At 57.4% G+C, this 68,879-nt stretch overlaps 2 protein-coding genes across 5 annotated transcripts; one reads left to right on the plus strand and one right to left on the minus strand.

Moving 5' to 3' along the window:
- Positions 1 to 4,658: 4,658 nt before the first annotated feature.
- Positions 4,659 to 8,241, minus strand: LOC117072615 (synapsin-1-like). The gene is made up of 2 exons (XM_033192940.1): positions 6,284 to 8,241; positions 4,659 to 4,914 (listed from the first exon to the last, which is right to left on the minus strand). Exon 1 carries the CDS (start codon positions 8,217 to 8,219, stop codon positions 7,290 to 7,292), a length of 930 nt encoding a protein of 309 aa, XP_033048831.1. The 5' UTR covers positions 8,220 to 8,241; the 3' UTR covers positions 4,659 to 4,914; positions 6,284 to 7,289.
- On the plus strand, positions 8,090 to 31,978 carry PDGFA (platelet derived growth factor subunit A). 4 transcript variants are annotated; one of them, XM_033192936.1, is made up of 8 exons: positions 8,090 to 8,624; positions 9,944 to 10,073; positions 11,531 to 11,627; positions 16,606 to 16,710; positions 17,827 to 18,014; positions 27,283 to 27,409; positions 28,021 to 28,089; positions 29,953 to 31,978. In XM_033192936.1, the coding sequence occupies exons 1-7, from the start codon at positions 8,554 to 8,556 to the stop codon at positions 28,074 to 28,076; spliced, it is 774 nt and encodes a 257-aa protein (XP_033048827.1). In that variant the 5' UTR covers positions 8,090 to 8,553; the 3' UTR covers positions 28,077 to 28,089; positions 29,953 to 31,978. The 4 variants fall into 4 exon arrangements, with proteins under 4 accessions (XP_033048827.1, XP_033048828.1, XP_033048830.1 ...); XM_033192939.1 differs by lacking the exon at positions 8,090 to 8,624 and adding an exon at positions 8,740 to 9,061; XM_033192937.1 differs by lacking the exon at positions 28,021 to 28,089.
- Positions 31,979 to 68,879: the final 36,901 nt, after the last annotated feature.

The following is a 68,879-nucleotide window of genomic DNA, read 5'->3' on the forward strand; positions in this document are numbered from 1 at the left end:
CATCCATTCATCCATCATCCATCCATCATCTATCCATTCATCATCTATCCATCCATTCATCCATCATCCATCCATCCATCCATTCATCATCTATCATCCATTCATTCATCATCTATCTATACATCCATCACCTATTTTTCCATCCATCTATCCATCCCTCCATCAATCATCTATCTATTCATCATTTATCTATCTATCCATCATCTATATTCACTCCCAACCATTTGAAAACAAACTGCAAACATCATGACACTTTACCCCAAATGCCATGGCATCACAAGGAGGTCCTACTGCACCACCATCACACCATCAGCACACCCAAAGGACTCAACAATGATACAATAAAGTAATCTAATATTTCCCCAGTGGTCCCAATCAGCCTTTGACTTGCCTGCTGGTTTGAATGTGGGAGTCCATCAAGAATGGAACATGGCATTGAGTTGTCAGGTCTTTTAAGTCCCTGTTAGTCTAGAACAGTCACCCTCTGGTGTTTTTCTCATGGCAATGATGCTTTTGCAGGTCAGGCCAGGTGTTAAGTGGAATGTCTCTCAGTCTGGGCTGTCTCCTTGTTTCCTTGAGGTCAGATCAGGGCTAAACATCTTTGGCAGGAATGCAGCAGGGGATGTGTGCCTATCCTTGCTTCACGTGGTACAAGTTTATCCCTGAACCTTTTTTTTTAATAACAACTTAATTTTTTTTTTTTTTTTTTTTTTTTTGAGTGGAGTCTCGCTCTGTTGCCCGGACTGGAGTGCAGTGGCCGGATCTCAGCTCACTGCAAGCTCTGCCTCCCGGGTTTACACCATTCTCCTGCCTCAGCCTCCCGAGTAGCTGGGACTACAGGCGCCCGCCACCTTGCCCGGCTAGTTTTTGTATTTTTAGTAGAGACGGGGTTTCACCGTGTTAGCCAGGATGGTCTCGATCTCCTGACCTCGTGATCCACCCATCTTGGCCTCCCAAAGTGCTGGGATTACAGGCTTGAGCCACCGCGCCCGGCTAACTTAATTTTTTAATATATCTGAAGTTATTTAGTGTGGGGTAAAGTGAGGATTTCACAAGATTGGTTTTTTAGAACAGTTTCAGCTGCATTTAACACACAATCCTTTCAATGTCTTTTAAAATTCTTCATCTACAACAGAGCCTTTTCTGGGGTCTCTGATCACATGGGTGCCACTCTGTTTTGATTATTGTGGCTCTAAAATATGGTTGGCCTTGTGGTGGTTCATGCTTCTAATCCCAGCACTTTAGGAGGCTGAGGCAGGCAAATCACTTGAGGCCAGGAGTTCAAGACCAGCCTGGCCAACATGGCAAAACCCTGTTTCTACTAAATATACAAAAATTAGCCAGGTGTGGTGACACACTCCTGTAGTCCCAGCTACTTGGGAGCTTGAGGTGGGAGAATCACTTGAACCTGAGAGGTAAGGATTGCAGTGAGCTGAGATCATGCCCCTGCACTCCAGCCTGGGTGACAGAGAGATACCCTGTCTCAAATGAATAAATAAAAATACAATATGCTTAACCTTCCTCCTCCCCCTCCCACCCCTATACTTTCCTTGTTCTAGATGTTTCTGTGCTTTCCATGCGCACATGCATGTGGCTTTCTGGCTGCCCTTCTGTCCAGCCTTGACAGGCCACTTCCTTTCTCTGCCCCATGAGTCGGGTCCCCTCTGCCTCGGCCCTGCTGGTGAAAGTCAGATTTGTGCTTCTGCTCAAGGGAGGTGCTGGTCACCCTGATTTGGGGTCTTTTCTATGGGGCAGAGCAGAGGCTGAGGAAGGTCAGGGGCACCGGAGCTTGGCCTGGCTCCTTCGCCTCTCCCGACGTCTAACCTGCACCTTTTGACGAGGGTGAGGTCCTCAAAACTGGATGGAATGAGGGACCACAGGCTGCTCCCAACCTGTCCACGGTCACAAGAGGAATAGAGGCTGTGGGCAGCACCCAGGGGAAGAGCTCTGGGCTTTAACTGGGTGACCCCAGTGACCCCAGTGACCTGCCGGATGATTCAGGCCCGCACCTGCCCCACCTTGGAACCTGGAATTCATATCCAACATGCAGGAACTTGGGCCTTGAGTCTGAAGCCCTTGGGTGTGGGAGGGGTTTGCGGCTTTGGCCTGGGAGGGGCCGTGGTCACTAAACTTCAGGCTCCCTAACGCCCTCACTCCCTAGCCCTGCTCTGCCTGGCTGCTTCTCAAAGCTCAGTCTGCCCAGCCAAAACATCTACTAGGAAAATGTCTCTTCCCAGCCAGATCACCCCCTGCAGGGGTTGGAGAGAGGAAGGGAGAGGAGGGGGCGAGGTGGGGAGGGACGGGGAGAGCAGAGACCCTTGAGGACCTGTTCTCGGCCACTCCCTTCCAGCTGCCCTGGGGAGTGACTCTGTTTCTATGGGAGCCAACTGGGTCTGTATTTCTGTGTCTCTCTGCTGAATCCCACAGCTCCCAGGCAAATGGCAGGCCCCAGAGAACAGAGATCTGGGTTCAAATCTCACCACCACCACTACTTGTAATGCCAGCCTCCTCACCTGTACAACGCAGGTGTCAGATGTAATGACCTTCATTTCTTTTTTTTTTTTTTTTTTTTGAGACGGAGTCTCGCTCTGTCGCCCAGGCTGGAGTGCAGTGGCCGGATCTCAGCTCACTGCAAGCTCCGCCTCCCAGGTTTACGCCATTCTCTCGCCTCAGCCTCCCGAGTAGCTGGGACTACAGGCGCCCGCCACCTCGCCCGGCTAGTTTTTTGTATTTTTTTTTTTAGTAGAGACGGGGTTTCACTGTGTTAGCCAGGATGGTCTCGATCTCCTGACCTCGTGATCCGCCCGTCTCGGCCTCCCAAAGTGCTGGGATTACAGGCTTGAGCCACCGCGCCCGGCCATGACCTTCATTTCTAGGTGAGATCAAGATGCTTCCCTGGTTTTCTCTCACTGCACAGGATGGGAGATGCCCCCTGTGAACCCCAGGTGGCTGCCAACGGGAACTCTGGAACAGGGAAGGATCTGTGGGGACGGACGGCAGGGAGACGGGGCTGACTCAGCTTCCGAGTTGCTTTCTTGCTGTTTTAAGGGCCAGACCCAGTGGAGGCAAGGAGCATAGCCTGAAATAGTGACAGTGGGAGTGTTTACACCCCAGCAATTGGCAAGTGCTAAGAATTGAGTGTCTGCAGCTGCCAGGAACCTGCTGAGCCTTTCAGAAGCCTTACCACATGCATTCTTCTTAACGGTCTCCACTGCAGCCATCTGGAAGCCCAGATACCCTCATATCTCACCCAGATGACTGCACACCTCCCTGTCCTCCTGCAGCCCCTTCTCCATGAGGGAGCCCCGTGAAACCACTAAGCAGTGTTAAAACCTGCCTGTGCACACCTTGGCGCTCCCTCTGTCTGGGATGGAGTTTCTGTGTCCCCTCCTCCAGAGTCCAGGAGGGCTGGGGACAGCTTAGGCTGAGAGTGTACAGAGGCGTGGTGCTGTGCACAGGTACTGCTAGACTGGAAAGGGTGTATTGCCTCCACTGAGGGCGTGGGAGCATGCACACAAAGCCCTCTGCCATCCCAGAGGCAGCTTGACCCTGGAGGCCTCCATGCTGTGAGGAAGCCCACGCTGGCCCCCAACAGGCCACGAGACAGAGTTGAGCCCACCTGAAAGTGGGGGATGCTGGCCAGTCCCCCGTTCCCCAAAACCCACCAGCTCTGACCGTAGCTGCAGGACAGATCTGGAGCCTGAACCTGCTGTCTGAGTCCATCTTGAATTCAGAATGTGAGAAATCGAGAGAGAATAACATGATTATTGTTCCTTTATTTATTTAGTTTTGAGACAGAGTCACTCTGTCACCCAGGCTGAGTGGAGTGGTATGACAATAATTCACTGCAGCCTCAAACTCTTGGGCTTAAGCGATCCTCCTGCCTTTGTCTCCCAAGGACCTGAGAACTTAGGCACATGCCACCATGCCTGGCTAATTTTTAGAGTTTTAGGAGAGACAGGGTCTTGCTATGTTGCCCAGGCTGATCTCGAACTCCTGGGCTGAAGTGATCCTCCTGCCTTGGCCTCCCTCCCAAAGTGCTGGGATGACAGACGTGGGCCACTGTGCCTGGCCCTGTCTTCCTTTATGCCACGACATCTTGTGTTCCTGCCTGAAGCCCTCCAATGGCTTCCACTGCCCCTAGAATAAAATCCAGAGCCTTCCTTTGGTCCCAAGGCCAAGCAATCTGCCTCGTTGTTCCATGAACAAGCCACGCTGGTTCTTGTCCTGGGGCCTTTGCACCTGCTTTGTCGTGTCTGCCTGGAATGGCTGACCTAGATGTTCTAGATGTTCTCAATCGGCTTCTTCTCAGAATCCTCAGACGAGGCCTTCCTGACCTGGGCCTGAAATCCTTTACCTGAAATGCTGCACCTGCGCATGTCTCTGGCTTACTGTTTCTCCTCAGAGACTGAGAGCTCTGTGAGGGCCTGGTCTTAGCGCTGTGTCCTCAGCACTTAGCACAGAGCCTGGCACATAAACCCGTGTTGAAAGAATGTGTGGGTATTTCCTAGAGCAACCCTCTGAGCTGGCTGTGGCCCAGAAGAGCAAGACAAGCCTCCGGGAGGCTAACAGCGAAATTCATTGTGATCATGTTTATTTAACTCCATGTATCCAAAATGTTTTTTCAACCTGAAATTCATACAAAAATTCCCAATTGAGAAATTTCGCTTTCTTTACTAAGCATTTGAAACCTGGTATGCGTTCTGCACTTACTGTACTGTGCAGTTTGGACCGGCCACATCTCTCGTGCCCAGCGGCCACGCATGGCCGTCGCTCCTGGGCTGGATGGTCCTGGTCTAGCTAGACTCTCGGCTTTCGTTTCTTGAAGCTGCCAAACGTCCTTTCATACATGTCTTCATTCACAAAATGTTCACACGACAATTGTGGGCTCGTGTGCTATTTTCAATTTCATTTCTATTTGTGTGTTTAAAAGAAAAAAATGATTTAATAGGGAGTTAAAGCAACGTGGAGGGAGAGCCTTCCCACCTGCTGGCGGGGGGTGGGGGTTATCTCCCTTTCTGGAGAGTGTGAACTGGAAAGGCCTGATCCCTAGTCGCTGGGGCCCTGAGATAATGACTTGATTAACGCCTGCGCTGGGCAGTTTTGATCTTCATGGAGTCCAGCCCACTCGGCTGGGGTTGCTTTTGGATTAATTGCCTAGAACGAAGAAAGCCTTGCCCAGAGATAAAGGGAAACGTCATTACAAGAGGTTTCGTCATTACAAATTGTTCTGAAATCTGCCCTGGCACTGGGGGCAGCAGCCAGGATTTGGGTGCCCAGCTGCCCCCCTACCCCCAACCCAGGCGCAGGCAGGCGGCCAGCAGGGCCCTTGCCCAGGGCACCCCAGTGCAACTTTTCCTGGGCAGGTGGGTGGGAGGGAGGCTTCCTGACAGTGGAGGCAGCTGGCGCAGTGACGGCTGTCCACCTCCCGCTTTTCAGATGAGGCAAGGGACACCCAGGGCAGTCTAGGGACAGATCTCACCAAGGCCAAGGTCAAGGGGCAGAGAGCAGAGGAGGGAACTTGCCTGTGCCCCCTCCTCGAACCTTGGAACTGGGGATCGGGAGTGTTGACTGCAACCACTGTTCCTGGGTGGCCACCGCTTCTTTCCTGTTCCTGCCTGTGCACCCCACGTACAAATGCCCCCGCGAATTGAGGATGGTCTATATTTACCGAGGTTGCAGAGGTGTCCCTGGGGTGGTCAGCCCTCCTGCAAGTCCTCGCTTTGCGTTGATGTGTGAGTGTAGGTGAAATTATACAAGGAAAGAGCTTAGCACCTGGCGCCATCCACGTCGGCATAAATGTCAGCCCTTACTACTACTACTAAATAACGACGACAGCGATCGCTGCGCGCCTGCTGGTGCCAAGCCCCGGAGGGGCCCCGTACATGCAGCCTGGGTGGGGATGGGTATGAGGGGGCAGCGCTGGGCTCGGCGAAAGTTTCTTCCCCTCTCCAGCCCCCTACCCTGAGGAATGGCCAAGGCCCTTCCCGCTTTCCCTGGGTGCCAGGGTCTTGGGGAGGGGCGGGAGGGAACAGCCAGGGGCAGACGTCCGGCCACCCGCCCCTGCTGCGCGATGGTCCTCCTCGCTCGGCCTATTTGGGGCACCTGGCTCACGGTAATTATGGGCCCGTGGGCACGTCTGGGCGCGCCGGGAGAGGCCGGATGCACCGGCTCCGGGGGCGACCGGACATCCCGGGCCGCCAGGTGCACCTTGCTTCCCACCAGCACCTCCCCGCACCCGCCGGGAACTCCCCGCTGCTTCCGCCAGGGGCCCCGGGCTCACCTCGGGGCGCCCACGGCCTCCCAGACGCGCGCCGCAGCCTGGGGTGGGAATGTTTCGGGGGCGGCGCGCGGGGCGCGTCTCCCTCCCGCACAAAGCCAGCCTCCGTCCCCGGGTCCGCGCCTCTGTCTCCTGGGCCTGGGAGGGGACGCCCCGCGGAGCCCCGAGCGCAGTGCCCACGCGATCGGGCCGCCCACGCCTCCTCCGACGCGGGAGTATATTTAGCCTCATTATCAAATGTTTGCAGTGAACTGTGTGAACCGACTAATAGCGGCTGGAAGTGAAACTCGATTCCCGGCCAGAAAGAAGCATGTGACCGCCCCCATCTGCAAGGATCGCGGCAGGGCGGGCGGGGCAGGTGCTGCAGCTTCCGCGGGCAAAACCCGCCGGCGGGGCCCGGGTCGCACCGTCCCATCCTGCGTCGAGCACCTGAAACCCACCTTCTCCCTCCGCCCACTCTCCAGGGGCTGCAGTTAGGACGCTGGGAGTTTGAATGGAAACGAAGGCCGGGGAGGGGGCTCCCCGCGGGCGTGGGTTTTCATCCAAGTCGGCGACCTCTTGGTTAAGTCAGCCCCACGGTTTCAACGCCCAATTCCCCCCCAAAAAGCCTGTGGGGGTCCACGTCTTCTTTGTTTCTTCGGGGATCCGGCGGAGAATGGGGCGGGGCCGGGCAAGGGGGTCCCTGTCCCACGCCGGGCGCGCCGTGCCCCGAGTCTCCCCAGAACGTGGCTGTCGCGCGGCTGCACAAGTTTTCGCCTCCCTCGCTCGGCCGCTGTTGTTGTGGTCGCCATGACGACGGGTCGCGGTTTTATTTTTAATAGAGGCCGGCGATTAGAGAGATGTCTGCACCGCTTTCGCTTAAGCTCTGCGTCCCGCGGGTGAAGCACCCACGCCCCGCCCCAGCCCCCGCCTCGCTCCAGCGCCCCTTCCACGTCCCCAGGTGGCCCTAAACTCTAGCTCGGCGCACCCGTAGCTCCAGGCCCGGAGGGGAGCCCAGGGAAGCAGCCATCTAGGCCCTCAGAGGCGGCGAGGACCCCCAGGACCCCGGAAGCCGGGAGGGACGGGTACCCCACCCCCAATACAACGCAACCTTCCTTCTTGCTTTCCACACCGACACACCGAGTCCTCTAACCCCACAGAGGTCACCTCGGGCCCCCTCTGCCCGGAGGAGTCCGAGGCCCAGGACAGGATGCACGCGACTCCAGGATAACTGGCCGAGGAATGAGGCCGGGGTCCGGCCTGCGTCCTGACTCTGCGAGTCCGGCTCCTTCCAGAAGCCATCCAGTGGGTGTCCCCTCCCGAGCGGCCCAAGTTCCCCCTGGAGGGACAAGACTTGGCTTTCAGGGGCTTCTCCACGTTTCCAAGGCTCTCCTGGTTCTGTCCCGGTCCGGCTTGGTCCTGACCACCCAGAGGGCTTGCTTGACCGCGGGGGTCGCGGTGTGGGACTGCAGACAACGGAAGGGAGAAAGCTGGGGAGGGGGCCTGCAGGTGTGTGGAAGGGCGCGTGTAGAAGCGACCCACTGGGAGCGGAGGGAGAGGCCCCTCCCCCCCATATTTGGGGGAAGGTGAGCGCCCCCGAAGCGCTCTCTGGACTCGGCCTTTGAAATGCTAGAGCTGGACTAGCTGGGGATGAAAGACCGCCCGCAGGGCTGCGCTTTAATGGCCTTTGTCTGGAGGGAGGGCGACCGCGGCGGGGGCAGGGGTTTAATCCACAGGGTTGGGGGTGACGGCTGGGACGGGCTGAATTCTGCTTCACTGCCCACCCACGGGAGCGTCTCCTGGTTTCCAGGGGCCTAGGCCGTCTAGCCTCGGGGTCTGCACAGCGCGCCACCCTGCTGGACCCAGTACGAGGGCGCGTAGATCCCCTGGCACGCACTGACGAGCACCTGGAACCGTAGTCAGGGTCCAATTCCTCCTGGTCTAGGGAGGCGAAATCCATCCCGCCCGGGCACACCCGCCCTTTCTCGGCGTGGGAGCCGTCTAGCCACGCTCAGACCTCGGCCTCCGCGCGCGTTCCTCCCCCGCATCGCGCTCTGAGCTGCGCCTCGGCCGGAGGTGGCGCTCTGTGCGCCCCGCGGATCCCGACGCGGGAGACTCAGAACCCGGGGGACCCTCACCCGTGGCTCCTTTCCCTTCCATCCCCTCGACCTCCCGGCTCAGGGCGCGGCCCTGCCTTCCGCGCGGGAGTGGGGGACTGGGGGGCGCGGGTCCCAGGGTGGGGACGAGGCTGGCTGCAGGCCCGTCCCCCGACCAGAGCTCACTCCCAAGTGGAAATGTGGGTGGAGGGTCCTCATTCAGATGCCCCAGCTTCGGATCCTGGGCGGGGGCGCGTGGCAGCCGCCAGGTGAGTGCCCCAAACCCGCCCCCCTCCTTTCCCAAAGACTGACTCCCCCTCCTTTTATGGAGAGGGTAAGGCTGGGGCCCTGGATCCGAACCGTGGAGAGCGGCCGGAGCGCCGGGGCGGGGGCGGGGACCGGCTCTCTCGCCCTTTTTGGCGCAGCAGCTCTGGGCGCTGCCCGCTGCCGCCACTGGGGCCCGAGAGAGGCGAGCCGGCGACGGCGGCGCTTCTGCGGCGGCCTCCTCCCTCCCCACCCGGTGCCGCAGGATTGCAGCTGGCACTGGAGGGTGGGCAAGCTCGAGGGAGGGGCGCGGAGCCCCGGCGCGGAGCCGGGCGCGGGGCTTTGATGGATTTAGCTGCTTGCGCGAGCGCGTGTGTGCTCCCTGCCGCGGCGGCGGCGCCCGGGCCCTGCCGGGTCCGCACGAACCCCGCGCGCTTCCGAGGTGCGGGTCCCGGCCCCGGAATCCGGGGGAGGCGGGGGGGAGTTGGGGGAGGGGCGCGGCGGCGGCGCTATAACCCTCTCCCCACCGCCGGCCGGCTCCACACGCGCGCCCTGCGGAGCCCGCCCAACTCCAGCGAGCCGGGCCTGCGCCTCCTGCTCCTCCTCCTCCTCCTCTCCCGGCGGCGGCTGCGGCGGAGGCGCCGGCTCGGCCCTGCGCCCGCCCTCAGGCCCGCGCGGGCGGCGCAGCGAGGCCCCGGGCGGGTGGCGGCTGCCAGGCGGCTCGGCCGCGGGCGCTGCCTGGCCCGGGCGGGCGGAGGGCGGAGCGCGGCGCCGGAGCCGAGGGCGCGCCGCGTTGGGGGTGCTGGGCCGCGCTGTGCCCGGCCGGGCGGCGGCTGCGAGAGGAGGCCGGAGGCGAGCGCGGGGCCGGCGGTGGGCGCGCAGGGCCGCTTGCAGCTCGCAGCCGGGGCCGGGCCAGGCGTCCGGACAGGTGATCCGTGGTGGTGGCAGCGGCGGCGGCGGCCCCAGCTTCCCTCCGGAGTTCTTCTCGGGGCTGATGCCCGCAAATATGCAGAATTACCGGCCGGGTCGCTCCTGAAGCCAGCACCGGGGAGCGAGCGCGGCGGCGGCCAGCACCGGGAACGCACCGAGGAAGAAGCCCAGCCCCCGCCCTCCGCCCCTTCCGTCCCCACCCCCTACCCGGCGGCCCAGGAGGCTCCCCGCGCGGCGGGCGCGCACTCCCTGTTTCTCCTCCTCCTGGCTGGCGCTGCCTGCCTCTCTGCACTCACTGCTCGCGCCGGGCGCGCTCCGCAAGCTCCGTGCTCCCCGCGCCACCCTCCTCCGGGCCGCGCTCCCTAAGGGATGGTACTGAATTTCGCCGCCACAGGAGCCCGGCTGGAGCGTCCGCCCCGCGGCCTCGCCTCTCCGCCGAGCCGCCAGCGCCTCGGGACGCGATGAGGACCTGGGCTTGCCTGCTGCTCCTCGGCTGCGGATACCTCGCCCATGCTTTGGCCGAGGTTGGTGCCGCCCCCGCGCCCCGTGCCTGCGCCGGCTCCTCCGGCGCACACCCCCCGGTGACTGGGGCGCCGCGGGCTCTGCAGAGAGCGTTTTGGTTTCTGCTAGGGTGGTCGATGTTTAAATTTTCCCAACTGGTTTCTATTTTCTGCCTTGCCTAAGTGTGTGGGGGGAGTTTCCAGCGTGTTGCGTCGCTTGCTCTGCCTTGGGGGGACTGGGAACAGCGAGGAGGACGAGTGGGGAGAAACTTCGGGGGACGCAGGCTCCTCTCCGGGGAAGGGGAGCTGGGGCGCAGCGGGCGCTGCAGCAGCGGGGTGCGGGGAGTGGGGAAGGGGGTGTGTGTATGTGTGTGTGTGTGAGCCGGCGAAGCCTGGGGAGGAGAGAAGGGCGGCCGATAAACAGGTAGGGGCGGCTGTTGCGGAAGCCCCTGGCCGGGCAGGGTAGGCAGCGCCAAGCCGCAGCCCCCGGTTCCCAGTCCCCAAGCCCGGCGGGGCGCAGGGCCGGCACAGTCCCGCCCGCCCGGGCCTGCTTACAGGTGGCTAAGCCAGGCGAGCTGGGGCCGGGCCAGGCGTCCGCACCCTCCCACCGCGGCGTCCCCGCCCCCCCATCCTCATCCCGGTCCCCGGGAGTTTTGCTGTGATGAATGACTTTCCGCAGCCCCCGTCGTGGGAACTTAGTGCTTCAGGCTCTCCAGCGACCCCCGACTCTCCTTAAAAATCAGGGAGGGGAGTGGGGGAGGCCAGAGGTGAGGGTGGTCTCCGCAGGGCCCGGAGAGCTGCGCGAGGTGGAAGTTTAACCCTCCCTCGCTTTCCCTGGAGGTTTCTTCTCCCGGCCGCCGGCTGGATTTGGGCGTCTTAGTCGGCGCTAGGGCCGCGGCTGGGCCGGAGCCCGGGGTGGGGCGAGTGTGTGAGTGAGATGTGTGTGCGCGGGTGTGTGTGTGCGCGCGCGTGCGTGTGTTTGTGAGACGGAGAGACCTCTCCACGGGTTCGGCCCGGGATTCCGGGGCGTGAAATTTAAGCCCTGCCTGGATTAAAGTGTTAGGGCTGCCGTGACTCTCGCCGACCCGTGACGCATTTTAACTTGATCTTTCTAGATGTTGATCTCACTATTAAATCAGAAACTCTCGGCCCCCTCGCTGCCCCCAGACCTTCTGTAACTGACACCCCGGGCGGAGGGGCCGGAGTGCGGGGGCTTTTGTCTGAAAATATAAAGGGAGGGAGGCTTTGATTTTGCAAAGGGCGGAACATGGATGGGGTGGAGAATTTGGGGTCTCTTCCAGCCCCACCCCCGGCTTCTGGTTCCAGGGCCGGGGCGAGGGCTCCGCAGGGGCTGGGGCGGGGACTGCGGCCGGAGCTCGCGGGGTGTCCTCGGGCCCCGGGCGGCGGCACTCCTGGCGGCCGGGGGCGCGTGCCGGCGGGGTCGGGGCCGCGGGCACTGACCGTGTGGCCTCTGCTTGCAGGAAGCCGAGATCCCCCGCGAGGTGATCGAGAGGCTGGCGCACAGTCAGATCCACAGCATCCGGGACCTCCAGCGACTCCTGGAGATAGACTCCGTAGGTAAATCGCGCCCCTTCCCTCGGCGCGCGGGGAGGGCGCGGGCGGGCGGCCTGTACGCCCCGAGCTGGGGCCGGGCGGGGCGCCTCGCAGGAGCGCACCGAAAGGTCAGAATCCAATCCCCGGCCATAAGCGCCCGGGCGGATGAGTCAGGAGTTTCTCTTCCAGTCTCCACTTTCTCTCCCAGCGGCGGCCGAAGGCTGCTCGCTCGCCCCAGGATTGTTTTCGCCTTTAAGGAAAACGCCGCGTGTGTCATACAAAGTTCAGCCGCGGCCCCCGCCAGGTGTGCGGGCCCCGCGCCTGCCCTCTGGCCGGAGGAGCGGCGGGATCCGGCCCAGACCCTGGGCGCAGAGCCCTGGCCCGTGCGCCGGGCGGGCAGCCCGCTGAGTGAGGCCCCAAGGACAGGCGCAGCTCCCGGTCCGACGGACGGGCGGGCGGGGCCGGCCCCCGGGTCAGGGCCCGGCCCCTTTGTAATCCCTGCGAGCTGGTACCGCGTTCTTGCCGCAGGGCTGGGCCTCCGTGGTTGCAGAAGCCGGTGTCTTACTGTTTTCACGACCCAATAAAAAGCCTTAGACGCATCTGCTGCCTGGGGCTATTTTTGCGGCTCACCCTCGGGCCCTGGGGCCGGGCCAGTAGAGAACACAGTTTATTTGCAAGCACAGAGTTTTGGGGCGAATGTCAGCTGCGGAGTTGGGCCCGGGTTGGCAAGGGTTAAAGGGGCTTCTCACCCCGGGGGGACCACGGGTGGGTGGGAGGGGCGAGGGTGTAGGGTGGCCGCCCGCCCCCTCAGGGCTAGAGAGCCCCTTCCTAGAAGGCGAGGTCTCTCTTCCAGGCCTTTGTGGCGCCCTTTTCAAAATGCGCACTCGGCCTGGGAACTCCAATCTGAGCCTTAACCTGGTTAAAAAGGGGGTCTGCGATACACTTGTTAAAAAGTGTAATTAAAGGCCGCAGAATTGGAAGAATTTATATGACATGAAGATTTTCTCTCCCTGCAAAGGACTCTGAAAAAGGGGGGGGCATGGAGGGATTAAGTGAAATCACATGGTCTAGTCATTTGGAAATTTGTACCTAATTATGGTGGTGGAGAGGCATGAACTATTTTCGTTTCATGCCAAAACCATTTTCTAACAAGGCCGATGGTTTCTGTAGTTTCTTGACCCAGGAAATCCCTGGGCTGATCCTTATCGGGGGCGGGGGCGGTAGAGTTTCACTCCTAGAGCACAGCTGGGCGGGGGGATTTTGACCAGGTCCCTCCGTGGGTAACTCTGGGGAAAGGGATTTGGCACTGGTTTGTGGCGGGGAACCCTTGCCTGAATCTCGCTGGTCCCGGATGGGTTTGGAAAAGTGGCGGGGGGGGGGGGGGGGGGCGGCTTCCCGGAGAAGGTTTCAGGGCTTTTTGGGGGGGAGTGTGCTAGCAGAGGGGGGCCTGTGGGGAGCTGGGCCTCCTCGTAGGACTGGCTTTGGAAGCCGCAGGGAAATGGGCCATTCACTTTCTGCTGGGACTATTCTTATTCTGGTCTTGGCGCCCCGCCTCCTCCACCCCCACCCATTATCGCCTTTAGCATTGCAGCTCCGTGGCGTATGCTGATGGCATTCCTGACCCGGGGGCTTCTAGGTTGTAGGGTCCAAACAGAAAAAACAAGGATGCCCTAAGCTAGTCCTCCTAGTCGGTTTCAAATTCCCCCTGCAGCCATGTGCCGGGAGCACTTTCCTCCTGCTCCAGGGAATGCAGAGAGCGCGGATCTCAGCCCTCCTGTCTTGTGAGAGGTTTTGGGGTCTGAATAGGATTCTCCTAGTGTCTGGGAGGCTTTGGGTGTGAGAATATGGGGGTGGCATCTACCTCCTCTCTTGCCCCCAGCCTTGCCCCTGGTGGGGGGACCTTTTGTAACACAGCGGGGCCTCCTTCGTCCTGTTCAGTCCCCTCCCCAGGTGTGGCTGGAAATGGAACCAGAGGGACCCACAGTCTCTCGCCTGAGGACAGGAGAGGCAACGGCTGCTTCTCCAGCTTGTAGGGGGTGCCTTTTCCTTAACTCAGGTTCTGTCTCCTAGGGAGGGTTGTAAACTGATTAAGGTCAGTTCTCGTGGGGTGAGCGTCCCTCCGGGTCCTGTACTCCCTTTTTGATCTAGAGGTGCTTCTGGTGTCTTAGGAGCAGGGGACAGTGTAGGGCTCACGAGGAAGGGGCTGGAGAAACGCAATGTAACGAACTTTCCCTCGGGGTTCCTTTATAACCCTTCCAGGCTGATGTTTTGTAGGAAGTAGAAAGAGGCCTGGAGGAATCCCAGGTGTGCGCCCCAGCTATGCTGACTCCTCCTCCAGGTGGGTGGGGCTTTTTGACTGGCATTTGGCTCCTCCCAGCATGCAGCCTGCGTCCCATTGTACAGTTAAGGAGACTGAGCCAGGCACTGTCTGGGGGCTTGGCCGCTCCTTGGCTGTGGCTGGAGGAGCAGGGGTAGTGGGATTCCTCGCCATCCTCCCGGAACCCGAGCATTTCATTCGGAGGGTGTGCTGGAGGGAAGAGTGAAGGTTTTTCACCTGTGGCTTTTAGAGCCGGAGGCCAGCATGTGGTCTTTTAATGACCGGCAGCCGGCGTTTAGGGCCTGTTTGTCCCGTGTGCAGTGGCAGCTGAGGCATTTTGTTCCCCAGAGCAGTCTGGCCCGGTGCCCATGGTTCATCGAGCGGCTGATAACATAAATATCCCCATCCCCATCTCGGGCCAGTCAGACCAGGATGGGTGGCTGGGAGATTCTCCCTGTCCTGGAGTTGTCATTGGGACATCTGTGCCTAAAAGACAAAAGGGAAAACCTCCTGATTAACTGTCCTGGGAGCAGTTTTAGGGGTGATTCTGGCCGGCCAGGCCGCCTGGGCCTGGTCCTGGGCTGCTCGGAGCTGTGTTTGCTGGGCTGTGGGCGGCTGCTGCCCTGAGCCATGTCTCAGCCAGTAGATCGGAAGGGCGGCTTTGGTGAGCATGGTCCACTCTTGGCATCTTGAGCTGGGGGCAAAGGGTGGGCTTGTTAGACTGGGAGCCGTTCCCCTTCTGTCCCTTGTCTCAAGAAATTCTCCAGCTCAGGTTTTCTCGGGGTCAGTGAACTAGCAGGGCTGCCGTCTTCTCTGTTTATTAAGCCAGGGCTAGAGGGCCCATGCGCTGTGGACGCAGACCACAGAGGCTCCTGTGAGCCACTCCTCCTTGTCTTGTTTTATTTCTCTGGGCCTCAGTTTCCTTGGATGTAAAGAAGTGATAGCACCCACCGCACACACAGAAACTGTCGTTGGTAAAGTGGCCGATGCAAACGTGGCTATCGCAAGGCATCGGAAAATGGGAGCGGGTATTACGATTGAATTTTCTCCTACGAGTGGCGAGTGGACCAGTTGCTCCTTGGTTTTGGCCATGGCAAGATGGGCACCACCAGGATGTGACTCAGAAGTGTCACTTTTTCATGAAAAGAAGTGCTGCTTGTAACAGTTGGTTGATGGGAAATTCCTACTGCGTGAGTCGTTCTGTTCTGATCTTATTTTGAGCCTCAAAAAAAAATTAGTGTCATTGGAACATTGAGTCATTTTCGGTAAAAAGTTGGGCTCTGGGCGGGCTTCATCTTTGCCTGCCACCTTCTGTGAGGTTTGCGGGACTTAATTTTAAATCTGCAGGTCTCAGGCTCCTTGGGGTGCGGAGGAAGCTGAGGTGTCTCCGGTTGGTTTTTGGATGCTCACGGATGCCTCAGTGGGCTGGGAAGAGACACTTCAGGCTGCTAGTCCTGAACCCAGGAGGTGCAGAGCCTATTAGCTGTCTGGGCTGGTGACCGGGACGTCCCAAGCTTCCCAGGAGGGGGTGGGGAGATCTCTGCCTCTGGGGCACCCTGGCTGTGAGGCTCACTGTCTCGGCGCCTGTTCTCCCTTGGTTATATGCTAGAGAGGCAGGATGGAGGGAGATGGGAAGAGACCCTCCAAGCTGGGACCAGGGGGCCAAGTCAAGGAGGCCTAGAGCCACCCACGGTGTCCAGGTGCGGGCAGTATCCATGGGCAGGACTGTGGGTCCTCTCCCTGCTGCAGGAATCGGAGAGACCTGAGACTCCCCCAGCCTGTCTGCCGTAGCCATCAGCGCCTGTGAATGGGGTGGTGTGTGCACTGGGTGGGGCGACGGGGATAGGGTTCTCAGTTCTGCTCCCCGGTCAGTGCTGGTCTTGGCTCTGGGCCACTGCCCCACCTGCACCTGGCCGCCTCGCTGTAAACACGGCTGGCAGATGCCAGCTTCTCTCAACCCCTTTCCGCAGGCCGCCTCCCTCTGTCAGGCTGCAGGAACTCCTCAGTGTGGGCTCCACGAGAGGCCACGTGCCCTCCTGCCTCTCCTTATGGCCGCTGGCCCTGGAGTAGACTCATTTCAGGAATGAGTGGGGTCTGGCCCACAGCCCAGTCTGGCTGTTTTCAGTGCCCCTCAGAGGTTAGGCCACTTGTTCGGGGACTGCTTCAGTGAGGGGGAGGGAGGGAGACGTACAGGCACCTGCAGAAATCTCAGCGGCCTCTGCTTCTCCTTTGCTCCAGCCCCCAGACAGAGGTGGGGCCTGGCTTAGCCCTGTGCCCCTCGGAGAGGTGCACCGAGCTGGGCAGCCTCAAGCCCCTCCTGACCCGGGGCAGCCCTCACCTGGGCTACCTCGGAGGAGGCACCAGAGGAGAGACTGCCTGCAGCTTCTTCCCCGAAGGGCCCTCAGCTTCGTCGCTGGCCCCTGCGTTTGGGGCTCTCTGTGCTAATTGGGCGTTTTCCGCAGTTTCAGGCATTTCATCTCCTGCATATCTGAAAAGCCCTGGTGGGAATCACGGTTCTCCTGGGGGGCCCCCTGCCCCTCATGGCAGGGAGCTGTGGGGGGCTGTGCTGCCAGGTGCCTGTTCCCCAGTGGCTCCCAAAGCTGGTCTGTGGGAAGTGTGGCTGGACAGGCCCAGGGCACAGCGCACAGGCCTGGAGCAGTCACGGTGCTCTCCTTCTGCCTTCAGGGAGTGAGGATTCTTTGGACACCAGCCTGAGAGTTCACGGGGTCCACGCCACCAAGCATGCAGCTGAGAAGCGGCCCCTGCCCATTCGAAGGAAGAGAAGCATTGGTGAGTGGAGGAGGCCGCCATCGGCAGGGCAGGGTTGGGTGGGGAGGAGCTGCTGACTCTCCCAACACAGTGGCCTCAGGCGAGCGACTGGTTCCCTCCTCCCTAAAATAGGCCTGGCCCTGGTGCCTCTGGCTCTGGCCTCTCCCGAGGCCTCCCTCCATCGGGGGTGTCTCCTGCCCCAGCCCGCCTGCTCCTTCTGGAGTCCTGGTCTGGGCCAAGAGAACTTCCAGGGGAGAAAAGCCATCATAAATTCCTTAAGTGCTCTGTCTTGTTGGGGCCTGTCCCCAGGAGCCTTGCTGGAAACGTGGTCGTGCTTAATTTCGCAGTGTGGGTACTGTGCTCCCGCACCGGCTGTTGAACTGGTGGGGATGCGTGTGCCCCAGACGTCCTCGCCACACCCTGCATGCCCTGCCCCACTCACGCCTGGCTCCACGGCTCCACCCCCGCGTCCATTTGGGGGATATTTTGTCCCTTCTCACAGGGCAGCCCCATGGCCCTCCAGCCCCCTGAGGAGGAACTAGCAGGTTTGGGAGGTTCTCCTGGGCCAGTCGCTGCTTTCTACCCCAGTCCCACGTCCTCTGCGGTCCCACCTGATGGGTTTGAGCCCTGGTGCTGCTCGTTGCTCTGTGGCCCTGAGCAGGTGGATCCCCTCTCTGAGCTGTGGTTTCCTCCATGAGGATGGATTTTGTATCTTCCACCTTAAAGTGTGATGTGTGGGTGGCTGGTCCCAGCTGATGCAAGCAGGCCCTCCCCAGGTGACATTTGCTGTGGGGGTCTGCATTTTGCACCCTTCAGACCAGTCTTGAAGGCCAGAGCACCCCAGTGAGTGCTGTACAATTCTCTGCTAAGTCTCGCTCTGCCCCCCCAGTCACTGGCCCCACCTGTTCAGGTTCCTCCAGCCTGCAGGCACCGGGCTGGGCTCCTTTGGATGTGTGGTGCTCCTGCCCACCCAGCCCCTGAGCCTCTGCTCCCAGCTCAGCCTCTGCTGCCTAGGAGGAATCCTGGCCTGTGGCACACCCTGGTTGCCCTCCAGGCCCAGCTGGAGCCGCCCCAGCCCTGGGGTGGGGCGGTGGTCACAGAGGCCAGTCCCTGCTCACTGTGTCCCTGCCGTTGCAGAGGAAGCTGTCCCTGCTGTCTGCAAGACAAGGACGGTCATTTACGAGATTCCTCGGAGTCAGGTTGACCCCACGTCCGCCAACTTCCTGATCTGGCCCCCGTGTGTAGAGGTGAAGCGCTGCACAGGCTGCTGCAACACAAGCAGTGTCAAGTGCCAGCCCTCACGCATCCACCACCGCAGCGTCAAGGTGAGCCCGGCCCCTCCCTCCCCACCCCAGCCCGAGGGCCGCCCCTACCAGGCAGCCAGGGTCCCTCCCAGGTGGCCACAAGGTGCACTTGGCATGGCTGGTGGGGGGGTGCACGGCTGTGCTCCCATCTCCCTGGCAGGTACACTGGGGCCCAGGGAGGAGAAGGAGCACCTGGGGGTATGGGAAAGGCAGGGCCGGCCGGGCCCTCCACTCTGATGCTCTGGGGATGAGTCTGACCTCCTTTCCACGCTCTAGGCCACAGTGCAGGGGCTGTTGCAGGAAGCTGTCTGGCGTCCCTGGGACCTGGAGAGTCCTCTGCAGGCTCTTCAGTGGGGGCTGTGGTGCATGGCAGGGGGAGTGGGGGGTGGGTATTCAGAGCCTGCATTGCTTCTGGAAGTGCCTGACCTTTGGAGGGTCCCCCGGCTTCCCCCATAGAGCAGCCCAGGAGAAGGAGAGGGAGTGCTTGGGGTGGGCTCGAGGCCAGATAGCGGACTTCCCTCTGCAGAATCCCAGGGTGAGCCCCGCTTTCATTAAGTTGGGGGTGGTGCCTGTCTTTTTCAGGTTACTTTAGCAGAATTCCATCCACTAGGAGCTGATTAGCAACAAAAGTACTTCTCAAAGTTCTGGAGGCTGGAAGTCCAAGATCAGGGCGTCGGCAGACTCTCTCTGCTGGGGCCGTGTTTTCTGGGTTCGTAGATGACGCCTTCTCGCTCGGCCCTCAGTGTGAGGGGCGGGGTGAACAGCCTCCCTAGGCTGCTTTCTAAGGCACTGATTGCATTCATGAAGCCTCCATCTCTAGAACCTAATCAGGCCAGGCGAGGTGGCTCACACCTGTAGTCCTAGCCACTGTGGAAGGCTGAGGCTGGAGGATCGCTGAGCCCAGGAGTTCAAGACCAGCCTGGGTAACATGGCAGGACCCCATCTCTACAAAAAATACAAAAATTATCTGGGCGTAGTGGCACGTGCCTGTGGTCCCTGCTACTCTGGAGGCTGAGGTGGGAGGGTCAGGGTCACCAAATCCTCAGCCGACTTGAACCCAGGGGGTCTAGACCAGGCTGGGCAACACAGCGAGATCCCCAACTCTACAAAGAATTTTAAAACTAGCCAGGCGTGGTGGCGTGCACCTGTCGTACTCGGGCGGCCTAGGTGGGAGGATAGCTTCAGTCTGGGAGTCTGAGGCTGCAGCAAACCGGTGCAGCCTCGGTGCACCAGTGCAGTCTCAGTGTCTTAGAACGCAGTCGGGAGGTTGAGGCTGCAGTGAGCTGTGATGGAGTCCCTGCATTCCAGCCTGGACAACAGAGCAAGACTCTATCTCTAAGAAAGAAAAAAAGGACTTAATGCCTTCCCTAAGACACCCGCCTCCTAATGCCATCCCCTTGAGCTGAGATTTCAGCGTAAGAAGCCTGGGGGCATTGGCGTTCCTGCCACAGCAGGGCCTTCCTCCCTGGGGTTGCGCTGGGGGAGGAGCAGCACCCGGGTGAACTTGCTGACGGTCTTCTTTGGTTGCTCAGGTCCTGGGGCCAGGGCCGCATGGCTGGGCATCTTCTCCCTGCGTTCAGGGAAGTGTGCCCGGAGACCTGCGGGATACAGCGCCCTGGGTGGGCTGGCTTTGGCCTGCGTGTTTTCCTCCCATGTGCAATGGGTCTGAGGCAGGGCCTGGCCCTTCTGAGAGAACTGGGGCTGCTGCCATCCTGTTTGCAAGGGAGGTTTCCTGCCTGTTGGGGCATCAGTCTCCAGTTTTGGGGACGGGGTTGCAGGGTGAGTGTCTAAGGTATCGTCTGGCTTCTGTGAGGCCTGGCACCTCCCCAGGGCTCCCATCTGGGAGGGGTGGGCTCTCTTAGGGCTCCTCTCCCTGGAAACTGTCTTCAGTTGGTTTAAAGTGCTGGTAATGCTCCCACCTGACCTGCGGGACCCACGCGTTTGAGCAGCGGGTGCAGGCGGGCGCGGCCCCCCTAGTCCAGGAGGCTGTTGCTTTGACTCGGAGCCTCCTGGCTCTGAGGATTTTTTTTTTTTTGACATGCGGTCTTGCTCTGTTGCCCAGGCTGGAGTGTGGTGGTGCGATCACGGTTTGCTGCAGCCTCGGACTCCCAGGCCGAAGCTATCCTCCCACCTCAGCCGCCCGAGTACGACAGGTGCACGCCACCACGCCTGGCTAATTTTAAAATTCTTTGTAGAGTTGGGGATCTCGCTGTGTTGCCCAGCCTGGTCTGGACCCCCTGGGCTCAAGTCAGCTGAGGATGTGGTGACCACTGAGCCTGCTCTTCCTGGAATATGGGGTCACTGAAATTATGTTTGAGGATTTCAGTTTTGGGGTTACATTAGTAACCATTCTTTGACTTTAGAAAAGAATTATTTCACATCCCCCACCCCCCACTGTTGTGACTCCAGGCCCTGGAGGGAGATGGGGCAGGGGGAGAAGGTTCTCCACGAAGGACTTTGCAGCCAGTCGGGCCGTTTCCTCGTCACACGACTGGGCACTTTAGACCCATAACTGAGAATTATCTTGGCCTCTGGGGACTTGGTCCTCCGAGGTGCCTGGGTATTGAGTAAGCAGATTCCACATCTTACTCCCTGGGATCTCCAAGGCCACACGCTCCCCTTTCAAAGCCCCGTTTTTCCCAGGGCCCTGCGGCTGCTTGTCTGGGGCATTCTTCTGTCCTTAGAGGATATTTACTGCCAGGGGGTCAGGGAAGGAGGGGAGGGGAGGGCCTGACTCGGGCCTCCAGGTCCCCCGGCTGTGAGCCCAGCACCGTCCCCTCTGTCCTGTGTGCCTCCCTGGGGCACAACCTCTACCTTTCTGTGGGCCTCGGCATCCTCCCAAGTTATATGTTGGAGGCCCTTGTAAGCTCTGAGTCTGGGATACCTGTGATCTTGTTCTCATTAGAGATTCTCATGTCAGTTCTGGGTGTTGGGGGAGCCTTGGAGGTGTGGGGAGAGGCTCTCAGCCCATGGCTCAGCCTTGGGCAGGCCCCACCCTTCCCTCCCTGGCTCGTCATGGGGTGAGGATAGGAGGGCTTGGTCCTACAGGGCCGTGCTGCCTCCCTCCCCCGGCCCCTGGAGCAGGCTGGGTGGGGTCTAGAGGCTTCCAGCACCCTCTGGCCGGTGCAACATTGGGGATGAGGGCCAGTTCCCTCTCCAGGAGTGGCCCCTGCTTTGCTCTGTGCAGTGGTGGAGCCGGGACTAGGGCTCTGCCTCTGGGTCTCATCTGGTGGGACAGGGTCCTGGTCAGCCCAAGTAGGGACAGGGTGTCCTAAGACCTCAGGGCTGTGTCCTGCAGCAGAGCCGGGCGGCCCAGTTCCCACCTCCTCAGACCCAGGCCGCCCTCATGTTCCCACTTCTGGGAGGCGTCTTCTCCCTGCCCACCCATCCGACTCTGGACACGGGGCTTTGGCTGAGGGGACAAAGGTCAGAGGAAACAGGAGGCCCACTGTGGAGGCTGAGCCAAGGGGCTGGTCCTGCCACTGCGGATGGAGGTGGCTGTCAACCTAGTGAGAAGGAGATGGGCCCCAGAGCCTCAGACTCCATGCCTGTGAGTGGGCATGGGGTCAGCCAAGGTCAACGAGGTTGGGGCTGGCCGGGAGGGGCCCCCACAGTCTGTCCACCCAGGCTGGGCGTGACACCTCCTGTTTCCATTTTTTATGCCCTTCCAGTCAACATTCAGATGTCTCTTGTTAGAAGATGGTAGTGAAGCCGGGAGTGGTCACTGCCCGCCACAGGCCCTGCTGGAATCACCAGGATGTGACTGACTGGCAGCCTCGGGGAGAGACTGGCTGGGGTCCCCAGCTGGGTGGGCGTTTCCTTGCACTCTGCCTGGCACAGTCAGCTCTTGGTCCCTGGACGCCCAACTCTTCCCCCAGACCCAAGCCTCGTGGGTAGGACAGGAGTGTGGGCCTGGACGTGGACCATGGGGATGAGATGCCAGCCCAAGGGCTGCAGGGGTCTAGCCAGGATGGAGCTGACTCTGAGCCCTTGCTGGGCTGGAGGCTTCCACAAGGTGTGTGCTCACCTGTTGCTCGGGATGGGCCTCTGCTCCCTGGAATGGAGTGGCTGGGGTGTTCTGGGTGAGAAGCTCCCAGCCACGCCTCTGTCCACTCCCTGGGGTCTGGTGCAGGAGTCTCTAGGTGGGCGGAGTTGGGGTCCTCTTGAGCCAGGCTGAGCAGGGGCCTCTTACACGAGCTTGAGGCCTGGGCATTGCTTCCATTCTTAGTGGATGTGGGGGCGGTGCTGAAGGAGGCAGGATCTTCTTTTTTTTCTTTTTTATAAAGACTGGATCTTGCTTTGTTGGCCAGGCTGGTGTCAAATTCTGGGGATCACAGGTATGAACCTCCTCCATGCCCGATTTGAGGGATTTTGTTCTGTTTTGTTTTTAAAGACAGAGTCTCACTTGTTGCCCAGGCTGGAGTGCAGTGGCCTGATCTCAGCTCACTGCAACCTCTGCCTCCCGGGTTCAGGTGATTCTCCTGCCTCAGCCTCTCGAATAGCTGGGATTACAGGCACACGCCACCATGCCGGGCTATTTTTTGTATTTTTTAGTAGAGATGGGGTTTTGCCATGTTGGTCAGGCCAGTCTCGAACTCGTGACCTTAGGTAATCTGCCCGCCTCGGCCTCCCAAAGTGCTGGGATTACAGGCGTGAGCCACTATGCCCGGCTGGGATCCTCATGACCCAAGTCAGCATCTGGATTGAGTGACATTCCAAGTCTCTGTTGAGAGACCCCCTGGTTGGGCTGTGGGGCAGTGGGGCTGGGGCTCTGCTCTTTCGGAGTTTAGGCTTCCTTTCTGTGAAAGAGGTGAGAAGGAGTGCAGGCTAGGAATGGAGATTCAACACTGTGTGACCCTGGGCTTGGGGCTTCCCTCGTCTGTGCTGTGTGTTCTCATCTCTAAAATGGACCACGATGGCGTCCTCATAGGGTGACTGTGAGGGTTACAGTGATGGGCGTGTGTGGTCCAGTCAGGTGTCTTCCATGGCTGATATTCTGTCTTGGAGCTTTGAAAGGGTCAGGACATAACCTGGAGTGGGGGTGGGGTCCCCTGCAGGGAGTGACTGTCCCAAGCCCTCCTCAGAGGGTGTCTACAGCCTCTGGGCTTTGTAGCAGCAGGGACTCGGCATCCCAGGTCTAGAGGGGTGACAGTGTCCCTGCGTTATAGTCTCGGGTGAGTTCGCGCAGGGAGTGTTGCGTTGGGGTGGCTTACGATGCAGGTGAACTCAGCTATGGGGAATTGGAATGTCTGGTGTGCTAAGGTGCAGCCCACATCTCTGGGACGGAAAAAGGGGAGGGACATGGAGACCCCTCCACCCCCATCACTTGGGCTCCGTCTTGGGGTCTGGGGGCCGGGCCACCTACCGTGGGAGTCCTGAGGACATCGTAGTCTCTGTTCTTTGGCCTTCTTTTATGGAGGAGGTTTTTGTGAGAATCCGATATTCATTTTGTGTTCTTGGGAGAAAAATGCAGCTATTTCCTGGCCAGACAGAGGTGGTGGAACAGCCCAGAATCCTGGCATACTCAGAAACAGGTGCAATCGTAAATCGCTGTTTGTTTTTGTTTGATAAAAATGGGCTTGTCTGAGGAGACAGTGGGTTCCCAGACGAGCGGCCGTGCCGTGTGCCTTTCGCACGGTGCCCAGAGGGGCGGCATTTCTGATGTGTCCTGGGAGCCCACATACCCGCGGCGGCTGGCCATCTTGAGTGGATGACAGCGAGCCTGCCCCTCACCTGGGCATCTGGTGTCTGGCCAGATGGGCCTGCGGTCTCTGCTGAGCCGGGCCCTGGTATCTGCCCTGCCGAGGGAACTAGGTGAGGCTGCTTGTTGACCAAAGAGGCTGTGCCACCCGGAGGGTCAGGGCCGGGAGCAGAACAGGGCGCCCTACCTGAGCCCATCCCCACGAACCCATATTTCAGAGCCCACCTGCCTCATGCCTCACTTGGCCGCCCCTGCAGAGGCTGAGGGTGGGTGGGAGCAGCACAGTAGGGGTGCTTCAAGCCCGGGAGGTGGCAGGATGTGAGGCTGGTGCTGTTCCACCTGCTGGGACCTGTGTCCAGGGCCTCCAGGGGAGGGGAGGAAGGAGCTCGGCCCCTGTCGAGGCAGGACGGGGCTGGGTCTGGTTTTGTGCACTGGGATCCCTAGTTACTTACTACCTGGCAGTTCTTGACTCAGGGAGGGCTAAGGACACGCTTGGAGGGCTGGGGTGGCTGAGGTCCCAGGCGGCCCTGCCACTCCTCTTGAGGCTTTGCTGCAGTTCATCCTCAGGCTGGGCCTCTCCCACCCCAGGCCCTCAATAGGAGCGTGACTCTAGACCTACTCTCTGCCTGTGGTGGGTGGGGGGTGGTACTGTGCTGAGCTTGGGGACCAGGGGGTGGGTTGGTTTCGAGGCTCTGTGTTAGAATAGACGCCAGTGGCAGCCCACTCCTGAAGGATGGCTTTGTCTTCAGTTCTGGGGGCTTCTGCGTGTGCAGCCTCATTCCTCAACCCCTGAGTGGGTGTGATCGGCTTCCCTTTTACAGATGGGAGGTGGAAGTGTGTGCACAGCTGCAGGTCTCTCTCTGGAGGATTCTGTCCTGGGGAAAGGGGCAGATTGCTGCAGGAGTTGGGGGACTGGTCTGAGGCCTCCCGAACAGAAAGGAGCCCCATCCAGGAAGCGGCGGTGTCCCGGCCGCTTTCTCTCACGCTTTATGACGTAGCGAAACCTCCCAGGCCAGGTCCTGTTTCTGAGCTGGCTCCTGACCCCAGGCGTCCCACGCCCTGCACCTGTTGAGCTCATACTTGGCTGTCTGTTCATGCCCCAGGCAGGCCAGACCACTTCACACGCCTGCAGGCACCCTTTGCACTGTGGGTTAACCATTAACTCAGCCTGGGACAAGCTTGGTCCCCAGTGCCTTAGGGACTGGCTTACCTTCGGAGCCTGCCTGGTCCCAGGGTGCAGAGCTGACCTTCTGCCTGGGGGTCCTGCTGATGCCCAGTCTCCAGAGTCCCCCACCCTGCCCCCTGAAGAAGGTTGGGAAACATTCCCCTCCTCCCTCCTTTACCCTCCTGACCACCTGGGAGGCAGGGCCACTGGGCTGGGGGCATCTGACCTTGTGCTGAGGTCTCCTCATTCACCCAGCAGCGTGCATTCCCCCACGCCCCTGTGCTCAGGAGGTGACCCGGCCTCTGTTTCCTTTCTAGCCTCAGTTTCCCCATGAACCGTGAGGGTGAAGTGGGGGCTGTTCTTGGACTTAGACCCTGTATGCGGCAGGGCTGGTTCCATGGGCACAGATGGGGCGCCTGCTGGGTGCTCAGCTCCCCAGGGCCTGGGAGGGCAGGAAGGTGGTGGCTGTTCCCTGGCATGTGCCCCAGGGGGCAGGTGGGACAGCCTAGCAGTTAGCGACAGGTTTAGTTAGGGCTTGCCTGTGCCTCAGTTTCTTCTATAAGTGGAGGTGCCAGTCGTGCCTCCTTATGGGGTGGTTGGGAGGATGACATGAGTGCTGGGGTTTGGGCTGGGAGAGCCGGTGCTCGACTCACGCGGTCCCTGGCCGTGCATTAGGGGTCTGTTGATGCCAGGTGTGTGTGTAATAAGATTCCCATAACGGGGCCCATGTGTACATTATGCCTGCATGAATGTGTGTGGGGGGTGGAGTTGCCTCCCCATGACAGGGTATGTGTGTGCATTATACAGGTGTGTGTGTGGGGTGGAGTTGTGTTCCCATGATGGGGCTTGTATGTGCATTATGCATGTGTGCATGTGTGTGTGTGTTTCTTGCCTCCCTTGTTGAATGCCTGAAGCTCCCCTCTCTGGCCTGGACTGGGCCATTGTCTGCCTTCAGCTCCTCCGGGAAGGGGCTGTGGAGGCAGGACCCCTATGTTGTAGAACCACAACATACTGCCTGGAGAATTAAGGGCAGGTGTGGCTCGCAGACAGGCAGAGTCCAGTCTGAAGAGGGACACCCGGCTGAGGTCTGGTTCGTTTTTGAGCTGCCTGTGCCTGACAGCCACAGCCCGCCAGCCTGTGCTCCTCCCGGTTCATCTTGTGGAGCCTCAGTGATGGCCCAGCGTTCCTGGCCCTGGTTTCCGAGGTCAGGCCTCTCTGTGCCCAAGGAGAGCCTCGGACCTGGGGGAGCCATGAGGGGACCCCGGTTGTAGGTCTGCTGGCCCTGCTGCCTGGGGGCTGGCAGGGAGGTGGGGTCCTCATCAGGCCAGCAGCTGGGATTATCATCTGGACTTTCAGGTCCACAACAACCTCGGGCTAGGATACAGCCACGAACCCCCCATTCCTAGGCCATGGCTTTAAATTTTTTTTTAAATTAATAGAGATAGGGTCTTGGTGTATTGCCCAGGCTGGAGTGCAGTGGTATGATCACAGCTCACTGCAGCCTCAAACTCCTAGGCTCAAGTCATCCTCCAACCTCAGCCTCCTGAGTAGGCTGGGACTACAGGTGCCACCATGGCTCGCTAATTTTTAACTTGTTTTTAGAGACAGGCTCTTACTATGTTGCCCAGGCTGGTCCTGAACCCCTGGAGTTAAGTGATCCTCCTGCCTTGGCCTTCCAAAGTGCTGGGATTACAGGCGTGAGCCACCATGCTCAGCCTGGCTTTTAAAATGTATTTAATAACAACATGATCATTTGAAAACATTTTCCGGCTGCACATCCACACACAAGCAAACACTTTCCCTGGCCACCTGCACCCCAGAACCCGCAAACTCCCACACCTTAGCAGTGTGCATCCTTCAGACCCCTCAGGCACACGTGAACCTTTGGGTTTATTTTAAACAAAAATAGGATGAATCTACAAAATGCCATGCTCCAATGCCAGGCGTGGTGGCTCTCGCTTCAAATTCCAGCACTTTGGGAGGCTGAGGCAGGAGGATCACTTGAGTCCAGGAGTTCAACATCAACCTCGGCAACATAGCGAGATCTCATCTCTACCAGAAAAAAAAAAATTTAAAATTAGCTGGGCATGGTGGCCCGTGTTTACAGGTGGGAGGCTGAGGTGGAAGGATCATTTGAGCCCAAGAGTGCAAGGCTGCAGAGAGCTATGATTGGCCTGGGTGACAGGGTGAGACTCTACTCAAAAAAACTAAAACACACACACAAAAAACTGCACTGCAACTTGTAGGTTTTTCACCTGGTACTCCTACACTCCCCACCACAAGGTAGCGTTCCTGGGAGGAGGTCAGAGGTCAGAGGTCAGGCTGCTCTCTTCTCCCTCCCAGCCTGTCCCTGACTCCCAGCACGTTGTGATGTCTGAAGCTCCATGCAGGCATTCATGGCTGGGCTGTGTTCTGTCGGGCAGGTGGCCAAGGTGGAATACGTCAGGAAGAAACCAAAATTAAAAGAAGTCCAGGTGAGGTTAGAGGAGCATTTGGAGTGCGCCTGCGCAACCACCAGCCTGAATCCGGATTATCGGGAAGAGGACACGGGTGAGTGGCTGCCTTTGTTGGCATTGGTGTTCGAGAACAGATCCTCGGAGCCTTGCTTTTGGGGTGTTAGGTGGCCCCCTGGAGCGCGATGCTCACTACTGTGTGCATCTGGGCTGCTGTTGAAGGACTTGTTGGCCTGCTCCTGGGCCAAATGCCTGCTGAGGAGGCAGATCCCACGCCTGCAGGTGTCCGGTGGGGAGGGCAGCCCAAGCCGCGGCACTGACAGGAGAGGAGGTTCAGGCCTCACTGAGAGGGGCTGGGAATGCATAAGATGCCCAACTCATCAGTGGACCACGGGGCTGAGATGAGAAGAATCTGAAGAAGGGCCCCTGCCGGGATGGGCGGGAGGAGCAGGTTCGAGGACTACAGCTGCCCTGGCTGGCTGGGGTCTCTCCTTCACCCCACCGGGCGGACTCCACCCAGGAGCAGAATGGCCTCTGTGCCCTGCTGTGTCTGGGCCCTGAGAGCACGAGGGGACTCAGAAGTTTCTCCATGCCAGGGTGCTGGCCTTCTCTTCTGGAAAGATAAATACCATAGGTATTTGTTGGTTCAGTTCTTCACCCCGACGGCCATCCCTTGGCCCACTCACTGCCGTGCCCTTTTGTTAACAGGAAGGCCTAGGGAGTCAGGTAAAAAACGGAAAAGAAAAAGGTTAAAACCCACCTAAAGCAGCCAACCAGGTAGGACCTGTCCGCCGGACACGCTGAGTCCTGCAGGGCGGGGAAGTGCAACCAACTGATCACACCAGCAAATCACGCTTCCTGTCTCGCCGGGTGCGGCGGGGACGTGGCCCTGATTGGCCTTCATGGTGTCTGCTCGGCTTGGGTCTCCTTGCTCCCCGTCTGCTCCTGCCTCGCAGTACGCCCTGGCCCGCGGCTCACTCCCACTCTGGGAGCCTGCCTCCAGCTTTGTCCTTCTCTTTGTCGTTGATTGGGGACGCAGGAGCATTGCACATGAATGGAATGGATTGGGCGACCTGAGCAGCGGTGGGGCAGCTCTGACCGCCTGACCACTCTGGGATCACCCACCCCATTTGACAGATGAAAAAACTGAGGCTTAACGGAGATTACAGATAAGGACTGTTGGAGGCTGAATATATCTGGAAATCCTTTATAAACGCGCAGGGCTGTTGGCTCCTGTGTTGGAAATTGCATTTGGCTGCTAGTGGCGCCAGACAGCACAGGGATTGAGATAAGGTCGAGCTTCGTGATTTTCATCTAAAGGTGGGCTTGCAGAGCAGGGAGGGTAGTCTTGAGGTATCATCAGGGTCTCCCTTCTGTCTGGCTAGTGGCATCCATCTGCAGTTGCCTCATGGCCCAAGGTGGCTGCGAAAGCTCCAGAAACCACATGTGTGCTCCAGGCTGGAAGAAGGAGTGAGGGGGGAAAAGAGCAAAATAACACCCTTAGAGAGTGATCCTGGAAATTCCACCCAGTGACTTTTGTGTTTTTCTCAGCTGCCATCCCTCCACGGCAAGGGAGCTTGGGAAACGTCTCCTAGCAACACACATCACTTCCCAGATGGAAATGGGACCTAGGCAGTCGCTGTCATCACGGAGGAGGCAGTTTCAAGCCTTCCTGGTCATTGGCATTGGCCCGCCTGGCTTGGGAAAGTTGGAGCCCTGTCTGGCCTGGTTCCTCCTTCTGGCACGTGGGACTCCATGGCGGCCAAAACAAATAGTTTCTTTAGAAGAGAGGAGGCTCTCAGAGATAGGGTGTCTGAGAACCCTGGCTCCTGTTTGCAATGTGGGACTTGGGCCTGCGGGTGAGGTCCATTCATGAGGAGCCTCTTGGGAGGAAAGTATCCACTTGGGCGGGTCTTTGAAGTAGTCCAGGACTGTTGGTCAGCCAGCCTTGGCTTCATTTGCCCAAAGTGTGGTGTGATGGGTGGTTTCGTGCCTGCCTGCAGGTCCTGTTTCTACAGAGCGTTAGGCTCTGGCCTCCATGGGCCTGCTGGTGACAGACCCCATGGTGAGAGGCTGGCACTCCTGTTGTCCCATGCCTGGCTGGCACTCATGCTCAGACTATAGGTGGCCCAAGTGTTGGAGTGTGCGAAGGAGCAGCAACATAGGATGTGGAAGAGTTGTTCTTAAAGAATCAGCATAGGTCTGCCTAGGTGCAGACTCTTCTGTCTGGCTGGTGGCCTCCATCCTCAGGATTATCTCATGGGCCAAGGTGGCTGCCAGAGCTCCAGAAATCACATCTAAGCCCTAGGCTGGAAGAAAGGAAGGCAGGGAGAAGGGCAAATGAACCATTCTTGGCCTCAGTTTCCCCCATCTGTACAATGGAAGAATGGGGCTCGGTCTCTAGACATGTCCTGTGAGATGCTGGGAGCCTAATCCCAATTCCTGTACTGCAACATGGGTACTGCAACATGGCTAATGTGGCAAATGTGATTCTGGAAATTTCATGAAAACTTGAAATCCATGTGTACCCCTGATTGGGTTAAATGTTTTCACGCTGTTTGCCTCCTATGCAGTGATGTGTGTGCTGGGTGGTTCACTTGGTCGGTGGTCTCAGTGTCTGTCTTTCCCTTCTCCCTGCAGATGTGAGGTGAGGATGAGCCGCAGCCCTTTCCTGGGACATGGATGTACATGGCGTGTTACATTCCTGAACCTACTATGTACGGTGCTTTATTGCCAGTGTGCGGTCTTTGTTCTCCTCCGTGAAAAACTGTGTCCGAGAACACTCGGGAGAACAAAGAGACAGTGCACATTTGTTTAATGTGACATCAAAGCAAGTATTGTAGCACTCGGTGAAGCAGTAAGAAGCTTCCTTGTCAAAAAGAGAGAGAGAGAGAGAGAAAACAAAACCACAAAACATGACAAAAACAAAACGGACTCACAAAAATATCTAAACTCAACGAGATGGAGGGTCGCTCCCGTGGGATGGAAGTGCAGAGGTCTCAGCAGACTGGATTTCTGTCCGGGTGGTCACAGGTGCTTTTTTGCCGAGGATGCAGAGCCTGCTTTGGGAACGACTCCAGAGGGGTGCTGGCGGGCTCTGCAGGGGCACGCAGGAAGCAGGAATGTCTTGGAAACCGCCACGCGAACTTTAGAAACCACACCTCCTCGCTGTAGTATTTAAGCCCATACAGAAACCTTCCTGAGAGCCTTAAGTGGATTTTTTTTTTTTTTTTTTACACCATAAAGTGATTATTAAGCTTTCCTTTTTACTCTTTGGCTAGCTTTTTTTTTTTTTTTTTTTTTTTTTTTAATTATCTCTTGGATGACATTTACACCGATAACACACAGGCTGCTGTAACTGTCAGGACAGTGCGACGGTATTTTTCCTAGCAAGATGCAAACTAATGAGATGTATTAAAATAAACATGGTATACCTACCTATGCATCATTTCCTAAATGTTTCTGGCTTTGTGTTTCTCCCTTAACCCTGCTTTATTTTTTAATTTAAGCCATTTTGAAAGAACTATGCGTCAACCAATCGTATGCCGTCCCTGCGGCACCTGCCCCAGAGCCCCTGTTTGTGGCTGAGTGACACCTTGTTCCCCGCAGTGTACACCTAGAATGCTGTGTTCCCCGCGCGGCACATGAGATGCATTGCCGCTTCTATCTGTGTTGTCGATGTGCCCTGGTGCCGTGGTGGCGGTCACTCCCTTTGCTGCCAGTGTTTGGACAGAACCCAAATTCTTTATTTTTGGTAAGATATTGTGCTTTACGTGTATTAACAGAAATGTGTGTGTGGTTTGTTTTTTTGTAAAGGTGAAGTTTGTATGTTTACCTAATATTACCTGTTTTATATACCTGAGAGCCTGCTATGTTCTTTTTTTGTTGATCCAAAATTAAAAAAAAAATACCACCAACAAAACCCATGGACGTGAGAAGCGTTTTGTGGTACGTTTTTCTAGCACTGATTCTAGACCCTGGTTGCCAGGTCATGCGGTGTTTTGTTGGGTGGAAGCAGAGGTCAGAGCTTTCTGGGTGGGGTCCCTGGACCTGCCTCCATGGTTTAGCACCTACGGGGCTTAGGTCAAGGGCATCCTCCTGCAGGCTCCACTCCCTGGAGCGGATGAGGAGTGTCAGAGTAGCCAGAAGACCATGAAGAGTTTCATCCAAGAAGGGAGCCCACCTGACCTGGTGTGTCCACGTGCGGCGCCCACCATACCCTGCCTGGGCTGGCCCCTCCACCACCTCCAGGCCCACGAGACAAACCATCGAGGTCACTTTCAATCTTGACCCCACGTTCTCCGTGGACCATCTGTGGACCGGCGGCTGGCTGGCATCTGTTGTCCATGTGCTGATGGAAGGTTCCTATGAAGGATTGTCTTCAACAGCTTATCTTCGTGGTGCTGTTTTCAGCCTCATCAGGGCAGCCTGGAGGCTGGAGGGGAAGTGCAGGGCCAGGTGGTTGCAACCTGGCTCCTGTTCCTTGGAAGCCTGCTGGGGCCCTGCCTGGGCCTGTGGGCTGCTGTCCAGCTCTGCACTGGTTACAGCACCTTGCCCAGGAATGTGCATTGGATGTGACGTGTGACAATGTAACATATATTTGTTTCCGTGAGATGCTGGTGACAATGCTCCATTTTTCTTTTTTGTGTAAAGTCGTCTGGTGTAACACTGTGTCCATTAAAGTGATGGGGCAGAAAAGCCAGGTGTGCTGTTGGGGAAGAGAGAATTCCGTAAGAATTCCATAGGTCTCGAGCTCAGGGGTGGCCGAGGTAGCAGTAGAGGTGGGAACTCAGGCCTCCTTTCTCTCCCTCCTTCTGTCCTTCCCTCCCTCACTCCCTCCTTTCGTCCTTCACTGGTTCATTCATGCAAGTGAGGGCCCTAGTGCCAGCTCCTCCTGTCCCTGCATGGGGAGAGTCCTGGGGAGGGGCAGGCAGGGTGGAGGCCACTCCAGCCAGGAAGGGCTACAGCACGGTGGAGGCTGTGGTCTGAGGCTGGATCCTTTCCGAGCCTCTCCACCCACGTGGGCCTGCAGCCTTTGTTGCGGCTCTGCCCTGCATTCCCGGGATTTCTGCTTCTGCCTGGGCCCAGGAAGACGGCTTTCTGCCCAGGGTCAGCTCTTCATGTCTTGTGAGCCCTGTGCCCTTGACCGAGGGGCCTCCATCCGCATCTCTACATGCACATCTGTGAAATGGAGCTGCAGCTCAGGCAGGGTGAGGAAGTCACGCCATTGACACGCCTGGTGCAGGTCTTGTCTGCTGCCTCCTGCTGGAACTTCACGCCAGCCTGTAGTATTTCTAGGCCCCAGTATGGCATAGGACAAAGCCCTTGGGCACAGGGATTGCTGGGCAGTGATGGTGCCGCCTGTGAAAACGAGGTTCCTGCACCTGCCTGGACACCTGAACGCACCTGCTCGCACAGTGCCATTGCCAGCGTTCATGAGAGCTGGGGTCCAGCCTTTGCTGGGCTTCTCCTTTAGCTTGGGGGCATTTCCTTTTCTTCACCCAGGCCTCCATGTCCTGGCTGTGGAGGGGGTTGGAACTGGCTGGGAGAGTCAATGACTGCAGGTGGTCTCCAGCCCTGGGTCCCTACAGCTATCTTGGGATTCCCAGCGGGGGCTGGGTCTGGGCCAGGAGGGCCTGGGTCTTTGCCTGGGTCCTGTGCACAGAGCAGTCGCTGGGCTGGGCCAGGCTTGGAGACCCAGCTCTGCAGAGAAACCCTTCTGGTTTGTTCCCTCTTGTCAGGCACAAGAAGCCGCGGCCCTCCCGGGGGCTCCCCGGGTTTTTTGAGCTTTTCATACTTAGCCACGGGTTCCTCCAAGGATTCTAGGGGTGGGAACTTGAGGGCGTGGCTCCCATTTTAAAGATGAGGGAGCTGTGCCCCTGGCATGCTCTGAACGCCCGGGGGACTCCAAGCAGAAGGCTCGCAGGACACAGAGCGGCAGGACTTGTGCTGTGGTTGGGCATCCAAGGGCCCTTCCATCTCCTGGGCCTTGACTCTGCCCCATCCCAGTTGTGTGCTGGGCCCCAGACTCTGGAGGAGCACTGGGGCTGGAACTCCCAGAGTGCCTGCAAACAGCAGGGCCAGCCAGGCTCTTCTGGGGTTGTGTCCTCGGCAGGTGCCGAGACTGACACTGAAGGTCCTTGCCCTGCAGCTATCACCAAAGGGCCAAGATTCACAGAGAGATTTGCCTCTGCATGCTCACTGGAAATGGGGTCAGGATGGATCAAGATATAGACCCCAGGGAAGGCATGGCCTCCAGGTCCAAAAGGAAGAGCAGGGATTAGAACTCAAGTGGCAAAAATCACAGAATCCCTCCACCCCACACACAGAGCCCCATTCCCTCACAGAAGCCCCCCATCCTCTCACAGAACTCTGCTCCCCTCATAGATCCCCTGTCCTCTCACAGATCCCTCATCCTCTCGCAGAACCACGGTACCCTCACAGATCCCCCGTCCCCTCAAATCCCCTATCCCCTCACAGATCCCCCTGTTCCCTTACAGATTCCCCTGTCCCCTCACGGATTTCCCATTCCCTCACAGATCCCCCTGTCCTCTCACAGATACCCCCATCCTCTCACAGATCCCCCATCCCCTCACAGATTCCCCGTTACTGCACAGATCCCCCTGTCCCCTCACAGACACCCCGGTCACCTCACAGATGCCCCCATCACCTCACAGATTTCCCGTCCCCTCACAGATCCCCCATCCCCTCACAGATGCCCCCCTCACAGATCCCCCATCACCTCACAGATCCCCCATCCCCTTGCAGATCCCCCATCACCTCACAGATCCCCCATCCCCTCGCAGATCCCCCATCACCTCATAGATCCCCCCATCCCCTCACAGATGCCCTATCCCCTCACAGATCCCCCCTCACAGATCCCCCATCACCTCACAGGTCCCCATGTCCCCTCACAGATCATCCCCCATCCCCTCACAGATTCCCCCATCCCCTCACAGATCCCCATGTCCCCTCACAGATCCCCCCGACCCCTCACAGATCCCCCCTCACAGATTCCCCCATCCTCTCACAGATCCCCCCTCACAGATCCCCCATCACCTCACAGATCCCCATGTCGCCTCACAAATCGCCATGTCCCCTCACAGATCCCCCCGACCCCTCACAGATCCCCCTCTCCTCTGTACAGCCGTTTCCAGCGGGTCCTGGTCCTGAGGTCTCCGGGTTTCCGGGATGGGCAGCGGGAGGGGACACAGGCCCAGGGCTGAGAACGGGGACCCCAGGCTCCTGATGCTCGGACGCTGCCCGGGGCCAAGGCTGGACCGGAAGTGGCAGGTTCCCGCCGCCTGTGGGTTCCGCCGGTTCCCGGGGGGCGCCCGGCGAGGGTAACAGGCCCCGGGAGCGCTGTGACCGCCACCCGTGCCCAACGATGGAGTGAAGGTAGCCTTCTCCGTTTGCGGGGAGAATTTTGGTTCAAGGCTCCGGGGCCCCGGGGACAGGCGGGCTAGGAGGGTCGGTGCCGGCGGAAGGAGGCCGGGCTCTCGTGGCTCCGGTGGACGGGACTCTGGAGGTGGGCGCGCCTCAGCCCCCAGCCCCGCGGCTGACACCGGGCTCCTCCCACGGCCCAGCCAGCGCCTCACAGCCTGGTGGCCCTGCCCGTGCGGCCGCGCTGGCCGCCTCCTGACACCCCAAAGCCTCAGTTTCCCTCTGGCCATGGAGGCGGGTGCCCCGCAGGGTGAATACGTGGCTGTGGCAGCCTCAGCCCCTCCTTCGTTCCGGCAGCTCGGGAGGACGTGGGTCCCCAGAGTGCCCAGCGGGGAGGAGAGTCCTGAAGAGTATCAGGGAGGGGTCGCCAGCTCGGGGAAGTGGTGGGGCCTCTGAGCCACCAGGGGGCCGAGTCCTCTCCCGCGACCTGTCCGGGGCGGTGCTTGGTCTGCGTGGGGTCCGGCTTCCGGGTGCCTCCTTACCCCCGCGCCTCTCCAAGCTGACAGCGCCAGGTGCGGGTCCTGGTGCCGGGCCTGTCATGGCTTCCTGCCTCCTACTCCGAGGTCCAGGTGCGTCGTGAAGCACCCCCCAGCCCTGCCGCGGGCTCGTGCCGCACTGTCCAGAGGACTCGCCTGCCACGCCCGGCCTTTCTTTTCTTTTTCGAGACACAGCCTGGCTCTGTCCTCCAGGCTGGAGTGCCCTGACACGATCTCTGCCCCCCGCAACCTCCCGTCTTTCGGGTTCAAGTGATTCTCCAGCCTCAGCCTCCAGAGTAGCTGGGACTACAGGCACCTGCCACCATGCCTGGCTAATTTTTTGTATTTTTAGTAGAGACAGGGTTTCACCATGTTACCCAGGCTAGTCTCCAACTCCTGGCCTCAAACTCCCGTCTCAGCCCCCCAAGGTGCTGGGATGAGAGGCCTGAGCCACTGTGCCAGGCCCCACCTTCCACCTTGGCTCCATCCCAAGTCCTGGGATTGGCTGGGTCTGAGTCCCATGTACCATTTCTGTTGTTAGATAGATTTCCATCAGAAGCACAAGACAGAAAATGGAGGAAGACGGGGTTCCCCAAGGAAATCAGGGTGCTGTTCACAGAAGGGACTAGTAAGTGGGATGCTGGGGGTGCTTTGGCCTGGGTGCCCCAGAGGCAGAGCCTCAGAGACAGAGTTGTGGGCCTATGGTTTGTGGGAGGGCCTAGGATGTGAAATGGTCAAGTGGGAGACCTCACTGAGTCAGCTCCGGGTTCCGAATCCTGGGACCTGGAGCCTGCACACATGAATGCCGGGAGGTTCCAGGATCCCCCCAGAAGCTGGGAGAAGGCCTGGGTAGGAAGCCAGGTGGCAGAGGCAGGAGCTGAGCAGAGGTGGGCAGGAGGATGCATGCAGGCCGAGGGCAGACCACGCCTATGCATGGCCCCCACTGTGCAGGGCCCTGCACCAGCCTCCCCATGGCTGGCTGCTTCTCATCTGGACAACCTTGTTGCCCACCCATCTGGCGTGCTGTCTTCCGTCACCTGCTCTCCCAAGAGCAGCCAGGGTCATCTTCCCCAAACCCAAGACCACCCTGCTCTCCCTACCTCTCCTAGAGCCCCTGCTGCTCTGTAGGCTTAGAATGAAGTTGAGAAGCTTTCAGGGCTCTGGGCCCTGCCTGACCCCAACTGTTCCAGCCACACCCTGGCCCCTGTCTGCCACCTCATGACCTCAGCTGAGCTGGCTTGGTTGTGGCATGGGGGAATCGGAGCAGGCGGGGCTGCCGAGGCTGAAGAAACAGGGTCAAAGGGCAGGACTTTTCTGATGGGGCGGCAGCTGAGAAAACGGAGTGGCAGGGGAGGGCTGTTTATGGGATGGCCGTCTGCAGGGCCTTGGCAACCACAGCCCTCTGTCCAGGCCTCCAATCTTGCCTGGTGACAGGGCCCAGTGTGAGCTGGACCACAGGTCCAGGTGGGCCTGGTCTGGAATGGGGTCAGGGAGGCAGAGTACTTGGGAGACAGGTGCCCCCTCCCAGGTTCAGCCAAGCATGGGGCAAGAGAACTGGGCTCTGCTGGGCTCTGCCCAGCTGTTTGATGTTGGACAACCTCACTGTGACCTTGGGCTGCACCACTGCCCTGGTTGGAAGAGAGGGAGGCTCGGTGGGGTGGGCTGAACTCCAGGACCGCCAACCCTTGCCCCCCTTTGCCCACCTGTGAGTAGCTTCCCTAATGGAAAGACTGAATGAGGGGACTCCTCAGCGGCCGGCCCTTGTGGGGGCACAGAGCTGCAGAAGCTGCGGTGAGGGCCAGGACCAGGCAACCTGTAGACCCCAGGCTCTGTAAGCGTCCCTGCCTGCCCTCTCTGAAGGACTTCCCAGGCCACCTTGCCCTGCCCAATGCTGGGGACTGAGTCCTTGTTGGGTACCGCAGGTCACGTGGCAGAGTCCCTGGCCCTGAGCGGGCACTGAAGGAGGCCCTCCCACTTTGGGGTCCCTGGATCCTTGCTGTGAGCATTTGAGGCTGCTTCCATTCACCCTGGGGTGGGAGGCAGGACCCAGCATGGCCTCAAAGGTAACTGTAGCAAGAAGGAGCTGGCCTGCCCCCTGGACTCCCACCCTGGCCTGGCACAGCTGGAGTCCACCCCCACTCCCTGAGGGTACTCAGATGAAAAGTGTGTGGTTTCTACAGAATAAAACAGCCACTGTTTCTACCCTGGCCTTTGAGCCACCAAAAAATGTGCAGTATTTATGATCCGGCCCCCAGCTGCCCAGACACGCACCAGCATCCAGTGGCCGAGGCCCCTGCTCGCCCCTCCCTGGGTGGTGGAAGCCATCCTGGGCCCTTCTGGCTTCTGAGCTGGAGCCTGGTGGCCTCGAGGTCCCAGGCATGGGGCTCCACCAAGGCCCTTAGTTGTCTGGTGTGCAGGACAGAGAGACAGACAGAAATACCCCTCCCTGACTCTGACTTCTAGGCAACCCCAGTCAGGCAGGGAAGCCCACTGCAGGCCCTAGACCCAGGCTGCAGAAACCACTGCCAACAGGCCCGCCATCTCCCGCTGGCCACGGAGCACCAGCTGCAACCCCCACCTGTCTCCCTCAGGGGACTCTGGGAGGAAAGAGCCCAGAGCACACACGGGTCACGGCCAGCCTCACAGCGTCTGTCCTCCACTAGGGCCATTGGTGCCAGGACTGTGGCACCCCTTCCGGAGAGGGCTGGGAGATGTGGCTGTGGGGCAGAGGCTGGGTTGGGAGCCCCATTTTGGCACTTTCTGCTGCCCTTCCATACCTCCTCACCAGGGAGGCCTGGCTGGGAACCTTTCCATCTAGATGCTCCCAACGCTGAGGCTTCCTTGTCCCGGCTCAGCCCCAGCAGGTCCCCAGAGGCACCCGGGGAATGGCACAGGTATCCCCACACATAGTCCCCAGCACACCTGCCCCAGTGTTTCTGAGGTCTCACTGAATCCCCAGGGAGGGGTCAGCCGTCAGAGCTTTGGGTCTTTCCCTACAGCTGCATTTCAGAAGGGAATGTAGCCTCTCTGGCGTGCTGGGGCTTGTGGTCCAGAGAGGCAGCTGCCACCTGGCGTGGGAGGCTTCTCAAGCTTGTCAGGCAGAGACTCATAACTCAGTGGTGAACCCCACCTGACCTCAGGACCACCTGCCTGTCTCTAGTCCAGGCTCTGCCCTGTCCTGGGCTCCCCTGGACTCCCCTGGCACAGGCTTGTGCTACTTAGCATCCACTGGCAGGGTCGATTCCCAAATCCCCTCTCCCAGGAACCAAGAGCTAGGACTTGTCCACACAGCCAGACCTCCAGCCCTGATGGATGGAAAAGCCTAGACCCTGCACTCTGGACGGCAGGGAGGACTTATGACTGATGGGTCTCAAGAAGTTCACTTGTTTATTTTTATATGTATTTATTTGAGACAGGATCTCTCTCTGTCGCCCAGGCTGGAGTGCAGTGGTGCGATCATGGCTCACCGTAGCCTCGACCTCCTGGGCTCAATTGATCCTTCCAGCCTCAGCCTTCTGAGTAGGTGGGACTGGTGTGGCCTTGGAGCTTCTCTTTGTTGCCCAGGTTGGTCTCAAAGTCCTGGGCTGAAAGGATCCTTCCACCTCAGCCTCCTAAAGTGCTGGGATTACAGGCATATGCCACTGCACCCTGCCAAGAAGTTAATTTGTTTGTTCATTCTTGGTTCAGCAGAGAGTTGTGCACCAAAATGGCTCAGTGAGTTGGCTTGGTGCAGGAAAGGGAGGGGTGTTCTGAAGGTCATTTCTGTTCCTGGTGGGTCAGTGACCTCCTTCAGCAGAGCCTCACCCCTCTCTGAGCCACAGTTTCCTCATCTGTAAGGCCGTTGAAATGTTGGCTTAAACCAGATTAGACTAGAGTTGCTCGGAATTTTGTACGCAAGATGCATTCATGAAAGTTTGTGACTATGATATTTTTCTAAGAGTTTTATAGCTTAGTTCTCATATTTAGGTGTTTGATCTACTTTCAGTTCATTTTTGTATGTGGTGTGAGGCAGGGGTCTACCTGCATTCTTTTGCATGGTGGAAATCTAATTGTCTCAGCACCATTTGTGGAAGAGACTCTTCTTCCCCACTGAGTGGTCTTGACACCCTTGACAAGTCAATCAACCACAAATGTATGGCTTTTTAAATGAACTCTCAATTCTATTCCATTGATCTGTATTTCTATCTCTATGTCTTGGGTCTTCCTTAGTGACATTGTGGTAAGTTTGAAATCCGAAAGTGTGAGTCCTCCAGCTTTGCTCTTTGTGAAGACTGTTTTCTTTTCATTTATAATTGCCCTGGCTAGAAAGTACCTCCAGTAGAATGTTGACTAGAAGTGGCTGAAGCAGACATCTTTGTCTTCATCCTGATCTTAGGGGAAGAGTTCTAAGTCTTTTGCCTTAGCTAGCTGTGGGTTTTATATAGATGTCCTTTATTAGGGTGAGAAAGTTCCCTTCTATTCTTAATTGTTGAGTGTTTATTTATTTATTTTTATTATGAAAAAATATTGGATTGTCCTTTTTTGCATCAATTGAGATGATCATGTGATTTTTATTTTTATTCTGTTAATATGGTGTATTACACATTTTTTTTTTTTGTATGTTGAACCACCTTTGCATTCCTGGAATAAATCCCACTTGGTCATGGAGCACAATCATTATTTTTGTATGTTACTGGATTTGGCTTTTTAATATTTTATTGAAATTTTGTAAGTCTATACATGAGGGATATTAGTCTGTAGTTTTCTTTTCTTGCGATGCATTTGTGTGGTTTTGGTGTCAAGATATGACTGGCTTCACAGAATGAGTTCTTTCCTGTTCTATTTTTTGGAAGAGTTTGGGAAGCATTTGTGTTAATTCCTTTTTAAATATTTGGTAGCATTCAGTAGTGAAGCCATCTGGTCCTGGGCTTTTCTTTGTAGGACATTTTTTGATTACTAATTCAATTCCTTTGCTTATTATAAGTCTTCATATTTCTTCAGGCCTCTTTTTCTTGAGTCAGTTTGTGATTCTAGGAATTTGTTCATTTCATCTAGGTTATTTAATTTCTTGGGGTACAATGTTCACAACATTCCTTTATTATTTTTATTTCTGTAAGGCTGATACTAATGTTCTCTATTTTCATTCCTGATTTTAGTAATTTGATTATTCTGTCTATTTCTTGGTCAGTGTAGCTAAAGGTTTGTCTATTTTATTTTTTTTCAAGAACCAACTTCTGGTTTTGTTAATATTCTCTATTGTTTTTCTATCCTCTATTTTTAAAATTTATTTCCCCTGTAATTTTTTTTTGAGACAGAGTCTTACTATGTTGCCCAGGCTGGTCTTGAACTGGACTCATGTGATCCTCCTGCTTCAGCCTCTCAAGTAGCTCTCTAATCTTTGTTATTTCATTTTTCTGCTTGTTTTGGGTTTAGTTTGTTCTTTTTTCCATTTTTTAAAAAAATATGGAAGATTAAGTTACTGATTTGATATCTTTTCTTTTTTATTTTAAAAATTTAGGAGTTTCTAGCTATAAAATGTCCCTCTAAGCACTGTTTTAAGCTGTATCCCATAAGGTTTGTTGGTGAGTTTTCTTTCATTTCAAAGTATTTTCTAGTTTTCATTGGGATGTCTTCTTTGACTTATTGGTTATGTAGGAGTGTGTTGTTTACTGTCCACATATTTGTGAATTTCATAAATTTTCATCTATTAATGATTTCTAATTTTATTCCATTATGATCAAAGAACATACTTGGTACGATTTTAATTATTTTGAATGTATTGAGACTTCTTTTACGGCCAAATATATGGTCTATCCTAGAGAATGTTTCACATGCACTTGAAAAGAATGTGTATTTCTGGCTGGGCGCAGTGGCTCACGCCTGTAATCCCAGCACTTTGGGAGGCCAAGGCAGGTGGGTTGCTTGAGGTCAGGAGTTTGAAACCAGCCTGGCCAACATGGTGAAACCCTGTCTCTACTAAAAATACAAAAATTAGCCAGGCATGGTGGAGTATGCCTGTAGTCTCAGCTACTCAGGAGGCTAAAGCATGAGAATCACTTGAATCCGGGAAGTGGAGGCTGCAGTGAGCTGAGATCACACCACTGCACTCCAGCCTGGGTGACAGAGCAAGACTCCATCTCAGAAAGAAAAAGAATGTGTATACCTTTATGGTTGAATGGAGTGTTCTGTAGATGCACATAAGGTCGAGTTGGTGCATGATGTTGTCCAGGTCTTCTACTCCCTTGTTGATCTTTGGTCTAGTTGTTCAATTTCAATTTGTTTTTGTATATCGTCCTTAGATCCTGTAACCTTGCTAAATTCACTTATTAGTTTTAGTAGAATTTTTTTGAAATTCCTTTGTATTGGCTAGGACATCCAGAACAAATGGAAGTGACAATAGAATGGACAATCTTGCTTTATTCCTATTCTTAGTTAGAAAGCAATGAGCCTTTCAACATTGAGTAAGATGTTAGCTGTAGCTGCTTTGTAGATGCCTTTAATGAAGTTGAGGAAGTTTGCTTCTACTATTAGTTTTCTGAGAGGGATTTTTGTTTTTTTTTTTTAAATCATGAAAAGTTGTTGAATTTTGTCCAGTTTTTCTTGCATCTATTGAATTTTATTGTATGGTTTCTGCATCTATTAAAATTACCATGTGAATTTTTTCCACATTATTCTGTTATTATTGTGAATTACATTGATTAGTTTTTCAAATGCTACATTAACCTTGCATTCCTGAGATTAACCCACCTTGGTCATTAAATATTTTTCTTTTTATATTGATTCTACTTGTTAATCATTTGTTAAGGATTTTTGTGTCCATGCTTAAGTAGGAAATTGTTCTGTAGTCCTCTTTTCCTGTAGTATCTTTGGTTTTGAATCAGGGTTTTTGGAGAGTCACAGAAAGTTGCAGCCACACAGAGACAAACACATAAACACAAAAACACATGGAGCACCACACACATGCATGCACAGGCACACACATTCACATACAGGTTCACACATTCACACACAGGCTTGTGCATTCACAAGCATTCACACTCAGGCACACTCATTCACGTGCAGGCTCACACATTCACACACAGGCACGCACATTCACACACAGGCTCACACACTCACACACAGGCACACACATTCACACACAGGCCACGCATTCTCATGCAGGCTCACACATTCGCACATTGGCACACATATTCATATGCAGGCTCACACATTCACACACAGGCTCATGGAGTCACACGCACACACATGCTCAAGCAGGCACACACAGTCACACGGAGGCTCACGCAGGCACACATAGGCACATGCAGTCACACGCAGGCTCACATATACACGTGCATCACACACAAACATGCATTCACACACAGGCACACACATTCACATGCAGGCTCACATAGACTCACACAGGCATGCACACATTCACACAAAGGCACACGTATTCACACATACGCACGCACACATTCACACACAAACTCACACACAGGCTCACACACAGGCTCACATATACACCCTCGAGGATGCTTCAGTCCAACGCGAAACAGGAGCTCGGACTCACTGAGGACCCTGCTATGGTCTGCACCTGGACTCATTTATCAGCTGGGACAGTGTGGGGTGCTCCTTGGATGCTGTCTGTTTTTGCCACTCTGAGAAGAGCCCTCCCCCGGTTACAAATTCTTCATGACCTTGATTTCTGCTGCTTCCCAGGAGTCAGCAGGGTGCAGCGGCCCCGCCTCCTGACAATGCCCTTCTGAGGCCCTGTGCCTGTTCTGTGGATGAGGACACAGCCTTCCAGGGGTGGGGCCATGCATTCCGGGGCCCTTATCCTGTCCAGCCACCCCTCCCCGCCCCACCTGGCATTGGCCCCGACCCCCAGCGCCCTTCTTGGTGGTGGGTGTGGACTGCACAAGCTCGTGGTGATGGAACACTGTGCTGTGGCCAGCCTTGGTGAGAGGCCACGAGCGCTGGCGCTGACGGGCCCTCACCATGGGAGGCCCTGCCAGGCTCCTGGGGCTATGTCCCTCCTGCAGCTGTCCCAGCCCCACAGACGGCGATGCAGTGTGTGTGTCCCGCGGTTCCTCACCGCCTGGCGAGTCACAGCCTGCCCTGTGTTGATTTTGCTGCTCAGAAAGGGGTGTGGGCAGATAGTGTCACAGTTATGAGGAGGCAGAGAACCCCAGGCAGAAGCGAGTCTTGGGGAGGCTAGACGGAGCCTCAGCGTGGGAGCTGTGCCTTGCTGGCCTACGACTGTGGACCTCTGCCCCTGGGGGCCCTGGAAGCCTGTTTCTTCACGATCAAAGGCCATGTTTTGCGAGTATTTGCAAGGGAGGAAGGGCTTCCTGCAGGATCTTCCTGTGTGATGTCTGTATGGGTTTTCTCCTGGGACAGGGACCCACCCAAGTGGGAAGGGAGGGTGGTGCTGTCCGGGGAGGTGGGTGAGGGGACCACAGTCTGAGGTCCAAACTGCAAAGGGATCACACCATTGCCCCCTCTCTCCTTCATCCCCTCCTTTCTTTTTTCCTCTCCCTCCTCAACTCCCCATTCATGTTTTTGGAGCTGCTGGGGCTGGGGACCGGAGCTGCCTCCTGGGATTGGGGCAGCCTTGGAAGATGGGTTCTCCAGTGAGAGCCTCAGGGGGCTGGGAGGAGGGGCCCAGGGTGCCGCAGTCCCAGTCCCAGGGTCATGGGGGGCCCTCGAGCACTGGGGACCCCAGGGCCTCTGTGCAAAGGATGGCTTTAGGGCCCTGTGCTGATGGAGGACTCTGTGTTTACCTAATGCGGGGGTGCACGGGGATTGGCAAACAGCCCTTGACTGCTGGCAGAGGCTGTCGGCTTGGGTGGCGTCCAGAGGCCCCTCAGCCCTGCATACCTTCCTCCCGGGCTGCAGTCCCGCCTCCCCCACCTTCTTGAACACTGACCTGCAGCGACCCTGAACAAAAGGAAATCCCTAAAGCTAACGTCCTTGGGGGTTGGGGGGAAGTGAGCAAGAGTGGGGGTGGGGTCAGGGCCCTCGGAAGCCGGGCTCATGCCAGGGTGGGAGTGTCCCCTTTCCCGCCCCAAGCCCAAGGGGAAATACCTGAGTGAGCCCTGGCCTGTAGGAGGCGCGTGAGGAATGTTCCGAAAATCCTAGGCTAAGTGAGTGGGGCGCTCATCCAGGGAGGGTCTAGGGCCAGAGACAGAAAGGCTTGTCTGAGGGCACACTGGGAGCCAGCCCGTCTTTGGGTGACCCCAGACGTCACCCCAACCTGGATTTCCAAACCAGGTCCCCCAAGGCTGTGGCCCTGAGCAGGTGGAGGAGGGGAGGGGCAGGCAGACACAGTGTGGGCTGGGGGGAATGGGGGTGGGGTGCGGTGGGGGGACGGTCCCACATCTAGAGGCCAAATTCATGACAGCCTGAAAAACACCCTCCGGGAAAAGCAGTCCAAATCATCTCATGTGCTACAGAAATTCTGGCATTTTCCTCCTCAAAATCTGTCCTAGTTATGCTTGAGATCTCCTGACCCCAGAATACTTTTATTTATGACAGAAAATTCATCTCCATGGCAACGCCTTAGGAAGCTGCAGCCTCAAGATTATAACTTCCCAAGCAATGAAGACAATAAATGGATTTTTCACAAAGCGGTTAAGAGCGACTCTGGAAAGAACCGGCCCCTCTTTCGGTCTCGGGAGGGGGCTTTGGAGTTGGGTGAGGGGTGAGGGGACTGAAGGAGGGCCTAGGGCTGAAGTAAGGCCCACCAATGTGGTGGGTCCGAGGGAGTAAGTCTTGCATTGTCTGTCTTCCGGCTTTTAAAGAGCAGCGCACTTAACCCCTTCATCAAATCAAACATGACCCTGGGCTGCCCTAGAGGCCCTGAGTGAGCATCACCACATCAGGCCTGACAGGCACCTTCTCACTGCAGTGTCTGAGGCCCCCAGCCACCTCTAAAGCACACATCTGTGCCTCATCTTCGCTGTCTGAGAAACAGGCATGGAGGATGGAAGAGGTTTCCTTGTCCTAGGGAACCACAGGAGCCTCTCTCTGGCAGCCTTTAGGGATCCAAGGCTGGAAACCCCTCTACAAATAGCTTGGAGCAGCTTTCCAGGCTCAGCCCAAATTCCACAGTGAGGGGGCAAGTACTGGCCAGTTCCAGCGGAGATACTTCCTCGAATCAGATGGAGCCCATTGCAGGGGCCTCAGTTGGACATCAAGGTGGAGCCATCCCCCTAGTCCTAGATCCTTCATCCATCCATCCACCCATCCAACCATCCATCCATCCATCCATCCATCCATCCATCCATTCATCCATCCATCTATCCATCCATCCATCCATCTATCCACCCATCCATCCATCCATCTATCCACCCATCCTACAGTCCATTCAACCATCCATCAATCCATCCACCCATCCATACATCCACCCATCCTATCATCCATCTATCCACCCATTCATCCATCCATCCATCTATCCACCCTTCCTACTATCCACCCATCCATACATACATCCAGCCATCCAGTTAGTCACATGTCCAACCATCCATCCATCTATCATCTATCCATCCATCGAACTATCCACCCATTCATCCATTTATCCATCCATCCATTCACACATTTATCCATCCATCCATCCATCCCTCCATCCATCCAACCATCTATCATCCATCCAACTATCCACCCACCTACCCATTCACCCCTCTGTCCAACCATCTATCATTCATCCAACTATCCACTGATCCACACAGCCCAAATTCCACAGTGAAGGGGCAAGTACTGGCCAGTTCCAGCAGAGATACTTCCTCAAATGAGATGGTGCCTATTGTAGGGGCCTCAGTTGAACATCAAGGTGGAGCCATCCCTCTGGTCCTATGTCCTCTCACCCATCCATCCACTCATCCATCCATCCACCATCCATCCATCCACCATCCATCCATCCATTCATTCATCCACTCATCCATCCAACTATCCACCCATCCTACTATCCATCCATCCATCCATCCATCCAGTCTGTCATGTGTCCAACCATCCATCCATCATCTATCCATCCATCAAACTATCCACCCATTCATCCATTTACCCATTCATCCATTCACACATCTATCCATCCATCCATCCATCCATCCATCCATCCATCTGTCCAACCATCTATCATTCATCCGACTATCCACTGTTCCACCCAGTCCAAATTCCACAGTGAGGGGGCAAGTACTGGCCAGTTCCAGTGGAGATACTTCCTCAAATCAGATGGTGCCCATTGCAGGGGCCTCAGTTGGATATCAAGGTGGAGTCATCCCTCTGGTCCTAGATCCTTTCATCCATCCATCCACTTATCTGTCTGTCTATCTATCTATCTGTCTATCCATCCAACTATCCATCCATCCATCCATCCATCCATTCATCCATCCATCCATCCATCCTCTATCAATCCAACCAATCATCTATCATCCATCCAAGTATCTACCCACCTACCCACCCACCCATCTGTCCAACCATCTATTATTCATTCAACTATCCACTGATCCATCCATCCATACATCCATCCATCCATCCATTCATGTGTCCAACCATCCATCCATCTATCATCTATCCATCCATCGAACTATCCACCCATTCATTCACTTACCCATCCATCCATTCACACAACCATCCATCCATCCATCCATCCATCCATCCATTTATCAATCCATCCAACCATCTATCATCCATCCAACTTTCAACCCACCTATCCATCCACCCATCTGTTCCAAACATCTATCATTCTTCCAACTATCCACTGATCCATCCATCCATCCATCCATCCACCCATTTATCCATCCATCCAACTATCCACTCAATCACCTACCCATCACCCATCCATTTATCCAGCCATCAATCTGTCCAGCTATCTATCACTCATCCAACTACCCACCTATGCCCTTATCCATCCATCCATCCATCCACCCATTCATCCATATGTACATCCATCCAACTATCCTTCATCCAACCATCCATCTATCCATCCATCCATCCATCCATCCATCCAACGTAAGTTCTTGAGAACCTAACAGGGACCTGTCACTCTGCCAGACACCATGAAGTTCTTGCCTTCCATTAAGAGGGAAAGTTAGGCATTAATCATACACAAAAAGGAACATAATTGTAGACTGAAGTAAGTGCATGAAGGAAATGACAGCAGTGACTAGTGCTGCTTGGAGGCAGATGGTGTGTTAGAGGCTTCAGGTTTTAATTCTCACAACCACCCATGGGTAGGTGCTGCCACAGCCACAGACCTATGCTTCAAAAATGGAGAAGTTGAGGCACAGGCTCAGGAAGGATCTTACACCAAATCTTGTAAGTGGAGGAGTCAGAATGTGAACTTGGCCCTTCTGAGTTTTTAATCTCTAGGCTATTCTGCCTCTCAGGTGGGTGGGGAGGGTCCATAAGGTGCCCTGATCTGGTCTAGTGGGATCTCTGGAGACTCCCCACAGTGTTACTGAACCCAAGGACCAGCAAGAGATGCAGGTGAAGCACAGAGAAGGTGGGCCGGCAGGAGGACCAGAATGTGGGCAGCGCTTGTTCAAGGCGGGAGGGCACTAAGAAGCAGGACTGGCCCCATCGGTGCGGAGAGGAGGAGGGTGGGAAGGGAGGCAGGGTAGGGATGGGAGGAGGGTTGCCCACCTTCCTGACCCCCCAGAGGCACCAAGCCCTGCAGATGAGCTGTACATGAGAAGAAGGACAGAGAGATTTGTTAAGAGTGGTTTGCCATCAGTATCCAAACCGTTACAAGTTAAACAGAGTCGGTCTTCACTGGAGCAGGCATTCCTGGGCCCAGCTGCTTTTCAGAGCCTGCTGGAAGTAACTAATTAGCGGAACCAGGTACCTGTGTCCTGCTGGGCTGGCCCTGCCTCGGCCTTCCTCTGGAGCTCCTGCAGCCCCAGGGAACCTGTCCCCAGCTCACGGGTCTGAGATCCGCAGGGGCTCACGCTTAAACTGTGGTGCTCTCTGACCTAGTCCGATTTCCATGGGGCCCCACGGCCTGAGGGGAGAGGAACGACGGTGCCAGACTTTGGAGAGGGGCTGTTTTCTTTTCTGGTTCCCTGGAGCCCTGGCCGGCTGCCTCCCCTCCCAGGTGCTACCTGGACTTCTCTCTGCCCTCCGCAGGACCCTGCCTGGCCCTCTTTTCCTATCAATCAGAAAACAGTGACCTGGCCTGAAAGGTGAATATGAATAATTCACCTCTCTACTTGCTGTGCTCCTCAGACATTTTGGGGTCAGGAGAAATGGCTGAATTAATTTTGTGTTTTTTTTTTTTGAGACGGAGTCTTGCTCTGTCGCCTGGGCTGGAATGCAGTGGCCGGATCTCAGCTCACTGCAAGTTCTGCCTCCCAGGTTTACGCCATTCTCCTGCCTCAGCCTCCGGAGTAGCTGGGACTACAGGCGCCCGCCACCTTGCCTGGCTAGTTTTTTGTATTTTTTAGTAGAGACGGGGTTTCACCATTGTTAACCAGGATGGTCTCGATCTCCTGATCTTGTGATCTGCCCGTCTCGGCCTCCCAAAGTGCTGGGATTACAGGCTTGAGCCACCAAGCCCGGCCTTAATTTTGTGTTTTAATGTGATGAAAACAGCAGCAAGGCCGGGCGCGGTGGGTAACGCCTGTAATCCCATCACTTTGGGAGGCCGAGGCAGGTGGATCACCTGAAGTCAGGAGTTTGAGACCAGCCTGGCCAACAGGGCAAAACCCCATCTCTACTAAAAATACAAAGATTAGCTGGGTGTGATGGTGGGTGCCTGTAATCCCAGCTACTCTGGAGGCTGAGACAGGAGAATAGCTTGAACCCGGGAGGCAGAGGTTGCAGTGAGCCGAGATCACGCCACTGCACTCCAGCCTGGGTGACAGAGTGAGACTCCGTCTCAAAAAAGTAAAACAAACAAACAAAAAACTCCCACAAAACAAAAAACAAAAACAAAACAGCAGCGAAACAGCGCTGTAGTCCCCCTACCCAGCCACACATGTAGGCTCCTCCCCCACGGCCGGGTGGAGGGTCTCACTCAGCCCCTGACCCCCCTGAGACACGCACCCAGGGTCGGAGGCAGCTGGAACATGCCCTTCTCCCAGGGACACACACCGGGGGGCCCAGCTCCGCTTGCCCTGTTTTCTCTGAAGCCCACGCTGGCCACTGGCACCACTCTCCTAAAAGAGCCCCAGGGAAGCTTGTGATGCCTCCTGCCACCGTCCGAGGGCTCGTGCCCCAAGCCCGGAAACCTTTTGCCTGTGTCGTTGGGACTCGTACAGAAAACAGGGTGGTCAGCAATGTCCTGGGAGCAGGTGAAGCAGCGGCGGGCCGAGCGTGTGGCCTGTGCAGTGCTGAACCCAGCACCGTGGGGATGGGAAGGCAGATGTTCTGGAGGCCTCTGAGAGATGGATTCTCTCACGTTCTGAGGGCCACAGGTCTGGGGCCTTGGTGTTGCAGTTGAGGGAGAATCCGTCCCGGCCCCTCTCACTGGATTCTGGATGGCCGTCATCTCCCTGTGTCTCTTCCCATCTTCTTCCCTCTGTGTGAGCCTCTCTCTGGGTCCAGGCTCCCCCTTTCCATGAGGACAGCAGTCCTACCAGATCGGGGCCTCCAGTGACCTCATCTTCCCTCGATCTCATTTGCAAGGGCCCTGTCTCCAAATGAGGTCACATTCAGGGGCCCTGGGGGTTAGAATTTGGACATATTTATGTTTTGGGGGGCACAGTCCAGCCCATAAGAGACATGAGGTGGGGGACAGTGGAGTCAGGCTGGAGCCCTTCAGAGCACCTGGCATGTGTCCATCTTGCTCTCTCGCCACCTCCTTAGCCAGGCCCCTGTAGGACAGCCCGGCCGTTGGCTGTGGAGCATACGTGCATCCGGCCCAGGGTGCTGAAGGGCTGCCGGGTGAGGCCTGCAGGAGCCGGAGGTGCTGGCCGCTCTCCTGAACCACCCAGAGGACCAGCACACCCGCCCATAAGGCCCATACCCACTCCAGACACCAAACGGCAGCTCCTTCTCTCAAGTCCAGGCCACATCCTCCTGTGGCCAGCCCTGACCCGGAACCACGTTGGGAAGGTGCTTTGGGAAATATCCCAGCTTCTCTGTGCTGCCGTGGCCTCCCACCCCGGCATCCCTTGGTGCTGGTGCTGTAGCCTCCTGCCTCGGCTTCCCACAGTGCTCTAGCCTCCCGCCTTGGCCTCCCACAGTGCTCTAGCCTCCCACTCTAGCCTCCCTTGGTGCTGGTGCTGTAGCCTCCTACCTCGGCCTCCCACAGTGCTCTAGCCTCCCACCTTGGCCTCCCACAGTGCTCTAGCCTCCTGCCTTGGCCTCCCACAGTGCTCTAGCCTCCCGCCTTGGCCTCCCACAGTGCTCTAGCTTCCCACCCTGGCCTCCCTTGGTGCTGGTGGTGTAGCCTCCGCCTTGGCCTCCCACAGTGCTCTAGCCTCACCTCCTGGCTTCCTGCAGTGCTGGTGATGTAGCCTCTTGCTCCGGCTTCCTGAAATGCTGGTGGTGTAGCCTCCCGTCCAGGCCTCCTGTGGCTACACCACCAGCAGCATGGGAGGCCGAGGTGGGAGGAATGCTTGAGCCCAGGAGTTTGAGACCAGCCTGGGCAACATAGTGAGACCCTGTCTCTACAAAAGAGTAAAAAATTAGCCAGGTGTGGTGGCGCATGCTTGTGGTCCCAACTACTCGGGAAGCTCAGGTGGGAAGATTGCTTGAGCCCGGGAGGTTGAAGCTGTAGTGAGCTGAGATTGAGCCACTGCACTCCAGCTGGGGCAATAGAGTGAGATCCTGTCTCAACAATAAATAAATAAAAATTCAGAAAGATGCACAGGGTTTGCACATCCTCAGTAAGGAAAACATGGCATGCGTGTGCCATGGCAGCTCCCCGGCCTCCCTCAGTGCTGGTGCTGTAGTCTCATGCCTGGGCCTCCCTCACCCCCCGACCTCCTGCAGCACGGATACTGTAGCCGCTGCACCTGGCCCCTTGTGCATCTTGTATCCTCTCCCGGATCTCAGGTGACCCAGCTGTGCTGCACCCTCCCCAGCCTCGCTGAGAAGCCTCCACAGAGCCAGGGCCAGAGCGTGTGATCCTAAAGCTCCCAGAAGAGTTCCAGGTCAGTCTTACTTCACTGACCTCCTGTCCGCCGGGGCTCTTAATTACAAACTACGAGAGTAGATGGTGGTGGATAATGGGACGGCTGACGGCAGGAGGGCTGGGGAGGTGGCAGAGCCACATGACGCCCGGCGTCCCAGCCAGGGTGGGGTCGTCCCCCGGGTGTCTTTAGGACGACACTGCTGTTGCTGTGAATAATTTCTAAAGTGACCCAGAGCCTTCATCTGTCCCTCAAGATTCAAACCCCTGGACAGAAGCACGTGAGTGCCCATTCCAGAGAGAGAGAGGGAGGCTCCATGTCCGAGGGGAAGCCCAGCTCCTCCTGCCCCCCACGCATGCTCCATGTGCGTGGCCAGAGGGCTTGGGTGTGTTGGGAGGCCAAGACCTTGACAGCCCAACCGGCAAAATCCCATGCTTGTGTGGCCAACCTTGATCCTCCCCCTCCCGCTCCTAACACACATCCTGCATGCTGAGTGCGCTTCCTGGTTGCCTGACCTTTGGCCTCCGGCGCAGCCATGTCCTTGGGCTTCAGCCAGTGGGATTTGGGGGATTTCCAAGCCTGGCCCTACTCCTGCCCCCACCATGATCCCTCTTTCTCTGTCTGAGTGGAGAATTCAGAGGGGCCTGAGTCACGTAGAGCCTGGATCCCTGCATGACCACGTGGACTCTGCCCACCATCGGGGAACAATCCAGGTTGGCCTTCCCCTGAGTGAGAAATAAACTCTACTGTGTCAAGCTGGGGAATATGAGGCTCTATTAGAACAGCTAGAGTTACTCACCTCAACAAACACAACTCGTGAGCCAGCTAAGGGCACGATCCACTTTATGGATGAAGAATCTGGCAATATGACAATTCTTGTCTTCAAAAACTATCACATAGCCAATTCGTGGGAAAGGTCATACCTAACCCCGGTCTCAGGGTGCTGGAGCGTGGGCTGGAGGGGACAGTGGGGGAACCCTGAAGCAGAGGGTGCAGGCACAGCCAACTGTCCCCAGAACTCACTTTGTCCTGGATCTTCTCAGCAGGACCTGGGATTGCCCCAGAAGGAGCCGAGCCCATGTCTTTGAATTCAGATCCTGTGCTCTATGGACAAGAGGACTTCTTATCAAAAAGTTAAGGTTTTTGATTGCAAAAGAAATACATATTCACTTTAGACAGAACAGCACAACGAAAAAAACGACAAACTTCCTATAATCCTTCTAATCCAGAAATCATTATTGTAAACATTTTTGGGTATTTCCTTCCATGTCTTGTTTCTTTCTTTTAGAGATGGGGTCTTGCTATGTTGCCCAGGCTGGAGTGCTGGTGTGCTGTAGTGCAATCACAGCTCACTGTGACCTTGGAGCTTAAGAGATCCTCCTGCCTCCACCTCCCCAGCAGCTGGGACTACGGGCATGCACTACTATGCCTGGCTAATTAAAAAAGGGTTTTTTAAAAGAGATGGGGGTCTCACTATGTTGCCCAGGCTGGTCTTGAACTCTTGGGCTCAAGTGATCCTCCTGCCTTGACCTCTCAAAGCACCGGGATCACAGGTGGGAGTCACCGTGCCCAGCCCAGTCTTTTCCGTATCAGTCTCTTTATCTCTGTTTCAGGCATTTCTGGTTGTTCCCCGAATTCGACGCCCTCCCCCTTGCTGACTGATGGACTCCTATGGTCATTTCGTCAGCTGTGGGGTGGGGCATGCGGTAGACATGGGGCTGAGCTGCCCAGAGCTCCTTGAAGGAGGGCAGGCTGTTGTTGCCCGGTTGCTGGGCGGCGTAGGCACCTCCAGGATCCTTGGCTGCAAGGAGCTTCACGCCCTTCCCAGGGCCCAGCAGTCCTGGCCCAACCCACTTGCAGCAACCCCTCCAGCTCCTAGCCTCAGAGCTTCTTGTGGGCAGGCTGCCCAATGTTGGACCTTCCTCGCTCACCCCACCTCCTCCCTCACTGCCATGGGTGCTGACTGGGGAACATCCTGACACACCTCCTGGCTGCTGGGCTGCACCTCGGTCTGCCTCCTGGACCCAGGGACATTCTCAGCTTGCCCGGGCCCCTGTGCAGCCCTGTGGGGCAAATGCCAAGCAGTCCAAAGCAGCAGCCCCGGTAGCTCCATTTGCCTGGCCTGCCACCGACTCACACGTGGGCAGCAGACAATTCTGGCCACGAGACTGGAGAGAAGCCTACCCATGGCTCCTGGGAGCATCTTCCCGGCTCTCAGAAAGGGTCCCAAGGCCAGGTGCAGTGGCTTCCGCCTGTAATCCTTGTACTTTGGAAGGCTGAGGCAGGAGGATTGCTTGAGGCCAGGAGTTCGAGACCAGCCTGGGCAACATAACGAGACCCCATCTTTACAAAAAAAAAAAAAATATATATATATGTATTTATATAAATAAATATAAATATATTTATTTATATATTAATATGTATATATCCAGGCTTGGCAGTGCATGCCTGTGGTCCCAGCTACTCAGGAGGCTGAGGTGGGAAGATTGCTTGAGCCCTGGAGGTTGAGGCTGTAGTGAGCTGTGACTGTGCCACTGCACTGTAGCCTGAGTGACAGAGCCAGACCCCCATCTTTAAAAAAATAAAATAAAAATAAAAAATCATAAAAGGGGCAGAAGGCAGGGATGCCTTTAGAGGGTGGTGGATGAGGATGTGATGCCCGGAGCTATGGCAGTCCTCTTGTGACCATGAGGAGACAATGCTGAGGTCTGAGGCCAAGTGAGAACGGCAGGGTAGAGAGGAGGAGGAATCCCAGCTCCTGTGGCGTCACGGAATCGCTGAGCGCACACCCTGAATTTCTTGTCATGTGACACAACGCACCGCCTTCGTGTAAGGCCACCGTGCGTCAGTGCCTCTGTATGTGTGTGCGTATGCCGCGGCTTGTGTGCAGATTCTCTGCTTAACATCGAAACAAGCCAAAGGTTACTCCTCCTCAGGGGTAAGGCTATGGAAAGGCAGCTCCGGGAAAGGAAGCGTCAAGATGAGGGGGCCGGGGGACCCGTGCTGAGTCCCTAAACCCCAGGCCCGCCCAGCTCCACGAAGATGGCATGGAGGGCGCCTGTAAGCTGTGTCCCCTCCTTGTCACCAGGGACAGTTCAGGGCGGGCTTCAGGGCTGCTCACCAGCTGCCAGGTGTCACCGCCCGGGTCCCTCCCATGCCTTCTCCCTGGGCTGCAGGAGCCACGAGTGAGCCGGGGCCTGTGGGGTCAGCCCTCTGGCCGACGGACTCTTTCCCACAGAACTTTGGGAAGGGACTGACTCAGCAGAGCTATTTCTGCTGTTTTCAGTCACTGGAGTCACTATCTTAATTTGTAAGACATAGTTTATGCTCCTTCGAAACTTGAGCCTGCCCCGGGAGTCCCTGGGGAGCTGCCAGGACAGATTTTGCACCGGCTCTGGCCCTCCCTTCCCTTGGAGGGGGAATGCGGGCCCGGCCTGGACAGGCAGTGTGAGGAAGTTCCAGCGACCGCTCCCACGTGGCTGCGTTCCGGAAGCTTCCTGGGCAGTCAGCTGCAGGCTCCATCAGGCCCCCTCTCGTTCCAGCCCCACTGAAAGCCCCTCAGGGACAGGCAGGAGTGACGAGGTCCCCAGAATTCAGCACTGCACCGATCCAGCCGGGCCACCCCTCTGATCAAATAGCTCAGTGCAGCGGGTTCCCCAGGACTGCTCAACACAGACGCCCCTGGCTGTTGCATGGCTCGTGGGCTGCTGGGGAAGACGGGGCCGGAGCTCTTCTGTCTCCCCTGCTTTGATGCCTGCCCTTGTCCAGGGCCATCTGGGAGACCTCAGTGATCCCCCATAGACCCTGGCCACGGTCATATCTGGCCCCCACCCAGGTCAATTGGAAAGGTGATGGGGAAGAGAGGGCGGTGCGGGGAGCTTCCCGTAGTACAGATGAGAAATGGGGGCTTGATGGGTGAATGGGCTTGGCCCTGCCAGCATAGCTAGGCCTCCAGCCCAGGCCCAGCTCACGCCATGACACCTCCCTGGACCCAGAACGCTCCTGTTCGAGGCTGACACCATAACTTGGGAAGTCAGACCCTGTGTTTCCTCGTCTGCTTGTCCGCCGAGTGTGCCCAGGCTGCGTGTGTGCAGGGGTGCACAGAGTCCTGGAGGTGGAGCCAAACAGTCAACAGATGGACACACCCCCAACAGCATGAAAGGGGAGAAGGGGCACGGGGAGCTACGGGGTGGGGGAGGGGTGTGCTGTGGGCAGGGGGGATATAGGGTGGGGAAGGGGTGTGCTGCGTTGAGCTGTCCCCCAAATTCATGTCCACCTGGAACCTGTGATGTGACCTTATTTGGAAATAGTGTTTGCGCTTGTAACTAGTTAAATGCATGTCTTAAATGAGATCACCATAGATTAAGGTGGACCCTAAACCAGTGACTGGTGTCCTCATGAGAGACAGAAGAAACTCACACACACAAGGGGTGGGTGAAGACAGAGGTGGGATGGCAGATGCACCTGCAAGTCATGGAACACAAGGAGGGCCGGCCGCCACCAGAGGCTGGAGAGAGGCCGGGCAGACTCCTCAGAGCCTCCAGAGGGAACCAGCCCTGCCGATGCCTTGATAGCAGGCTTCTGGCTCCGGAAGGGTGAGAGTCCGTTGCTGTGGTTTAATCCACCCAGTCTGTGGTCTTTGTCATGGCAGCCAGAGCCAACTAAGACAGCATTCGGACTGTCAGCTCTGGACCCCACCACAGTCCCGCAGGGCTCCCAGCCTGTGGACCAGTGCTGGCCGATAGAGCTTTCTAGGATGTACCTTGGATCTGCACCGTACAACATGGAAGCCATCGGCCACATGTGTCTACTGGGCACCAGACATGTGGCCGGTACAGCTGAGGGTCTGAACGTTTAAAATGTCATCCAACTTTAATTGAACGTAAGTACCCACACAGGGGTTCATGGCTCTCCTATTGGACCAGCCACCCTGGAGTCCCCTGTGAGACACAGTTATGCAGGGAAGTTAGTTCCCAGAACTTTGAGAGGTGCCCACGTGGGGAGGGCTGTTGGGTGGGAGCTCAGCCCTTGGGCCTCCCATTCTCCATGGCACTTGTGCCCATGCGTACCGGTCACTGGGACACCCTGGGCACTCCCCACAGGCCAGCCTTTCTGCTCGTATCGGTGTCTTCAGGCCCAGGCAGGGTCCCAGACAGAGGAAGGAAGTCCTCGGCTGAGCTTTGTGGAGGCGATCTGGCTTTCCTGACATCCAATTTTTCTTTCTCCAGTTCACAATACCCCAGGGCTTCGCCGAAACCTCCGTCTTTACTTTGCAGGCTGCCCCAGATCCTAACAAGCATACACTTCCCAGGGATTTGCAGAATTGTTTTAAATATAGACTCTACCACCAACCCCATAAAAAGTTTTATTGGTGGTAGTCATTCTTCAGCAGGCCGGTCATCGTGCGAGACTTCCTCCGAGGGTTACGTAAGCGTGAGTGTGGGGTTCTGGGAGTGGGAAGTGGCCCCTGTGTCAGTTCTGCAGGCCGCCAGGGTGCTGCGCACCAGTCATGCAATCACTGTAAAGTTAACACCTTTGACTTCATTAGGAAAAAGGAGGAGGTTCCAGATATGTGTGGCTTATGTAGAGGTTTGCAAACAGGGTTTCAGAAATGACTTTTAGCTAGGCTTTCGTTGACCATGTCTCAGCAACTGAGGATAGGGCCTTTGGCCAGGGGCCTGGTGGGACTGTAGGACCCGGGACAGAGGGGAGAGAGCATACAGTTGGCATCTGAAGACCTGGGCTTGAGTTCAGGGTCTTCTGCCAGCCTGGTCCTCAGACACTAGAACACTCACCCGCATCTCACTAATTAAGGAAATAGGCTATGAGGGGGGTGATGACAGCGATGACAGTGATGTGGCAGTGGTGGTAGGACAGTTACAGGAATGACAGAGACGGTGATGATGACAGAGGTGATGGTCGTGAGGAGGTGATGGCCATGGGAGGCGATGGTCATGAGGAAGTGATAGTCATGGGAAGTGGTGGGAGGTGATGATTATGAGAGGTGGTGGTCATGAGGAAGTAATGGTCATGAGGAAGTGATAGTCATGAGGAAGTGATAGTCACAGGGGGTGGCAGTCATGGGAGGTGATATTTGTGGGAGGTGGTGATGGTTGTGGGAGGAGGTGATATTTGTGGGAGGTGGTGATGGTTGTGGGAGGAGGTGATAGTTGTGGGAGGTGGTAATACTTGTGGAAGGAGGTGATGGCCATGAGGAAGTGATGGTTATGGGAGCAGGTGATGGTCACAGGAGGTGATGTTTGTGGGAGGAGGTGATGGTTGTGGGACGTGATGGTTGTGGATGGAGGTGATGGTTGTGGGAGGAGGTGATGGTTGTGGGAGGAGGTGATGGATGTGGGAGGTGATGGATGTGGGAGGAGGTGATGGTTGTTGGAGGAGCTGATGGTTGTGGGAGGAGGTGATGGTCACAGGAGGTAATGGTTGTGGGAGGAGGTGATGGTCACAGGAGGTGATGGTTGTGGGAGGAGGTGATGGTCACAGGAGGTGATGGTTGTGGGAGGAGGTGATGGTCACAGGAGGTGATGGTTGTGGGAGGAGGTGATGGTCACAGGAGGTGATGGTTGTGGGAGGAGGTGATGGTTGTAGGAGGAGGTGATGGATGTGGGAGGAGGTGATGGTCATGGGAGGTGATAGTTGTGGATGGAGGTGATGGTTGTGGGAGGTGGTGATGCTTGTGGGAGGAGGTGATAGCCATGAGGAGGTGATGGTTGTGGGAAGTGATGGATATGGGAGGAGGTGATGGTTGTGGGAAGTGATGGTTGTGGGAGGTGGTGATGGTTGTGGAAGGAGGTGATGGTCATTAGAAGTGATGGCTATGAGGAGGTGATGGCCGTGAGGAGGTGATACTTGTGGGAGGAGATGATGATTGTGGGAAGTGATGGTTGTGGGAGCAGGTGATGGTTGTGGGAGGAGGTGATGGTTGTGGGAGGTGGTGTTGGTTGTGGAAGGAGGTGATGGTCATGAGAAGTGATGGCTGTGAGGAGGTGATGGCCGTGAGGAGGTAGGATAATCTTTGTAATACTCTAGACTTTCCTATATTTTTCCTGTGTCAGCAAGGGCCAGGGAGCCCCCCTCTAGTCTGAGGGGGCTGATATGTTTTTCCCTAATGTCACATGGCTGGGAGACCTGGGGTCAGCTCTTGGTCTCCACCTTTAAAGACCTATTGTGACACCCTTGGCCTGAGGCTCAAGGTGGACTGACATTTGAGCTTGGCCTGAAGGGCCCCCTGCCTCACCTCTCTGTTGTGTAGGCAGCAGTGGTCAGCCCATTCTCCTCAAGGCCGGCCTCTGCCTCCACTTTGTTTCATGATTTGAGGCTCAATGGAAAGAGGGATGATGGTGAGGGAGGAGGGTGAGGGAGGAGGGCAAAGGAGGAGGGTGGGGGATGAGGATGAAGGTAAGGGATGAGGGTGAGGGAGGAGGGTGAGTGAAGGAGGGTGAGGGATAAGTGTGAGGGAGGAGAGTGAAGGAGGAGGGTGAGGGATGAGGTCAAGGGAGGAGGGTGAGGGTGGAGGGCGAGGGAGGAGGGTGAAGGAGAGTGAGGGAGGAGGGTGAGGGAGGAAGGTGAAGGAGGAGAATGAGGGAGGAGTGTGAGGAAGGAGGGTGAAGGAGGAGGGTGAGGGATGAGGGTGAGAGATGAGGGTGAGGGATGAGGGTGAAGGAGGAGGGTGAGGTAGGAGGGTGAAGTAGGAGGGTGAGGGAGGAGGGTGAGGAAGGACGGCAAGGGAGGAGCGTGAGGGAGGTGGGTGAGGGAGGAGGGTGAGGGAGGAGGGCGAGGGAGGTGGTTGAGGGAGGAGGGTGAGGGCGGGGGCGAGGGAGGAGTGTGAGGGAGGTGGGTGAGGGAGGATGGTGAGGGAGGAAGGCGAGGGAGGTGGCTGAGAGAGGAGGGTGAAGGATGAGAGTGAGGAATGAAGGTGAGAGAGGAGGGTGAGGCAGAGGCTGACATTCCTCAAGCATCTACCTGGCTTTCCCGGTAGTCTATTGAGACAGAATTTCCACGTGGTCAAATCTGTGAACCCGCGGGTGTGGCTGCAGGGCCTCTTCCTCAGGTAAACACCTGGGCCACCACCTTTCCGGGTCAGGCAATAAAAGTCTTCCTAGCTCCCAGAAAGCTTTCTCGGCCCTTAGAACAGTCCCCACGTGGAGGATGCCGCTCTCCTGCTTTCTGTCAGCACCGGTTAGCATGGCCTGCTCCCGAACACCGCGGTGGAGGAATCCTGCAGGTGCACGCTTTCAGTTTGGGCCTTGTTCATTTGCCATAATCCTTTTGAGGTTAACCCATTTTGCATTTATCAATAGGTTAGTCTTTTTTAAATCGTTAGTGTACTGTTCCACTGTACACCAGTTTTTTCTTGTTGTTGTTGTTTAGAGATGGAGTCTCACTCTGTGGCCCAGGCTGGGGTGCAGTGGCACGATCTCGGCTCACCACAAGCTCCAACCTCCCGGGTTCAAACGATTCTTCTGCCTCAGCCTCCCGGGTACCTGGGAATAGAGGCACCTGCCACCACGCCCAGCTAATTTTTTGTATTTTTAGTAGAGACAGACATTGGCCAGGCTGGTCTTGAACTCCTGACCTCAGGTGATCCGCCTGCCTCGGCCTCCCAAAGTCCTGGGATTACAGGGGTGAGCCACCGCGCGCCCGGCTGTACACCAGTTTTTAAGTCCATGCGCTTCCAGATGGATGTTGGGATTTTGGACCCTTATAAACAGCGGATGTGGATACTCTTGCATGTCTGTTGGTGCTCATGGGACACTTTACCTCTGACATCTTTCATCTCTGTGGTGGTGGAGGCCACAGTCGGTCAGGATTGTGGGAGGGGCTAGGAGCCCCTTCATGCACCTGTGAGGGTCTCTGGCATGCAGCAGGGTCTCCGTGGTGGTCTGCTGAACCGATTCGTGTGTGTGCGTGACAATGTTATGTTCCACGGCCCTGCGGTTCGCCTCTCAATAGCCCGGAGCATTCTATTGTCAGAAACGGCCAGGATTCCAGCATTCCGCAGAAGCAGGAGCAAGCTAGCTGAGAGATGGCCTCAAAACACGTGTTCGCAGCCAGCAGTGCACAGCTGTTTCCTCTTGTGGCGTCCGCAGCCTCAGACGATTGGTTTTATTAGAGGAGAGTTGTGTTTGCTACCGACCGGCAGCCCCGGCGGCCCTGGGGAGGCGGATGCCTGGAAACCCTCCTAGGCCCTGGTCCTGTTTATTCTATGCGTGTGGATGGTTGGGGCATTGGGCACTGGGTGGCTGGTCAGCCCACTTCAGCACTGAGCCACACAGGGGTCTGCAAAGAGTCAATCCACCTGGTCTCCTGGGGACACACACGTGGGGGCCTCATTTGGTCACTGGGAGAACCAGGCCTACATCTGCCAGTCTCCTTTACACAGCTGAGCCTGAGGATGGATCTGCTGGAAACTCAGCCCCCTCTAGCCCCCCCAGGGCCAATGACCTGTGTCCACTCTGCAGGGACAGCCGCAGAGGAGGTAGGGCAGCCCCGAGGTGCCAGGGCAGGCAGGAGTGCTGGGACAGAGGGAGTGGCTTGGTTCGGGGCCCTGTCTCTCCGTTTCTAGTTGGGGGCCTTGGGCAAATTCCAGTTTCCCAGGCTCTGAGCCTCCATCTGCCTAAGACATGGTCATTCCTACTGTGCAGGGTGAGGTGAGCCCGGCATGTGGCAGGCCTGACACCTGGTAGGAGTGCAGCCGCTAGACCAGCCGTGGGTCCCCGCGGCCTGCAGAGGAGAGGGGCCACCCCGGAGACGCCGGCTCTGCGTTGCCGAGGGCTTGGCTGTTGTTTTGGGGATGAGCCCCTCCTGGTGGCTTCAAGCCCAGCTCCTAGTGCTCGGCTCAGCAGCATGGCTGGGGCAGTTTCAGCTCAGATGTGCAGCTGTTTTTGAAGAAGACGCTTGTGGGTGCCGCCCCGCCCCCCACAACCCCGCAGTACCAGGGGTCGTTTGGTGTACCTTCCAGGGCAGGGTGGGGTGAAGGTGGGCTGTTGGGTGGGGCTGGGGGCACCAGATGGACATGGTTTCCTCCGATGTTGGGGTCAACATTGGCTTCAAGTGCCTGTTTCAAATATTTAACTCAGAAGTGGATTTTAGAACGTGTATCGGCTTTCCTGGTGGTGTGAACCCTGCTCAGAAAGCTGGATTTGAACACTGTCTGGGTTTGGCGTTGGCCCTCAGGGCCCGGCGTCCTTCCCCAGTGCTGGGACCCAGGCTCTGCAGAGCTGTGAAGCCCTGCAGTCTTGTGGCTCCGGGGAACCGAGACCCGGCAGCCGGGGACACGGCAGCACCTGCCTGCCTGGACACAGCCACGCCTGCCGAAATCCTCCATTTCATGCTCCCTCCCCGGCTGCGGACGCCAGCAGAGGGTGTTCCTCAGGAATCGCCCCCGCCGTGCCCACCACAGCTGCCGTGCACCTGGCTTGATGGGAAACTGTGAAATGAGATTTTCTCAGGATTCTTTTTTGGGGGGGGGCCGGGATGGGGAAGGGCTGGGAGGAGCCTCCTGTGACACAGTGAAACCCCCCAGTGGAAGGATTTACTGCATAAATACTGCATGAATGCTCCGGCCATTAAATCACTGTAGGAGAATGTGTCAGGGCGCTTTGCTCCTCTCCTCTCTTCACGCTGGCACTGGCTGGGCCTCGCCCCAGGCTGGCTGGCCTGGAAGCTGGCCTCACATGGAAAATCTTCCCGCTCACCCCCTGGGTTCGGGAATCCTCCTGGAGGGTGCCCGGCAGGGAACGAGTCCTTCCTTACCGCGTTCTGTGTTCTCCCGGCTGCCCGCAGTGGGGCCGGGGCCACGGGAGATTCGCTGCCCTTCCTGGAGCCCCCACTTGGCTGTGCGGGAGGGCACAGGCCCGACCGAGTGGGTGAGCAGGAAGAGCAGAGTGCTGGGCCCAGCGTGGGCGTGACCTTGGGCCACCCCGTCCCCTTTCTGGGCTTTCGTGGGTCCCGCGTCTTCCCAGCGAGTCTTGTGCTGTGTGAGGCAGCGTTGTGATCCCGCTGGGACGAGGTCATTGGTGTAACGGGCAACAGGGTTCAAACCTGCAGACACCCCGCAACAAAAACAGCACCCCCATTTCAACCCCGTGGCCGCCTCCCTGGGCCCTTCTGGGCTGGCCTGGCCCGGGGCTGCCTGGGGGCCGTTTTGCCAGAGCAGGACCCCACTATATCAGGGCCAGGCCAGGGGGTGCCTCCCCTGACGGCTTTTCCTCCGGCTTGTGGGACTCACCGGGACGCAGCTTTAGGAACTGCACCGAGGAGGTGGGGGCTCTGGCCCGGGTCTCAGGCTGCAGGAGCCATCAGGTGTGTTTCTCAAGGGTCAGGTCCACCCCACCCTCCCGGGAAGCCCCCAGGCCTTAGCGTGCTCCTGGAGGGGTGGGCGGCCGGGGCTCTCTCACCCATCCCCGGAAGCCCAGCTGGTCTCCTGCATCCCAGGGCAGAACCGTCGGCCTCATCGGACATCATGAAGGGTCCTTCCTGGCAACTGCAGGCCCAGGCCAAGAAGGCACCTGGATCGGGTGAGCACCGCCCACAGCCACCCTGTCCACCGGGCGTCACGAGTGCGCAGAGCTATGGGGCCAGCTCCCTCCCACCGCGGGCTGGGCTCTCAGCTCCTGGCAGCAGACCGACTCCAGCTACTTGAAGCCAAAAAACCATAGATGGAGGGTGGGCCCTAGACTCTCTGGATAGGGCTTGAACAAACCCTGGATACCCTGCTGGGGGCTCCCTAGGCCACAGCCGGCGCCCAGCCTGGACATGTCCATGGACCTCGGGAGGGGGCCTTGGGCCACAGCCTTCCCCAGAACCAGGTTCCTGCACCCACCTCCCCGTAAGAGCCTGTCTGGTTGGAAGAGCTGGAAGGAGCCGCCTCTCTAGTGCGAAGAAGGCTGGGGAAGCCCTCGTTTCATCCTGGGGACCCCCGCGGGCATTAGGCAGGACATCCCCAAGCCTAGGGAGGGTGTCCTGCAAAGAAACAAACTTGTCCTCTGCTGAGTGTCTGACCACTGCCAGCCTGTCCCTGGATCTGCTCAGGTCGGTCCACTGCTGGGGAGCTGGGCCTGCTGGGGAGCCGGCCTCCGAGTGCGGGGACCTGGAACAGGTCAGTGCCTCCCGTCTGGGCTGGTCCCGGCTCCAGGCCTTTGCTCACACCTCACACGCTCCCCTTCCTGGAATCCCTTTCCCATGTGTGGACCCAGCTCCCTGCAGGGAGTGCTTGCGCCCCAAGTGTCTGCAGGGAGAGCCCATGTGCCATGTCCTCCCCTGGCCGTGTCTCATGTCTGAGAGGGGCTGGCACACGGAAAGTGCTGCCTATGTGCCCACTGAGGTTAGGCGCACAGCTGGGGTCTCGGCATGGGGGCTGGACCCCGGGTGACCCCCGACCCTGGCTCTGCCCCGCTTCCTCACCCTTGGGCCTCTTGGCTCAAGCAAGGGCAGGACTGGGTCCATGCTGAGCTGGCAGGACAAGGGCCGTCCTCTGTCCTCCGGTCAGCACAGGGCAGGCGGCGGGCAGAGACCGGAGGTGGCCCGGGGAGGAAATGTTGAAATTTGCAGCCAGGCAGGAAATGGACAGATTGTTGAGGAGGAGTTGGAATGCCATCTGGAATGCCGCCCCCTCGGTGCCCCCCGTTCGAGCCCAGAGTCAGGAAGTGCCTGGTGTCTTGGCTGGAGGAGCTTGTGCCCCCGCTGGGAGGGTGCCTGCCCAGTGCTACCTCCGGTTCCCAGCTAGCGGCATTGAGGGGGAAGTTTGGAAACAGACAGGGGGCCGCAGGGCAGAGGAGAAACTGGGGACTGGAGCCAGGACAGTGAGGTGCTCCCTCTGCTACTGCCCGTGTGGGGCTCCCTCTGGGCTGCCCTGCTGGTGAATGAGGAGCTTGAGAACTGAGTCACGATGTGCATGGGATTCTGCATGCTCTTTCACACTTTGCACATGGCCTTCTCCACATGCAATGCTCTTCCCCAGTAGAAAACTCCTATTCAGTCTTCAAAACCCAGCTCTGGCAGCAGCTCCTTGATCAAGCTGTCCCTGAAGCTCCCCACCCTCACAGGTGCTTTGTCCCCACCCATCCAGTTTCACAGGCCAGATCCATGCCTTGGGACCACCCACCCACTCTCTGTCTTTCCGACTAGGCTGAGGGGTCTCTGTGGACAGAGGACCTGTCTGACTTCCTGTGTCCCCACACCCCAGCACCCAGTGGGACACACAGTTGGCCCCCGGTGTTTGCTGGGCTTGGAAGTGCAGCTCTTGAAATTTCAGCAAACTTCCCCTTGGCCACCCGGGAGATGGCTGTTGGGGTCAGGGCACACTTCCCAGCCTCCGGGGATCTGTGTGGACTCAGCCTTCACTGTACACAGTGGCTGTTTCTGACATCACCCTCCCTTTGAGTGGGAGGTGCTTGAAACCCCAGCCTAGAAGTCAGGAAGCCTGCATTTAAATCCTGGCTCTGCCGCCCTGAGCTCTTAATTTTGGCTCCCGAGCCTCGGTTTCCCCTTCTGTAAATGGGCCTGACAGGCCAACCTCAGAGCAATGTGGAGACCTGGAGATGGAGAGGGTGGTTCAGAGCCTGGCCCTGCAGGCACCCGGCCATGTGAGCTGTTACCATCTATCCCTCAGAGGCACTCTCGGCCCTGGAGAAGGGAGGGCCCCAGCGGCTGCGGATCTCCAGGCTGGAGTGGCCCCCTCGCAGGATTCCTCTGTCCCTGAGGGGGAGGTAATTAGCATTCCAGCCCTGGAAGGACAGTGAGCTCCTTGGAGTGGCCCATACATGAAAGTGTGCCCAGCGGTTTCCTCAGGCCAACTCCTCCCGCCTCCTCCTGCCTGCCCCACCGTGGCTGAGCCCACGCCCAGAGGAGACGACACCTTCTGGGGAGCTGCTGGTCCTGGAAGCTGTGGGAGAATGGTTTCCCTCGGGATGGTGAGGAGTCAGGTTCACCCTCAGAGCCGGAGAGCCCAGCTGGGAATAATTCAGCCCTGGAAGCAGCTCCAATCACCTGGGGCAGGAGTGCGGGGGCAGCTGGTGGGACCCAGGGGTCCGGTGGAGTCTGGACGGGTGCACAGTCACAGCCTCTCTGTTGAATATTGTGGTGCAGACAGGCAGGCTCAGTGTGGTCTGCGGTCACCTGTCAGCCAGCAGGTGAGCCAGCTTCTCTCCTTGGGCCATCCTGGACCTATTATCCTGTGCTATTGTGCACAGGGGCTGGGTTCCTGTTGAGGCTGGCGAAGGGGAGGCACTGATCCTGTTGAGGCCAGTGAGAGGCACCAGTCCTGTTCAATCCAATGGGAGGCATCAATCCTGTTGAGGATGGCCAATGGGATGCACTGATCCTGTAGAGGCTGGCTAGTGGGATGTACTAATCCTGTAGAGGCTGGCCAATGGGAATCACTGATTCTGTTGAGACTAGCCAATGGGAAGCACTGATCCTGTTGAGACTAGTCAATGGGAAACACTGATCCTGTTGAGACTAGCCAATGGGAAGCACTGATCCTGTTGGGACTGGCCCCAATGGGAATCACTGATCCTGTTGAGAGTAGCCAATGGGAAGCACTGATCCTCTTGAGACTGGCCAATGGGAATCACTGATCCTGTTGAGACTGGCCAATGGGAATCACTGATCCTGTTGAGACTGGCCAATGGGAATCACTGCTCCTGCTGAGACTAGCCAATGGGAATCACTGCTCCTGTTGAGACTGGCCAATGGGAATCACTGATCCTATCGAGACTGGCCAATGGGAAGCACTGATCCTGTAAAGGCTGGCCAATGGCAGCACTGAGTCAGAGACTGGAAGGCGGGAGGAAGAGAGGTGAGGGTATTTCTTCCTCTGCTCTCTCTGCATCTTGGTTTCCCACCATAGCCCTGTGTCTCTAGGATGCATCTTCTGTTGACTGATGCTCTTACTAAGGTAATGGCTTCCTGCTGCTGCGGGCCCTAGGCTTGTCACTCCTGGGTGCTCCCTGAGCTGCCCAGGCAGCATGGAGTCTCTTCTGTAAACTCCTCCACCCCAGCTGAGCCAGCCTCTGCTCCCTGTTGGGCCTGGGTCACACTAGGTGATGCCCTGGTTGGAGCCCTGGGTGCAGTGTTTGGGGAGAGGGGTGCCTGGCCAGGTGAGAAACCAAGGCACAGCACAGCAAGCCCACAGGAAGCCTCCGGATCATGGGGGGCGGGGGTGGCCACTCACACACACAGCCTCTACTCCTGATGGTCAGGTCTCCAGTGTCTGGGGACAGCTAGGCCTGTGGGAGCCCCATCCCTACTGTCCAGGTTCAGCCCACGGAAAGCCCCATCCCTACTGTCCAGGCTCAGCCCATGGGATCCCCATCCCTACTGTCCAGGATCGGCCCATGGGATCCCCATCCCTACTGTCCAGGATCGGCCCATGGGAGCCCCATCCCTACCATCCAGGATCAGCCTGTGGGAGCCCCATCCCTACTGTCCAGGCTGAACCCAGGGAAGCCTCATCCCTACTGTCCAGGCTCAGCCCACAGAAGCCCCATCCCTGCTCTCGAGGCTTGGCCTGGGGGCCCCCACCCCCACTCTCTGGGCTCAGCCCAGGGTACCCCCGTCCCCACTGTCCAGGCTTGGTCCAGGGACCCCCCGTCCCCACTCTCTGGGCTCGGCACAGGGGATACCCATCCCCACTCTCCACGCTCGGTCCAGGGGATCCCCATCCCCACTGTCCAGGCTCAGTCCAGGGACCCCCATCCCTACTGCCCAGGGGACCCCCAGCCTTAGCGTCCAGCAGGGAGGGCGGGATGTGCGCTCACAATTCCTGACGTTCACCGCCGGCCATGAGATGCGAGTTAAGGAAACATTTATTTTAAATGTAGACTGAGAGCAGCAGAATTCCTGGATGGGCTCTGTGGCTGCAGCCTGTGGACCTGAAGCCAGGCGGTATAAATAGGAACAGTTGTCGCTGCTCTTAACGCAGAGGGGCCCCTGTGGACGGTGGGGCCTAGGGGAGGGCCGTACAGGCAGTGACGTCCCGGCGGGGCAGGGTCAGACTCCGACCCGTGGCCCTCTCGACCTCACCCTCACACCCCTGGGAGTCGGCGGGAGGACAAGGCCCCACTGCTGTCCCCAACCCCTCATTCGAGGGCTGGTGCTGAGTCCATTCTACCCGCCTTCAGTTCGGGAGTGCCCAGCAGCACCCAAGGCCCCTTGTGCTCCCTCTGCCTCTTCGAGGAGACAACTCCCACCTCACACTGGGAGTCCAACATCAACACAGTGCCCCCACTGCCACCCTTCTTCTGTGGACCCCAGAGGCCTGGGGGGCCCGGTGTTGTGGTGGGAGGCCTGGGGGTCCTGCCATTGCATCGCTGACTCTCCCTGACCCCCCTCCTGCTCTGGTCTCTCCCTTCCCAGTGGACCCAGCGTCATCAGAAACAAAAGCCAAGAATGCTGAGGGCCCCCCCGGGGCCAGTGACAGCGACTGGCCGGGTGCCAGAAATCACCACAGGCGAGTCGGGGAGCTGGCGGGCGGCCAGGAAGTGTCCCTACGTCTGCCTGGTGGGCGTGTGGGCGGCCGGGCGGGCGGGCAGCCCAGGGAGCAGGCTCCTTCCAGGGGAGCCCACCGGGAAGCAAGGTCACCCTCAGACCCCAGCCGGCCGTGCACGTGTGGGCGTAGGGGTGGGGGGCACAGGGAGCCCCACTCAGAGGTGGGGAAGCTGAGGCTCAGCAGGGAGCAGCGACTGCCTGTGATACTCACAATGGCCCCTGTGCTCCCGGGGGCAGGGTCACAGCTGTCCCCACATCCTGAGTCCAGCCCAGGCCTGGCACAGGGAGGAGGGAAGGGCCAGGTGCTATGAGAACCCCGTGTGGTGAAGCTGCCCATGGCCTCGGGTTTAGGTGGAGGCTGCCCATCGTACCCACGTGGAGATGGGCCCCAGTGACGCTCCAGGGCGGGAACCTGGCTCTGGGCTCAGACCACTCCTGACTTGTGAGCTTCCCACCTGTCCGGGCAGGGCCTGTGTGGGCCGGTGGAGGTCAGGACAGGCAGAGCTGGGCTGGCCGGGACCCCGAGGTCACATGGGGGACAGGGTGGATGCTGACCTGGGGCCCGCATCTTGCCCAGGCTGGGCCAGTGGAGAAGGCCCTGGTGGAGGCGTCCATCCCTCCTGGGTCCCCAGGGCACCTCCCCATCTGTGGCCCAGCGGACATGCAGTTCTGCCCCAGCACAGGGGCTGTAACCTCGGCGCTCGGACGGACTCAGGATAGACGCCGGCAGACCCACGCCTCACTGAGGGCCGGGTGATGAGGCCTCTCCACCAGGAAGGCCTCCCTGCTCTGGCTGTGTGGCACAGGCTCAGCAGCCCCCGGCAAAATTTTGTGGGTGCTGTGGGTGCTGTCTCGGGGGAGACGCCTGGTGCTGCTGTGACCTGGGGCAGCTCCTGGGAATGGAAACACTGCCCAGGATGTCGGCCTCCCTCTTACAGACAGGGAAACTGAGGCCTGCCTGCAGCTGTGACAAGAAGGGCTCTAGAGGGACCCATGCATGAAGGTGGGGGCCTGGCCACCCCAGCTGGTTGAGCTCCCACTTCATCGGCTCCGCAGGACCAAGGCCCAACCAGGTGCAGGAATACTTACCCTGTCCTCAGCT

This window comes from Trachypithecus francoisi, unplaced genomic scaffold (assembly GCF_009764315.1).
Source record: "Trachypithecus francoisi isolate TF-2019V2 unplaced genomic scaffold, Tfra_2.0 Lachesis_group4, whole genome shotgun sequence".
In the NCBI taxonomy this organism is placed as follows: domain Eukaryota; kingdom Metazoa; phylum Chordata; class Mammalia; order Primates; family Cercopithecidae; genus Trachypithecus; species Trachypithecus francoisi.

Coding starts and splice junctions, on each gene's coding strand:
- LOC117072615 (XM_033192940.1), bottom strand. CDS start 8,219: ATGGATTTCGCCTCCCTAGACCAGGAGGAATTGGACCCTGACTACGGT.
- PDGFA (XM_033192936.1), top strand. CDS start 8,554: ATGTGGGTGGAGGGTCCTCATTCAGATGCCCCAGCTTCGGATCCTGGG. Junction 10,074..11,530: donor TCGCCCATGCTTTGGCCGAG/GTTGGTGCCGCC, acceptor CTCTGCTTGCAG/GAAGCCGAGATCCCCCGCGA. Junction 27,410..28,020: donor TTATCGGGAAGAGGACACGG/GTGAGTGGCTGC, acceptor TTTTGTTAACAG/GAAGGCCTAGGGAGTCAGGT.